At 45.9% G+C, this 72,089-nt stretch overlaps 1 protein-coding gene across 1 annotated transcript; it reads left to right on the forward strand.

Annotated features, from left to right (window-relative positions):
* The first annotated feature begins 13,030 nt into the window (after positions 1-13,030).
* LOC149362356 (uncharacterized) lies at positions 13,031-49,483 on the forward strand. Its single transcript, XM_089572996.1, has 9 exons — positions 13,031-13,155; positions 20,034-20,173; positions 26,668-26,760; positions 33,312-33,450; positions 34,916-34,956; positions 36,903-36,972; positions 42,245-42,281; positions 44,303-44,366; positions 48,299-49,483. The coding sequence occupies exons 1-9, from the start codon at positions 13,119-13,121 to the stop codon at positions 48,530-48,532; spliced, it is 855 nt and encodes a 284-aa protein (XP_089429122.1). The 5' UTR covers positions 13,031-13,118; the 3' UTR covers positions 48,533-49,483.
* Positions 49,484-72,089: the final 22,606 nt, after the last annotated feature.

The raw sequence follows: 72,089 nt of genomic DNA on the forward strand, positions 1-72,089 counted from the left end.
CGGAGTGCAGACAATCAATTGCGTCATCTATACGTGGAAGCGGGTAGACGTCCTTCTTCGTGGCCGTATTTAAGCGACGGTAGTCAACACAGAACCTCCATGTGCCATCTTTTTTCTTAACAAGGATAACTGGAGCTGCCCAAGGACTGGAAGACTCTCGAATTATGCCTCGCTTTAGCATCTCTTGAACTTGGTCATCTATTAACTTACGTTCAGTGGCTGAGACTCGATAGGGTTTCTGGCGTATAGGAGGTGCGGAGCCGGTGTTGATCGTGTGATGAATACGACTGGTAGGCGGTGGTGTAGAATCGTCTTTGGCAAAGTCGAACACGAACACGTGCTTCAGAAGGAGTTCCACTAGAGTGCGACGCTCGGTTGTGGGAAGAGCCTGATTAATCATAGTCTTAACTTGGGTCTCCATATCTCTTTTCACGTGCTGCTCACTGACAGAGTTGGTTAACGTCGCGACGGAACCTGACACACCTTCCTCGAAACGGGCGAGTTTGAGGCCCCGGGGCAACACAGCTGGCTCTTCAGAGTGGTTCACTGTCCACAGCTCGGTACGGCCTCCCACCACGGGAACGACGCAACGAGGCACGACGATACTCTTCTTAGAGCAGGCGAGTGTCGTAGGCTCTGCCACAGCTTCAAAAGATTCGCACTGATTGTGAACAGAGGAAACCCGCACGAATGCTGCGGAGAAAGCTGGTACAATAGTGTCTTCTTCCACCGCAAATGCTCCAAAATCCGGTGTCGAGTTATCCACAAGAGCTGAAAGTAGTGAAGAATTCAAAGAAATTTCTCCCGTACGACAGTCTAAAGTTGCACCACACTCTTGCAGAAAATCAATCCCAAGAATCACATCATGCGTTGACCGTGGTAGCACTGCGAATTCTGTTCTAAACGTTAGACCACCAATAACAACATCCGAAGCACACACACCAAGTGGAACCAAAGGTTCACCACCGACACCACGGAATAACGCTGCACGGTCACCACTAAACATCACTTTCCTACCTAAACGGTTCTTAAACCTCAAACTCATAACGGATACGGTAGCACCCGTGTCCACAAGAGCCATTGTTTTCACACCATCAATAAACACTTCCAGTTTGTTCTTCAACATAAACACGGGCAGAGGTATATTGGACGTCATCGACTCGCCGGCGGCCTCACCTCCATCGGCCGCGCCTCCTAGTTTCCCGGAGGCGGAGGGGATGCACGACGTCGAGGAGAAGGTGACCGCCGTTGGCGCTGAGGTGGCGGCGTCACACTGCGGTCAGATGCAGGTGATGAACTCCGCAAAGTGCTCGGACGGTACGGGTCCCAAGCGGACGTTGGGGGTCGCTGCTGCGCGGTGTGCCGTTGTCCGTAAGTAGGCGCCGGGGGTTGGCAGTCTTGAGAAGTCGGGAAACGACGGCGGCAATATCTAGCGATATGCCCTGCAATACCACACCGGTAGCACAAAGGTTGAGAGCGCCAGCAACCGCCATAAAAGTCCTGGCGAACAAAGTCGCGACGTTGGCTGGAGCCAGGATCTCGCTGCTGACGAACCACGTCTTCTGGGTAAGTGGGCCCCCTTTCCGTCGGCTGGTGGCCATAACGTTGGGCGATGTTCCGATCTTCCATGGGCAAAGTGCCGTTAGGTTGAGCCCACGGAGTCGACAGGGCGGCAACATCGTCCTCCGGCGCAGAACTGTGCCGCGGATATTCTGTGCGGCAGAAGGTGTCCCGGGATCTTGACAATTCCTCGCGCACAATCTCTCGAATCATATCAGCCATAGAATTTGGAGGACAGGCTTCAACACTGGCTATAGAGGTGACATTGGCCAATCTTCCGAATTTAGGGGTGATTCGACGCAGCTTAAGAGCTTCAAATGTTCTGCAATGTTTGATAACGTCAGCGGTGGTGCTCAGGCTCTCTTTACTAATCAGGAAATTGTAAACATCTTCCGCAATTCCTTTTAGAAGGTGGCCGACTTTATCTTCTTCAAGCATACTGGAGTTAACTAGCTTGCATAACTTTAAGATGGCTTCGATGTATGCCGTGCAAGTTTCTCCGGGTACTTGCGCGCGGTGAAGCAATGTCTGTTCCGCACGCTTCTTCTTAGCCGATTCATCCCCAAAATTTTTCTTGACCTCGGTCGTAAATGTAGCCCATGAACTCAGTGTATCCTCATGATTGTCGAACCAGTCAAGGGCCGTGGCGGCAAGGAAAAACACTACGTTAGCCAGTTTAGTAGCAGCGTTCCAGCGATTGTATTTGCTCACCCGCTCGTAGTGTTTCAGCCACTCGTCAACGTCCTCTTCAGGTTTACCAAAAAATGTGCGGGGCTCTCGATAATGTGGCCAGTTGTTCGCTGTGGATATCCCCGGTTGCTCGGCATTGTCGTCTCCAGGCATGTCCGATGGCAGTGGTGGGAAGCCTGCGAGTCTACGGCTCCTTCGGTAGATGGAATGCTCCGTGGTCGATACCCGGCACCTCTCACCAAACTGTTACGTGCTTAGCACGCACGGGGGTTTATTCACAGAGGGGATCGGTCGGAGCAGGATGGAAGCAGGCAGCCTACCAGCGTCCCTCAGCTCTTTTTCTTCCTTTCTCCCTGCCGGTCAGTCCTTCATCTTCTGCTTCTTCCGTCGAGATTCTGTGGAAGCACGTGACAATATTATTCATTCTATTTAGGTTAATTTTCTTCCAAGAAACTCATTATTTACACCATATCTACATAATTTTCGAAAATCTTCTTCATGTGAGACCGAGCTTGTCTCGTTCACTAGCGACCCGTTTGGAGCTATAGACTCGGGTACCTACACCCACTGCATATTCGTGAATTTTTCCAAGACATTTGACTTTGTTAACCGTCGTCTACTTGTTTCGAAGCTTAGGGAATTAGACCTCTACACCCCCCCCCCCTCCCCCACCCTTTTAGCACGCAGCCACAATTTTCTACGTCACTGAACCCAATTTGTAAATGCCAATAACTCTTTTTGTTCTTCTCCAGTTTACTCAGGTGTATTCTAAGTTTTGTGTTAGGGCCTTTACGTTTCGTTATCTACATTAGCGATTGGCTTCCCGAATTAATTTGTATGCTAATTTTTTCGCCGATTACTGCGTACTTTAAACAATAATTTTCACTAATTCTGACTCCGCCGAACTTCAGTTCGATATCAAGAGAATATCCGAGTGGTGCAACATCTTGAAATCGCCTTAACCCTGGTAAGTGTAAAGCAATGAGAATCTCCCGTAACACAGCGCCTGTTTCCACTACGCTTCCTTCTGCCAGATAGAAGGTTTCTCACTACAACACGTAACATCCTAAAAATATCTAAGAGTTTACACAGCCGATAATCTCTTCTGCCAAACGCATAATAACTACATTGTCGGTATTGGTAAGCGCATGCTTGGTTATCTCAAGTGTTTTTTTTTTCTCTATGACGTCTGTCCGCTCGAAACAAATTATGTATCCCTCGTCAAAACAAAATTGGAATATGTATGTTCGGTGTGGGATCCCGGTGTCGAATTCCTCCTTCAGTCTTTAGAGTGGGAGCAAAAATGCAGCTCGAGATTCATACTTCGTAATTACTCTCGTTTGTCCCATCTCTCACTAATGAAAACAACCTTCAACCCCCCTCACTTCTTTCATTACGAAGGAAATATTTTCGGCTATCAGTTTTTAACACAATCTGTCATCACAACCACAATCTGAAACAAGGGCTCCTATCTCAACCTTTGTACATTTCATCCCTAAGAGCTCATAAAGTGCACTTCCCATTCTGTTCAACTAACGCATTTTAGTGTGTAAGCAGTAATCCTGCTTACCAACCCCGAGCAAAATCTCCGTTTTCTGTTCAACTAGCGCGTGCGCTCCATCCCGCGGCATTTCTTCTTCTGCTTAGTAAACGTGGCACACACCCACGCGGAAGGATTGGCCAAGTTACGTTGGGGAATCCGCTCATCCTTGTCTTCTACGTACAAATAATTCGCGTTTTCTCACAGATTCAAACGTTGTCAACATTCCCCGTAGATTTTTTTATTCATTTATTCCCAAGACAGTAACGAATGGAACCACCTGCCCGCCTAATTCGCCACAATTGCCGACACACTCCTGTCGAAATGAGCTGTTTAAAAACATTGTTCCAGTGATTTATATTCCTCTGCATTCTGCTGTCTGATTGTCCCCAAAAATTTGTTTTCTTTGTTTGTTTTCCTTCTACTGTATTGCCGCATTTTATGCTATGTTAAATCATGCATCCCGCTCCCTGGTGTAATGCCCGCCGGGCCCTGTAGGTACTGAAGCAAAAATAAATAAACAACGACTGACTTATTTCTTCCACAAAGTACATTTCGTTGATTCAGGAGTTCCTGTGAGACGGTTGCGTTGCTTTGGCAGCTTTAACAAGCTGCCTTTGAGTATACCGAAAACTGCTTCCAAGAAGCCTCAAGTGGACAGTCAGCAAAGCACCTGGAACACAACAAGTCTTTGGTACGCTCAAAAGAGAGCTTTCCCAGGCTGCCTTTTGAGTGCACCCAAGACTTGCCGTATTCTCTTCCCATTGTTTGACCGCTGTGCATACTCGTGTAATTTTACATATAAAATGTGGATCTCCAATCAACGCAAACAATTACCAGGGACAATAATTTCATTACTTGTTGGCAATGCGATAGCTGCAGCTGCTGATGCCTTTATTGTATGATACTTATCTCCCGGTATGATGGCGTCATTTTATTGCGAAAGCAATACTACTTGCACTTTCTCGCCTTTGCCGTGCCGCGGCCAGTGACCACCATTGACCTTCATTTGACCTTGATTGCATTAGATTGGATTACATTGGATTACAATGGATTAGATTAGATTGAACTGGACTGGACTGGATTGCATTGGATTACATTACATTAGATTACATTAGATTAAATTACATTACATTGGTTTGGATTGGATAGAAGTGGATTGGAGTGGAGTGGATTAGAGTGGATTGAATGGGATGAGATTGGGTTTGATTGGATTTGTTTGGATTCGATTGGATTAGATTAGATTAGATTACATTAGATCAGATTAGATTAGAGTGGATTGAATTGGAATTTAGAAGTACAGAAAGGTGGGCAAGTTGGTTATTACTATCCATGGTAAAACAGCGCGGAAAAAACACGAGGACGGAACAAACACGACAACACGAGCGCTGAATTTCAACTGACGATTTATTACGCACATGTGTACATATATCGATTCCCCTTTCTTGCGGTGGGTGGTATGTTGGCCAGACTGGGAGATGTCTAAACGAACGCCTGAGGGAGCACCATAATTCTTTGGACAAGGCAGCCGGTTCGAATTTGGCGCTTCACTGCAGGCAGCCTGAGCACACGTGCGCCCCATTGCTTCATCAGACATCCGTCATCTTCAAACATAAGGATCAGATAGTAAGGGAAATAGTAGAGGCATATCACATTGACAAAGGGGGTACAGCATGCATTAGTAAGCCCTCATTATCACTGGCTAACCGCGAAATCACCTTTTTGGAGCATGCATTTGTAGATATGTAGATTTAATATTTTCAGTGATGATGCAGTGTCTTTTTGTTCTGTTTAGTGTTTGGCGGGAATGCTATATATGTACACATGTGCGTATTAAATCGTCAGTTGAAAGTCAGCGCTCGTGTTGTCATGTTTGTTCCGTCCTCGTGTTTTTTCCGCGCTGTTTTACTATGAATTGGAATGGATTGGATTGCATGGGATTGGATTGGATTGGTTTGGATTAGATTATATAACCGATGCATCACAACAAGTCTAACCACAAGCACCACCTCCAGCTACACTACCAGCTGTACCATGGCGTACGTACGGATATTGCTTTCGCAATTACCGGGCTTAACCAAGCTAAGCCACAGCGAATTTGTTTCCCTCCATCCAGCGGGAATGCTCCCAACCGATGACATTATTTAATCAAATCGGGTTAAAACACACAATTCGAAAAGACTGATTTAATATCTCTAATTGTCATGCCAAGATTCACGTGACAGTGAGGTAAAGTTCAGTGACGAAAAGTAGGTGTCGAAAATATAAAGACCACGCATTTTTAATAATGATTGCTTTAATCGAATCGCTTGCTTAGAGAAAAGTTTAATTAGGAGCAGTAGTGGTATAAGCAAATACAGGGCTATTCATCTAGAATCTTACACAATAAATAGTCATTCGAGCTAGAAGAGCGTTTTTTCGGCATGGCAGTGTGAGAGGTGTAGTGCCTCGCTATACAGCTAAAATGTGCTAACCAGCAGGCTGCTTAACTGATATTGGATAGTTAATTTTTTAACCATAACTGTTCGCCTGCTTAATTATTGAGAGGAGTGTAGGACACTGTAATATCAATATCACTTTTAAAAAAATTGTGTGCGGTTCAACTAATGCTTAACCCGTTTAGAGAGCGAAAGCTATGGCGTATCGGGCAACTATACGCGGCTTGGCGTCTGTAACGTTGAGTGCGTTCCGGACACTGGATAGGCAGCGCGCCCACCATGGCAGGTGGCAGTGCATGGTTTATAGCGAGTGTTTGCTCACCCAATGAACGCTGCGGCCTATTGCAGCAGTTCCGAGTGTCTACCACAATATTGCCAGCGCTAATGCATGCAGCCGACATCTCTCTCATCACCCCACGTAACTATGAGCGCAACTCAGGCGGCCACAGAGCCAGGGAGCCAGTTATGCGCACTTCCTTTCCTTAAAATCATCGGAGTGTAAAACGTTATCAACACCAACGCCAGTGAACACAATGAACGCCTACGGTCTATGGCTTCAGTGCCGCATTTCTGCCACAACGTTCTCAATGGCAACGCATGCAGCGCAGATCTGTCACTCCCGCCAAGTAGATTAAAACACGACTCAGGTGTCAGCTGTTCCCAGAGGGCAGTTATGCACCGTTCCTTTGCTTTCCAAGCTTCCGAGCTTCCGCTCTATTGCTTTCGTCGCTTAAAGCGCTACCAAGGTGTCCACTGTTACAGGTGGTCAGTGCGAGCCTTTCTTTTGCTTTCGAAGCTCAAGGTCATTTGAAGGGGAAAACTGGGCACACAGAGATCGAAATACGAGGTCCCGTAGTGAAGCTTTCGCTTCAAAATTTGGAAAGCTCCGTTACCCTCAGCACTGTGGCCAACCGGGCCAAGATACATGAGCTTTCGAGAAGCTCAATAGTAACCTCTCCAGTGGACATAACTCGTCGAAATAGCCAATATTTGCCCTGCCATAGCGCCGAGAATAATCGTGTTCTGAAAATTCTAAACACTGATTGGGGTATTACTTGCGGTAGGCTACACACCCTTGAATAATTATTGAGCCTAACATTATTAGTTAAAGGGAAACACTAACTATTCAGTATTAGTCCACCATCCTGGTAGCTAGCACGCCTTAGCTTTATTCTGATGTATTACATCGCTGCTAATGCTATGCCTAAAAAATCTTTAACCTAACTCAAAAAGCCTATTTTAAAAATTGTGTAAAGTCTCAGGTGAAACACCCTGTATTTACAGAAATTAGAGCGGCATACTCTAATGCAAGTCAACTAACGACAGTGCACATAAGGACAAATCGACAGAATCATCATAGCCTGACTACGCCGGCTGCAGGATAAAGACCTCCAAGCCCTCTAGTTATTGCTGTCCTGCGCCAGCTGCGGCCACAGTACCCCTGTAAACTTCTAATCTTCTAATCTCATCTGACCGCCTCTGTCACCCACTTCTACATTTGCCTTCTCATGATATTCGCTGCGTTACTCCTAACGACCATCGCCTAATTGCCTTCGCATTGCATGCCCTGCCCAAGCCTATTTCTTGCTTTTGATTTCGACTAGAATGTCTTTTACCCGCGTTTCTTCGCTGGTCCATTCTTCCCTCTTCCTTTCACTTAAAGGGGTGGAGACACCAAAGTTTAAAGCTATAAAAAGCCTGCTATGAGATTCCTAATATGCAAGGGCAATCACAGCCAGGTGTTGGACACAACAAACGTTTAAAAATATTTTAATTCGGTTCCAAAGATTACCTAAATGCTCACTCTCACAATCGAGACCCATCGCTCACACAATCAACGCTGACGTCACAAGGTAGGTAGAAAAATTAAAGTTTTAGTGTCGTCGTACCAAAATACAGTGACGTACGATGAGCGGGGCATAGCCACAGCTGCGTGAGCGTAGTAGACGTACCAGCGAGCCGCATTTGCTGCTAACCGCCACTCGCTCGGCTAGTTTTTGTCAACGTATTGCCGAACTATGCTTAAATGCGGGGACACATGTGCGAAAAGTGAGCGCGATCTGCGGCGCACCGTTGCGAACAGCGTCGCAACGTCCGATCACAGCTCGTCGCCTGCGTCCGGCCTGATAGATGTTAACGGTGGGCCGCTCGCGGCAAACGCAACGACGGGAAGCGGCAGCCAATGCGAGCGCGGAGAGCGGCAGCGTCATGATGACACAGGGCGCACTCCTTGGCGCCGGGCAGCCTGCCAGTCTTCGTGCCGACCGCCGGCATCTGAAAAACGCGATAGTATTGTTTGTTCGCGTTCATAGCAAGCCCTGGGATATATGAATATCAAAAATGCATCGTTTCTGACGATCGTTGGCAATTACCGAGTTCTTGGTAGAAGTGATGACTGCGATGCAAGCAGATTTCATCCCACAGCCGCTTTTGTGCTGCTGCTACCTAGTGCGGTTCGCCTGCCGTCTGCTAGCTCCGTTGCTGAAGGCGTCGTGGAAATCGAACATATCTTTTATTATGGGACGAGTTCACAGTAAAGGGGTGCCGAGCGGAGCACGTTTCTGAGCGCTGGCCAGTCGCGAAGCGCCCACAGCTGCGGCGTCGATTCGAAACCAGCTACGCCTAGCGACGACTAGGGCAGTCTGGGACCAGCGCGCAGGTCGTCGCCCGGCGTTGCTGCAGGCAGTGTCGTTGCCGAAAGATCCACTTTTCGCACAGTCATGCTGCCGAAGCTCGAATCTAGGAAGCATCCTTTCTGGTAGCATGGCTGTTTTGTATTTTCTTGTGCGGACGTGATGTACGCCGAGCCTGCCGGCCGCTCGGCCAGCCTAGATCCCGTCTGCCGAGGTCCTAAAAACGAGCTAAACAGTGTTCTTGACGTAAATAATATACCCTAGTTCAAGAAATGTGAAAAAGAGTCATTTTTGAGGGTCGCTGACCAATACTGAGCTGCTGGTAGAGGCAACAACTGTGATATGAGCAAATGTCTTGCCACAACCGCCTTGCAACTGCCGCTGGCCCGACGTTGAGGTCCTGCTCGCCTGGCGCCCGCTAGCTCCGCTGCCGAAGGCGTCCAGGAGATTGACCATACTATTATTTTATTGTGAGATGATGCTGTTGACATAAAAGTTATATGTGAAAAGTAGGACTTTTATTATAGCGCAGGCGACTTCCGAAGCGCCGGCCGCTTGCGAACTAGGCTATAGGCCTAGCGACAACCACGGCAGACAGGCAGCAGCAGAGCTTGTAGTCCGCGAGCGGTGCCGTTGCCGAAAGCTACCAACATAAGCAGGCATGCTTTGTCGCGGCTCGAGCAGTTTTTCTGATAACAAGGCGATCTTGTCTTTTCTTGTGATATTTGTACACCATCCCAAGCAGCGCCTAGGCACTGCTCCACGGCGGCGAAATGTGCCACCGGTTGTGGGCGCAGCTTGGGTATAGCGGCGCAGCGATGCTTACTGGCATTTTGCAAAGTGCTTCGCATCCTCACGCGAACCCGCGAAGGCGATATTAGCATGCGATAAAAAAAAAAGTCAATGTCCTCACTCATTGGAATCAGATCCGTCAGAATTCGAGCTGCTGGGACTAGCCATGCCGTTGTTTGTTTTCATGCTCTGGTCAACACGTGTGTGAGAAAGCAGACGATGCTGCGGTAGGTGCGTCACAACTTTTGTGGGCCCACGTGACCAAGCGAAGTAGTTGATCTTCCTACTCTGTGACGTCACTGTCCAACTCTGCGTTCCGAAAATCGTTTACCTAAAAATTCGGTAATAAATAATTCACTGCGAATATATGAACCTTTGAGTGGGTATCATGCTTCCTGGAGCCATAAGAAACGCTTAAAACTAAGAAAGCGACAACCACAAATTTGGTGTTTCTATTCCTTTAACGTTTTATCTATCATTTTCCTTTCCATTGCTTGCTGCGTTTGTCCTCAATTTATGTTCAAAATTTTGCGTTAGCCCCGTGCTGTTGTATATTATTTTCTGGACGTATATTGGCAAAGTGACATTATTGACCTGGGAGAGCCTGACAAATTCGCTCCACCCCACCGTTATTCTCCTGCTTATTTCACTCTCGTATTACGGACCTCCTATCGCTACCTGCCCCTAGTTGACGTATTACCGCTCTACTTCCGGCGCCTTGCTACCCACCGTACACTGGTGTTCCCTTCCAAAACTGGTGAAGATTACTTTGATTTCCCAAGTATTAATTTTTTAACCCACCATTCTGCTTCACTTGTCTAAGCAATTCATTTAGCTTCGGGATTCATCCGCTGAAAGACTTAGCAAGGAAATGTCACCAGAAAATCGCAGACCAGTAAGGTATTATTCAGTAACTCATATTTCCCGCTGCACCTAATGCAGGCTTCTAAATACCCCCTGCAAAGAGGCAATGAATATCCTCGTATCAATCGTGTCTCCCTGCTTGACACTCTTAATTATTGAAATTTTGCGGCTGATTTCATGGAAGATTACGGCGTCTGTGCAGACATTATTGATATCTTCCGTTGTTTTTACATCAGGTTCATGTATGCCTGATTCTTAACTGCTTACATGACTGCTGATATTTCAACTGAGTCAAATGCTTTCTAGGAATCTGTGTGGGTTCCATACAGGGATTCTTTATATTCCACGCATTGCTCTACCACCTGATTAACAGTGTGAAAATTGTCTACTGTCGAGTATACGTTACGAAAGCCTGCCTGATCATATGGCTCATTGAACTCTATTAGTCTTTACATCTGTAATTACCTTGTAGGCGTCGGACGCCAAACTCCCTAGCCTGTAATTCTGCAAGTCACTGAAGTCCTTTTTCGAATGCATCAAGATGATTTTAGCGCTTTACCCAAGCATACGGTTCGCTCGAAGTCGTAACATATTAGCAGACAGGGTGGCTGGCTGTTTCTAGCACAATCTCCCCACCATCCTCCAGCCCATCCGTCGTTACCTGAGCCTAACCAGCTCCTTTCGCCCTTCTGCATTGCTCCTAATGCTCTCATTACTCCCTCTATATTTGCCGGACGGATTTCCCATAGCTACTCACCACTGCCTCCATTTTTAACATCCTGATTACTTTGGCTACTGTATAGATTTGTGTAAAACTTGTGGGGATCCATATTGCCCCTCACCCCCTGAGACATGTCTATCCCCCCCACCCCCTCCCGGGTGGGGAGCGGGGGAAGCGAGGAAAAGGCATACTGCGTCGTCACGTGGGAATCAGGAACGTGTCGTCGTCGGTGTCATCAAATGAAGTGGAATTGCTTAGGATATCGAGATAAGTTGTTCCGTTCTGCAGACGTGCTTGTGTCGATTGTCATGTGAGTTTTTATTCTGTTTTCTTTCTCCTTTGATCTTTTTTGCCTCCCACAGGAAGCACTTCTGTGCCCTCCATATAAAAGGAATCCTGCTTTAGTAAAGAGCAGTTGTCAGTTGGCGCTCTCTGTTGTGTCTTCGTCATGTCTTTTGTTCGCGAAAAGTTTAGCGCATTTCTTCTCGATGTATACCCAACTGCGCCCAATTCTCGCACTTCGACTTAGGGAATAATGTGTTGCATTCATTTTTATTCATTTTTTATTATACATACTGCAGGCCCTTTTCAGGCCCATGCAGGAGTGTTTACAATGCATCATTGCGATCAAACAGAGTAAAAACAAAAAATCAAAAATACAGAGATGCTCTCTGATCCCATTACAAAAAGAATAGGAGAGAATTAAGCAGAAAAGTCAAATTTTTCGATATAATTAACAAATAATTTCACAGACGTACACTTCACCGCATCTTCGGGCAATTTATTCCAATATGATGTATCACTATATCGTACGGACTAACGCTAGCGAGATTCTAACGAGTTTCGCGTGCGTAACAGGGCGTGGTGTGAAGCTACTGCGATCTGGTTTGCTGCGCTAATATACCGTTCAAGCAAGAGGTGCAAATAAAATTTCCCATAACTGAAGCTGCGAATAATGCATAATATTTTTGGCAAATGATCAGAAATTTTGAAAGCGGCCAACCTAACCTAACATTATTCACGTAGAGCCTTTGCACTGTGAATACTTCAGCGCCTCTCGCGCAGTGACCGCGTCATAGGCGGGTTGCTAATACCTGAGCATATCGTCAAGTATTTCGAGTGGCTCATTGCAGATTGTTTTGAAGAAAGAAGAGCGTATCTCAAGGCGAACAGAGGGAAATACAGAAAAAGACAACACGTCCGAGCCTCTTTGTTGTCATTTTCCGCCGCCGGTCTTGTTACGTCGACCAACAAGCCAAGAAGACAGCAAAATGCACTGCGCAGTTTTTTTTTCATCCTCAAAACGCAGCTAAAAATTGAAGCGGCGCTCACTTTCTAGACTACACTAAAAAGAAAAAAAACATCAAATGAAGCAGCGTTTCTTTCCTGCTTTAATCTACGCTTTTGGCCCTAGTAGAGATATCTGCTGAAGACAGTACAAAATTTAAAACATCGAAAGTAGGATCATGTAAAGATATCATGTGGGATGAGGGTTCACGGTGGCTTAACGAGTCAAAGCGACTCAGGCTATGAAGGACGCCGTAGTGAAAGGCTGCGGAAACTTACGCCACCTGGGATTCTTTAACATGCACTGACGTCACACAGTACAGGGGCCTCTAGGATTTCGCCCCCGTCGAAATTCGACCGCCACGGCCGGGATCAAACCCGCGTCTTTTTAGTCGGCAGCCCGGTACCATAATTACTGAGCCACCGCGGCGGCTCCGTGTAGGGTAAATACGAGCAAGCGAAAACTTCCTAGAGTCGACGTGACAGCTGCCCGCCCCCGGCCTACGCGTCATAGACCGTTCAGCGCCGGAAAATAGGCGCGCTTCGTTTGCGTTCGCGCATTTCCTTCTGAAACACCCCCGCGGACGGTCGCTATGCCGGACCTCAAGGAAAAAGTGGCTCTCATCACAGGTAAGGAACGCTCTTTGTAAACATCGTGTGCGTGTTGCCTTCGCTGCGGGGGACATCAACCTACGCCGACCAGAGGACATATGCGGATGAGCACTTTAATTCACCCGAGTACCGTATCTTCCCACTGTATAGCAGTCACCGCTTTGAATGCGATCTACGGTGTTCAGCAGATGCGATTTTGTCTCCCTAAAAGAGTTAAGTACATCGTGAAATCCACGGATACACGTAAACATTGCTCGGCAAGGCCGTACTTCATGTAAGCAGTTTATAGCGGAGGCAATGCATGTAGCTATCGCATATACGATGCCAAAATATCATGCATTAATTGTCATTTTTCCGTTAGTCAGCACGTCCTCTCAAACCGGTGTGTACTGAACCTATCCTTCCTAGTAAGCCTTAGAAATATGGCTGTAATCATTCTGAGCTCCAATATCTCTGCATGCACACAAAACGTGTGTTCCAAAGGAACCCTGCCGCTAATTTTAAAAAAAAAAGTTCACTGCTATCGCATACAGAAATGCTCTCACGGTATACTAATTCTACTGCTGGTGGACGCCAGAAAACAAGTGAATTATGAGGAGGGTAGATGTGTAGGCCAGTTGGTGAGACATGAACGAGCTAAACACCGCAGCGGACACGGGACAGAGAAAGAAGATGACACTGGGCGGTACTTGCAACTAAAATTTTATTTGAAAGTTCATGGCTTTTTAAAGACAGAGGCACGTGTGATCTTACAATCAGGTAAAAAAGAATGAATGAAAAGCAACAGATAACAAGACCTAACTGACAACAATGCACATGGAAGTTATGCATATGTTGAAGTCCAGTTTTTTCCTTCAAGTAGAGCGGCTGGAAAAGGCAGGGTACCCGAGGTTTTTGTTAACCGCAGTTGCTGAAACAGTGGCCAATAAGCTCCGTAAAAAGAAAAAAGAAGTTGCTTCCCAAGAACCAGCCGGCCAGAAAAAAGTGGAAGTCATTCCCTACCTGCACAGGGTTTCACATAATCTAAAAAAGATTTCAGGCAAATATGGCATCGACATTGTATTTTCGGCACCGTGTAAGCTCTTTAGATTATGCAATCTAGTGGGAAAAGGGGACTAGATTCGAGGAACTTGCGGCAAGAAACACTTGGAAGAAAATAAGCGTGTCGCATGTGCAACAGGGGTAATCTAGATCCCCCTCAGTTGTGGGCGTTTTTATATTGGACAAACCGGTATGTGCTTAAATGATCGTTTGAGAGAACATGCGCGTTCCTTGGGGGAGGCGGAGGGTTCGAATCTGCCTGTTCATTGCCGCAGGTGTCAGGGTTGTTGCCCTCAGTTCAGCCAGACCCAGATTGTTGGAAGAAGGAAGAGGCAGCTTGAGAGAGAGATTAGAGGCCATTGCCATCTTGCGCTCGCAACCGGATGAATGCGTTAGTTCGCCTTCGGTTTCCATCCTCCAAAAAGAACTGAGTTTCCTTGAAAGGTAACAGGTTGGGTGGATTCCTTTTGGCGTTCTTTTCCTTCTTTTGTCTTGTGGTTTTCATGCTTCTACATGCGGTTGACGGTTTTTACACTTCTGATATCTGTAGATTGTGACTCTCATGATGAGCACCGCATAACGTTTTAATACTTCTGATTACTGTAGATTGTGACTCGCAGGATGAGCATTGCATAACTTCCATGTGCATTGTTGACAGTTAGGTCTTGTTATCTGTTGCTTTTCATTCATTCTTTTTTACCTGATTGTAAGATCACACGTGCCTCTGTCTTTAAAAAGCCATGAAGTTTCAAATAAAATTTTATTTGCAAGTACCGCCCTGTGTCGTCTTCTTTCTCTGTCCTGTGTCCGCTGCGGTGTTTATCTCCTTCAAGTGAAATATGCAAGCTTGTGAGATGGTTAACTTATTTCTACTCAGTTTTTTACCTGTTGCAGTTCAATGTCTGCTCTGCAATTAGAGACTTTAGCTCGCCATTAGTAACAGCTATATAAGTATTCCTAATATCAAATACGTAATAAGCCTTGGCTCTGTGATTCAAAAGATTCTGGCCGTCTGACTCACAGTTCAATAACCGCGCTTTTCCTGTGTATACGCAGCAACTGGCGGCAGTACGCGGCACGCGCCCAACGTAGACACAGGTGCTGGTGTGCGTCGCTGTGCGCGGACTGTAACAGCGAGGTTATCGAACTCCGAGTGAGAAGGCCAGAATATGGTGAGCCACAACGTTGATGGCAATCGCGTTCGCTGTAATCCTTATAACTGTAATAGTACTTATCACTAACGGCCGGCTAGAAATATTCAAAAGCAAACCAGGCCGCAGCGTTGGCTCAGGGTTTCTGATGCTCGGCTGCTGTCCGGAATAACGCTCATTAGATCCCGCCGCTGTGATCGCATTTAGATGGAGAGGATATGCTAGAGGAGCGTGCATTGAAATATATCAGTGTATTTTAAAGAACCCCAGGTTGACGGAAACCAGACCAAATGCTGCCGGATGCCTTATTTTAATACCGTACTTAGTCGCGTATAGTCCAACCTATTTCTTTTTTTTTTAATCCTCTCCTCAAACTCGAGTATCTGCAATACGCGAACCATGGACTGGGCCGAGCGCAAACCAAGGCGTAAAACGCAACGAGGCGGACGGTTCCAATGAGGTTGGTGTGGAAACTTTTGCGCTCTGGCTGCCGTCGAGCCTTCACTAAAACACGCAATCCCTACCAATATCGCTATAAGAAGTTTAACGTGCCTCTTCTTTTTCAAAAGAGCTGCGCAAAATATTCTTAGGTAAGGCAGGTACAAAGATTTCTGCAGAGCCTCACTGCGCCAGGGCCGCTCCGACCGCACGCTTCAGAGATCTGATAATAAAAAAGAAAACGAAAAAAAACCTACGTTGTGCGTCACGCTTCCCAAGCGTCGGCGAGCATTCTGAGCTGCATTTAAGCAAGCTGTTATCATATGAGCGGATTTTTAGGAAAAGTGAGCTGTACGGCGCCCGAGTCTGATGTCGCCGATAAGCATGTCATATGCTGCTGGGCAAAACAGCAACCCCGCCCTTTGGCGTGCAATAACAACGACAAGATTTCCGTGCACACAAGTAGGATTGCTGCCATTAATGTGCTACATCAGCGGCGCTTTCAAGGTTGTAGGCGTACGCCCAAATCTAGTACCACGAAATGAAGACGCTTAGGCGTTGCGTTGTCAGTCGCGCCTATCCCGCGACGAAGAGCCTCCGTGCTCGGCGCATTTTTCCGTCTCGGACGTAGAGCTTCTCAAGGCACCGCCACTGTTTTGATACGAAGTGCGTTGTGCCTTTCTCCTGCCTTGCCTTGCACGTTGGTGGAATGGAGCTTCCGTTGATCAAGCTATCGCAGATTCCAACATTTTTTTTTAATTTGCATTTCTCAGAATTTAAGGGTGACTGATTGTCGCATCGATCAGTATATGGGATTGGAAATGGTGGCTAAAAATTGATTTAAGTCTTGTGATTTTGTGACTAGATAATTTCTAAACATAACTCTGACGTTTTTGACGTGCTTTAAAGTTAGTATAACCATGGCGGGAAAGCTGTCTTTGATGCTCGAAAGGCGCATCTCTATACTTTACTCGTGGGCTTTCCTCAGACGCCCGTGATTAAAAATCTGGTCCATCCTAGAAGATGTATATGAGAATAACAGTTACAATTAGTAGCGAGGTCAATTTGTCCGCTTATCAAGAAGGACACTTCTCGTTGTCTTTCCTACCGAATCAATAGATCCTTTTGTAGCGCTCCGATTATAACGCTGATACATTTAAGAGAGCACGTTGTTGGGCGAGTCGGTCGTACATACTTAAACAAGGGAATTGCGCTAAAAAAGACACGGACAAGAAGGGGACAAGGACGGGCGCAAACTCGCGACTGAGTTTGCGCCCGTCCTGAATGTCACTTTGCCAAAGGCAAAGGTCTTTTCTTGTCATTCTTTTTCCTTTCCTTTCTTTCCTTCTTCTTTTCTTTCTTCCTTTCCTTCTTTCTTTCTTCCTTTCTTTCTTATTTCCCTTCTTTCTGTCTTTCTTGCTTTCGTTCTTTCACTCTCGCATTCTTCCCTCCCTTACAGTGCGGTTCATGTATCCACCGAGATGTGAGACAATTACTGCACCATTTCCTTTCCTAAAAAGCCAGAAACTAATTTAACTTATACCCGCTGCAGTGGCTCAGTCGTTAAGGCGCTCGTCTAACAAGCCGGTGTGCCCGGGTTCGAACCCCACCGCGGCGGCCGCATTTAGATGGTGGTGGTGGTGGAAAACATTTATGTACAGGTATAATACAGGAGGTTATGGATGAGCTGACCCAGAGGGGGCCAGCCCTTACAAATACAAGGTGGAGGTCCCTAGTTCGGGACCCCAGTGGCATCGGCCGCCGCCCGGGCTCGCGCGACCAAGGCCCGTTGGGCCTGCAGGTCAGAGCAGCCGAGCAGGGTCGCCTCCCAGTCCTCCCGGGTTGGGTTGGGGTGAGGGGGGATAGCAGGGTTGGAGGGGCAGGCCCACACCATGAGGTAGATGTCCGAAGACTTCTCCGCACAGTGTGGACAGCTGCCCGAGAAAGAAGGGTCGAAGTGTTTCTGAGCCGCCGGGCACAGCAACGTATTAGTATACAGGCGGAGCAGAAGCCGCTCCTCCGCCTTTGAGAGACCTTTACACGGGCGGGGATAAAGACCATGGCCAGATTGATAGAGTAAAACGATGTCTTTGAAGGTGTAAGCTGGAATAAATTCGAGTTCCTGATCGTCAGGGTCGGAGGGGAATATCCGGTGAGAGAGCGCGCGGGCGGCGTCGTCAGCTGCCTCATTTCCCTCAAGGCCCATGTGAGCGGGAGCCCAAACGATACGCCGGTGCGCGGGGTCACCGGTGTAGACGCTGTTTTGGGTAATGCGGTAGGCTAGATACGGTACCCAGCCCTGCTCGACGTTCCGACATGCCCCTCGCGAGTCGGAAATAATTGTTTTTGAATTGGAATCAGATGCAGCCAACGCAATGGCGACCTCCTCCGTGTGTTATGTCACGGGCTCGGAAAGTAAGGCCATTCACTGTTTTGGATTGGTGGACGACTGCGGCTGTGTACCATCCCCCATGGCGGGGGCCTGAGGCATCCACGTAGAATACGTCGGGTTTCGATCCATAGTGGCGGGCCAGGGCTTCCGCCCGCGCCAGGCGCCGGCGATTATGGTCCTCACGGTTCATGTTCGCGGGAAGAGGGCGCACGTGGAGGGCGCATCTCCACTGGGATGAAATACGTACGCGCTCTTCCATGAGAGTGGTGTGTTGGATGTGTAGTCGGGCAAGGAGGCAGCGACCCGACGATGTCTTCGAGAGACGTGTGTATTGGTTAGTCAAGTGGGCTTCTCGGAGCTCCCGAAATGTGTTCACTATGCCTAGCCCCAGGAGGCGCTTTTTGGAGGTGGTCACGGGGAGGCCTAGAGCCCGCTTAATAATTTTGCGGAGGATGACTTCGAGTGAATCCTCGTCTTGCTTCCGCAGGTGGAGGTATGGAGTCGAATATAGAATTCGACTGGTTACAAATGCAAGCGCCAGCCGCAAGGCGTCCTTACATCGTAACCCCCCGCGCTTCTTAGAAATCCGGCGGACCAAGCGGCCCACCTGGTCCCCCACCTGACGGAGTTTGGCCAATATTGTTTCTGACCATCTGTCTTGATGTATAAAGAGCCCCAGTACCCACGCTTCGATATTTTCAGGGATTGGACCTGCCTCGTGAGACAATGAAATTTTGGCTGTGCCCTTTGGTGCGGGGCGTATGTGCACAAATTCAGACTTTTGGGTGGAGCATTGGAGGCCGCAGAGGCGAGCATAACGGTCCACTATGGTGGCCGCCTCCTGCAGGTTAGCCTCAATGTCTGCAAGGGAACCCTGCGTGGCCCACAGGGTGATGTCATCAGCGTAAAGCGCATGCAAGCGAAGCGCAGAAGGCGCCCGTGTGGTGTGCGATCTCAGTGCACGTTTCTTTCACTCTCACTTTCCTCCCTTCCTTTTCGGCGAGGTTCAGGTGTCCGCCGAGGTATGTGAGATAGTTACTGCGCCATTTCCTTTCCTCAAAAACCAATTTACCAACGTAAGCTATGTTTAACCGTCCCTGGTGCCAGCAAGCACCACTGAGATCTGCGATATTTACCCTGAGTATCTATTGTAGAGAGAGGGTGGGGTAGATGGTCCTTTGCGATCACAAAATGAACAAGGGAGGGGAAGACCTCAGGTTGCTTGAGCCAACGTTTCGACAAGGGGACTTGTCTTCGTCTGGGCAAAGCGTTCATCATTGGCAGGGATTAAATAGGGCCTTCGCTCCGAGGAGGAAGGCCCCGGGTGTGGGGAAGGAAAGTGGTGTGAGAGGGGATGCGTGTCAGGAAGGGCAGGGAGGTGAATCTTGATTCGTTAAGCTGCAATAGTGGAAAAACTTATATCCGGGGGGTGTGTAATGAACAAAGGCTTTGAAGGGGCTGCGACGGGGGGGAGGCGCTGGGTGAACCTGTAAAACTCAGATAAGAGGATTAGTCAGCGTGGTACAGGGAAATGAGAACAAGGCAAACAAAATAGGCTGACCCTGGAAGGAGTATCTATTGTGAGGCAGTCAGCTGCATTGGGCTATTGACCGTTAAAATTAAAAAAATAATTTGCAAGTCACGGAAAATTAAATTCTGGGTCATTTGTGTTCCCTATCAGCTTTTGTATGTAAACGTTATTCTTATCTCCTGTTGAACAGAGCGGCTCAATTTGCACTTTTCGGCGTGTGTATTCTAAGTAGAGCTTTGTAGGCGCCCTTTCACAGCCAATGACACTGAACACTAATTTACTGTATGATCCGAAACTCATGAATCGCGTTATTCGTTCTTACCCTCTCATTGTTTTCACGCAGGAGCATCCTCCGGTATCGGAGAAGGCACAGCTCTGCATTTCGCCTCCCTTGGCTGCTGGCTGGCACTCACTGCACGGAACAAGGAAGCTCTTGATGGCGTGGCCAAAAAATGCAGAGCGAGGGGTGCTCCGAGTGAGAAGGTATGAGTACGGAAATAATATCTGATAATGCATGTCCCAGCTACCACGCCAGGGAATGAGTGAATACATTGCTTCATCGAAGGTATATGGACACAAAATGCTACACAGATGTTAGAAACCGCATCCTTCGGAGCCTCAGCGCCGGCAACGTTACCATCGCATACACTAAAAAGCCTAGATGTCTAAACTCCGCGTCTCTTTTTTCTCCCAGTCATGAGGCTTGTCATGTTTGCCAATGCACGTGTTGTACTTGTCGCCGATGGCGGCACAGCTTTGTGAATAATAGCTGCGCGTAAGCATTGAGTGGCACCAACTATAGCGGTGATGGGCTGGCTTACGATCGAAAAATAGGCCTTGTGAATTCTTGACTTTTAATGTTAACTTTTGTCCACGTATTCTATCCTCATAGGAAGCAACGTTGTAATCCAATCTCTCCAACTATTTCTCATTCGTCACGCGACTGAGAAGGGCGAGAGATGCTTGAAATTTGAAATATCTCTTTCTCAAATGTTTTAGGCGAAGCCCACAAGGTGGAGTAAATTTGTAATAAGGGAGTAATTACTCATTGGCATCCACCCAAGCGCAGCCATACGGCTACAAAGGAAAGTTATACAGCTTTCTCAGAAACTTCGTAGTTAAAGAAACATTCGTCCTGGTCCGGGGTTCGAACCCGGAACCACCGCTACACCGGAGCAGTCGCTCTACCAACTGAGCTAACCGGGACGGCAAGCATATGGTAGGGCGAGAGCGAATTGATGAATAACTTGAAGTGGGAACAGTGTTTCTCAAATGTTTTAGGGGAAGCCCCCAAGGTGGAGTAAATTTGTAATAAGGGAGTAATTACTCATTGGCATCCACCCAAGCGCAGCCATACGGCTACAAAGGAAAGCTATACAGCTTTCTCAGAAACTTCATAGTTAAAGAAAAATTCGTCCTGGTCCGGGGTTCGAACCCGGAACCACCGCTACACCGGAGCAGTCGCTCTACCAACTGAGCCAACCGGGACGGCAAGCTTATGGTAGGGCGAGAGCGAATTGATCAATAACTCGAAGTGGGAACAGTGTTTCTCAAATGTTTTAGGGGAAGCCCCCAAGGTGGAGTAAATTTGTAATAAGGGAGTAATTACTCATTGGCATCCACCCAAGCGCAGCCATACGGCTACAAAGGAAAGCTATACAGCTTTCTCAGAAACTTCGTAGTTAAAGAAAAATTCGTCCTGGTCCGGGGTTCGAACCCTTTGTAGCCGTATGGCTGCGCTTGGGTGGATTCCAATGAGTAATTACTCCCTTATTAGAAATATCTCTGTACCTGTCATCAAGCCGTGGCGTCCGATTCGCTCTTAACGGTTCTTTACTGACTTAATTTCCTACCAGCGATCCCCTTTGAGGAACAGACGGTAGCGAAAGTTCGATTTGCAAATTATTCTGCACACAATATCATTTTACGCAACGCTGTCACTCTTCAGCAGCTAACTGCTGCATCGCCGCCACTTTTTTCATGTTTTCGATATGTGCTCGCTACTTTGTACCACTCAGAATAACAGTTCAGGCCATTCTAAAAGCAGTGGACTCATCGAGCGCCTGTCATGAACTCAAATGGCGGTCTAATAAACGCAGGCTTCGAAAGACGATACTGGTTGACTATTATTCTACAGGCTGCATCAGGTAACTTGACTGCGGGATTAAAAATTATTGGCACTTAATAATAAATAACGGCTTCGCGCAACTCACAGCATTGTTTTAAATTCCTCCTAGTTGCTTCACTATCGAAGAGAAATAATGACGATGAATATTAATGACGGAAGGGCATCTGTAGCCAAAGAGCGACATGTAGAACAAGGTTTCTTCTTCTACTCAAGGTGGAGTCCAAGACCAATTTCCTAAGCAGTTCACCCTAAAGAAGCCGCGCAGCAGGCAGGGAACCGAATAATAATTAGGCGATCTCGGTAATTCAATTTTAGGGCGAAACATTTGCGAAACAGAATTTGTTCAGAAATAACCGATTCAATAAGTCTTGCCACTTACGTCACGCGTGGTGCTTTTTTCCTATATCTAAGAAAGCCATCAAGGTATGAAAACAAACAAATATTTATTTTATTTATTTTTTATTTATTCGATACTGTCAATCCCATCAGGGATTGTAACAGGGAGGGCTTTCAAAAGTACAGAGGCACACAAAAAAATAGCAATGGTAATTAATCAAAGTACATAAAAAATTTAACACGAGATTATACATTAGAAGATACGTATAACAAATAAACCAGAATGAGGAGCATGTGACATGATTTTGGCGGACAATAATACCACAAGGGAAAACACAAACGGAAGGAATAACTTCGTAATGACATATATGAGCTCAATAAATACTAAGATATAAGTAGTTGATTTTCCACACGTGTGCTAAAGGAATTTAATGATGGATTACAAACAATGGATGTGTGCAAGGTGTTCCATTCGCGTATAGCACGAGGGAAGTATGAATATTTGAAAGTGTCAGTACGGAATGAAAACTCGTTTAGAGCGTGTATGTGTTTATTACGGGTTTGTCGCGTTTGTGATTTTGATATGTATCTTGAAGTGTCGACTTTTAATTGATTGTGTACGAATTGATACCTGGTTTTAAGGAGCGCTAGTTTTGCTCTGTTTTTAAGGGTTAGTAGTCCTGCGTGTTTGAGTAGTTCTGTTGGTGAGTCTGTCAACTTGTGTTTATTAAATATACATCTGACCGCCTTCCTCTGCACTGCTTCTATTTGTTTCGTAAGCTTGTTAGTGAAAGGAAACCAAACAAAATTAGCATACTCTAAAATTGGTCTGACATATGTGTTATACGCAAAGAGCTTTGTTTCTGATGGTGCTAGTTTGTGGCGTCTGTTAATTAAAAATAACTGTTTTAAGGCGGTAGATGTGACGTTGTTAACATGAGAATCCCATCTGAGGTCAGAGGTCAGTGTTATGCCTAAATATTTATATTCGGACACCGAATCAAGAGGAATGTTGTTTAATGTGTACTGGAAATTTGATCGGTGTATCTTTCTGGTTACGGATAAAGAAACTGATTTTTTAACATTAATAGTCATCTGCCATTCTTCACACCACTTTGTCACTGCTGTTAAAGCGTTATTTAAAGCTATATCGTTATCGACGCAGTTAATTTCCTGGTAAAGTACATAGTCATCGGCAAAGAGTTTAATATTGTGAGAAATACTAGTAGGTAAGTCGTTTATAAAAATTAAAAATTATACTGGGCCAAGAACACTTCCTTGTGGCACGCCGGATGTAACATTAGCTTTTTCGGACTTAGCATTGTTAATTTCGACGAATTGAGTACGGTCAGTCAAATAATCAACGATCCAATCTTCTATAGGGCCAGCTCCAAGGGCTGCATTAAGTTTCATATTAAGTTTGGAATGTGATACGCGGTCGAAAGCTTTCGAAAAGTCTAAGAAAATGAGATCAATTTGTTTCTGTTGATCAATAGCGAAGGATATGTCATGTGTAAGTTCGATTAGTTGTGTGACTGTAGAAACTCCTTTCCGAAAGCCGTGCTGAAAAAGTGTTGAAATTTGATTTTCCTCTAAGTAGGTTGTTATGTGCTTTAAGATAATGTGCTCTAGTAACTTGCATACAGTGCTTGTTAGTAAAATTGGTCCGAAATTTGAGGGATCTGATATGCTTCCTGTTTTGTGTATAGGTGTCACTTCAGCTATTTTCCATTCTTTAGGAATAGTGTGCGATGACAATGACTTGTTAAAAAGTATTACTAAACACTTTGCTACCCATTCGGCATATCTACGCAAGAAAATATTAGAGATTCCATCAGGTCCTGATCCTTTCTTTGTGTCCAAGTTTAATAAGGGGTTTAAGACTCCTGCTTCTGTTACAGTAAGGGGTTCTAAATTATTTCCTGAGCAAAAACAAATACGAGGCTTAATTCCGTTGTCTGTAGTGAAAATAGAAGTAAAGTAGTTATTCAGCGTGGTTGCAATATTTCTGTTTTCCTCTCGAGATGCTTCGTTATCTTTTCGTGATTTAGGGTTCAGGTGACGCCAGAACTTTTGGGGAGCATCTTTTAAGAAACGAGTCAGCGTATTAGTAAAGTAAAATCTTTTAGCTGTTCTTATTTTGCTAGCCTCGAACCTTACCCGATAGCCTCGAACCTTACCCGTGGCGATACGCGGCAGCCGCCTTCATAAACAAAGCTGAAAGGGAGGTGTGTCCTTCGGTTTGCTGGAAGCAGGCAAAAGCGGCATAACCCTTTCCACCACGTTGCGAAAAACAGCCCCCGCGTGTCGCCACATGTAGGGCTCGAGGCTATCTGCCACGGGCTCCCGTGTTCACGCTCATAAATTTCATGACTGTACATACGAAGAGCGGCAAAGACGTGAAATTGGGGTACATAGGTCGCCGTTTCAAATCCCTGCCGCGAGCTCGGCTGTAACTGGGCTAGTAAGTATATGCTGCTCAAAACGCTCAATCGTATGAAACCATCTGGAACATTCTGCGGCAAACAGTTGTCCCACAAATTTTACGCGAGTTTCGGGACTGAGTGGCCAAACTTGCACTCCTGCCACACAGGTATATAGGCGTATTAGACTGGAATTGTTCAGTTTCGAATTCAAGCGCTCGGGCATCACGCTGCCGACTGTGTTATTTGATTTCATTATGTAACCACCTTGGTTGCTATGGCAACCACCGGGTTACGATTTGCGTTTTAGCGCATAATGACGAGGCCCGGAAGGAGAGAAATAGAACTTAACGCTACAAAAATAAAACTACACCTGAAAGAAAACTTCGACACCGTGACCACAAGACAGACGCGCAGCGTGCTGGCGACCAACGGGGAAGGTTCCGAAATCGGTGCACGAAATCATAAATTGTGGGCTAAAGATGCTCAATGGGTTCTGGAATTCAAGCGCAACAAAGACAGCACAGAGAATAGGAGAACAGCGGGACATGCGCTCCCCGAAACGTTTTACTTACTTCATAAACAGCTGTATAAACAGACACGGGGATAAGTTGGAAACAACAGTTGAATGATCATGCGCCAGATATAAAAGGCCGCAATAAAGGGGGGGGGGGGGTGTTACAGAGTTGCTTCAGCGGGAACTAAAGCTTATATAAAAACTTATTCTTTCTTATGCAGCATTAAGAAAGTGATACAAACACATGCACTCCCACTCTTTCTAATTTGGTGCGCCTCTATCAATTGGCGGGTGATTGTGTCTTAACTCTTGCTCACAATGTTGGTTTCATAAAGTCTTGGTTGACGTGTGTTTTCTTCTTTCCGGCATTCCTTGCAGTGATGTGGCAGGTGGAAGCGTTTTTCAGTGAGAGTTTGTGCTCTTTTAATTGTTCATTAATACAACAGCCTTTTTGCCCGATTGAATTTTTACACACGTCAGTGGGATGCTCTACACAATCTGACCGCAAATTCCGCAAAAGGGTTGGCATGCTTTGTTTGACGCACTTTTTCTTACCAGCTGCTCAGCTCTGCTAATCACTCGGCACAATGATGCGAGTTGCCTAGGGGCAGAAAAAACGACAGGAACTTTATACCTGAAGGCAACATGCTTAAGGTTATAGGCAATTTTATGGGTGTACGGAATTATACACTGGTCTGGTTCGATTTTCTCAGGATTCACCTTTATCTCTTTTTCCTTTTCGTCCTAATTTCATCTTCTTTAGTAACGCTTCCATAACAGGGCTTAAGGCAGAGGAGGGGAATACCGCTTGTTTTAGCTTAAGGGACTGGCAGTAAAACCTTTCCTGCATTTTGTGATTGCACGACTTTTGAGAAGATTCCAGGCACATTACGGCAATGGCGCGTTTTATTGTTTTCCAGTGCGTGGAATCGAAAGGCAGCAATTCCACACGGGGAATTGTAAGGCTATGAAATGGTGCGCTAAGGAAAGAGTTGAAACTCTGATTTGCTGCAGAGAACACTCCAGCGTGCTGTGCTAACCGACGAGCGCCATCTGTAAATGTTCAGTTAAAGGCGCGAAACACATTCACAAGGAAGACGGAGGAGTCTGAGCGCCTCTAAGCGAAGGTGAACAATTACCAACAAGATGTTTTTTAAGCCCTCTAGAAAATACCTTTTGTTCCTCTCTCGCCATTTTCTTTTGTGTGATTCAAAGCAGTCAGAACCATTTATCTTAGGCATCTAATGCTTTCCTTGCTACCATTTCCGAGCATTTTCCTTGAGATAGTCAACGTTAGAGACTCTAGAACAACGCGCATGTTGTCGCGAGAACGCGGCGCCGGAATGTAATACACAGCGCCGGAATGTTGCCGTGTATGTTGTCCGACGAGAGAACACGTAATCCAAAATGCGTCTAACAGTCTGGAGGTGGACATCTATCGATGTAAGCGGTGTACCTGAAAGCCTTAAGACTAAAGATTCTTTCTCAGATTAGGTGGTTCGCAACATCGAATTTAAAACAAAAAAACATTGCATGTAACGACTCCTCACGTCCTGCCCTTTCTCGTCTTCAGGTTCTCGTGGTTGCTGGCGATATCCGCCGTCCTGAAGACGTGGCAGCAATTGTGAAGAAAACAGCGGATTACTTTGGGAAGATCGACATACTGGTGAGGTTGTGTCATGCTGATGCATGGCAACGCTTCTTTTTCTCCCTTCTAACGTTTAGAAAGGAAGTCAATTACAACGAGTACTAGGTTTCAAGAGGAACGGTGAAGAGCAAACAGATGGTTGGCGGCAGTGAGGAATTTATTCATTCATTACTCATTCTTTTCGCGCCAAAAGTTGTCTTCACAGTCGGAAATAGCAGTAGCATTAAGTTCCTCGGCAAGACCAATGTCACCCGACTTCGCGCACTTTTGCGTGGAAGTTCCCAGACATCCTTAGAGCGTGTGGGGGTAGCGGTCCCGGACTCAAAGGAGATGCCCTCGACTCAGCATGGCAAGCTCAGCGGAGACCAGCTACCAAGTGACAATAGGTTTTTGGTCGTTTGGTGCCCAGTTTTCGCCGTTCGTAAGCCAGAGAATAAGTCGGAGCAAAAGGTTCACAAACAAAAAAATTGAGGGGGCACTTTGCCTCTCTAAAGTGTTACAAGGTAAAAGCGTTTCCTGGCGCACTGGCGCATTTTTTACTGCTTATCTTTGTTTCTTATTTTTTTTATTTCTTTTATTTTTTATGAAACCCATACATTCACTAGGTGTGCCTTTATTCACGCTTAAACCCTGAGCCTTCGTGGCGGAGTGGTAGCGTCTCCTGTTCAAACTCTCCCCTCCCGGTTCGATTACCAGCCTCGACACAGTTTTTTTTTTAGTAGCGACGCCGAAACGCGGAAAAATCTGCCGACATGGCTGCTAACGACAGTATGAGGCATTAAAGGCTTTCGCTTTAATAAAGTTTATACAGCAATGAGACGACAGGTAAGCTTTCACAATCACTAGTAGAAACACATACAAAGTAATTAACAAAATAATGGAACTCGTGCAAAGTTACACTCAAGACAGACTACAATACAAAGGAAATATTTCACCTAAAGTGCAGTAACACAAGAGAGAGGCAAGCAAACAAAACACAATTTGTTCACCGGGCACTGCGACAGTCCCGCGACCAGAGGTCCACGGTGATGCCGTCCCGCAGTCTGCCGCGCGCTGTCTCGTTAGTCCGTGGCTTGGGCGAGTGGTGTTGTCCCGGGAGTCGAGCGACCTGCTTCAATGAAGCTTAAACGGCGGCTTGGGCTAAACTGACAGCGGTCAACGCCCTTGTTATATAGGCTTGGTCCGCGCCTGTTTGTTCTACGCGCCAAAGTAGGCGCGTGCTACACACAGTATCGGCCTTGCAGTCTCCTTTTTTTTTTCTCGCGCCGGCCGCGCGTCCTCATTGGTCAAAAGCCGGGAGTCGTTCTAGGAGCATATCAAAATTTCTGGCGTGGCGCCGCCGCCGACTTGCGAGCGAAGAGGAGGGGGACATGTCTTAGCGCACGCAAGACATGTCCCGGTTATGAGTAGAAGCATCTCCAACATTCTGGAAAAATCGACGTCATGGCTGACTCATTCCCTCCGGCGTGCGGTGATGGAGGGGCTGCCACATACACAAGGCTATAATAGTAGCTCTCCGGGGTTTCTTTCTGCCCCGTTGTACGACCCGCACTGGAGAGATGCGTCCGCGTGGCGCTGTTTTTCTTTCTTCGTTTAAAAAATGCGCCGAGTTTTGTGACAGCCAAAAAAAAAATGTAATAAAAAATAAAGCACTCAAACAGTAGAGGACAGCTGCCCTACGCATCAGTCAATAGATATTGACACACGGAAGCGATCTATGCACTAAAAAAATGCTAGCTCGCAATCTGCTCGAATCACATTACTGAGTAAAAAAAAATGTTTTTAAAAATACCTGATTCTTTTTCCCACTTGTAACAAGGTTGACAGGCTAAGAAGTCAGGTCGGAAGAAATACCGGTTATAAATTATGATAACCGTTCGAGTATGGATGCAATACAGTATTTCAAGTCTAAAAAGCTGAATGCTGTTAGAAAGAGGTCCCAACCATGACTGTTCTAAATATTTCCCAACGATTGCGCTGTTTCATTACTGCGCTTGATCAGCGCAGCAATTCGATGTTTTAAATCATGCATGCGTTGGTTGCGCCCCACGAACCTCTTTTCACCTATTCTGACCTCCTCTTATTCTTTCGTCAATGCGGTCAACTTCAGCGCATGTAGTTCAAACAATCAGATAAGTGTGCTCCGTCGCACTCGTTGCTCCTCATGGATGTGTGTTTCGCCTGCTTTCACTCCTCCTTCTTTCGCTTCTTCTTTGAAGCGCTTCAAGTCACTCCACGTCGTCCTCATTTCACCTTTTCCCCTAATCCGCTTACCGGTAACGCCACCTCCAAAGTTTCGAAAAAGAAGGGACGGGCGCGTAACAGCTGCGCTGTAAAAGTTATAATCCGCAGACCCCAATCTGGCAGCGTTGTTTTAGACCCGTTCAAACATGAATAAATAAGCAAATTGAGGGTTCCATACCCCACAAGCGTATTCGGAATTAGGCATCATGTGATTGGAATTCTATTTCTTTTCTTCTTGATGCAGTTTCGTTGAAATTGCATATGAAGAATTTCAGCATTCTTCAAGCTTTCTATGGGATATACTGCGCTTGCCTCATCCACTTTATGACAGAAGAGAAGAAAATGCTAAAATGCTAATATTCAAACACCTGTTGCGTTGGAATGCAATTTATACAGGGTCGGGTACTAATTGTGGTACACTTTGACTGAACAAGACAAATTAATACTTTAAAATACTCTGGGAAACATTCCATTTGAAGAAAAAGCACGGAACTCACGCCGTCACATTTAGGTTTCGCTGCATCAGAGGAACTGTCAGTGACATGAGAAAGCATGCAAAGCTCAACATACAGCTGAATGTTTCAGATGTTATAAAATGCAATGTTTGCTATAATAATAATATAAATCAAACTTGAAGGAGCTCTGGCAATAACCTTTGATGACACTAGAAGGAACATTGATATTTTCGGAGCGGCAGCAATACTCAAAACACCCCACATGCCGGCCTGAAAGTAGCAATGTAGCATGCCAAGGACAATGGGATCGAGACCAACGTGAGAAAACATATCTAGTAGCACTAAATTAGTACAGACACAAAGTTCTTTATACAGCGTATCCTAGCCTAATGTTCAAATCATTCACATTCACACAAGTATTCAGACAGAAAACGAGAATTGTTGAAAAATTAGACGCGACACTTAAGCTCCGTCTTTAGGATATGACGGAATAGCATTAATGAGTTAATGACCATATATAGGGAATTGGTAATTGTCAGCTTACATTCATAGGCAACCTGGATGTCCTCACACCAATCCGCAATGCTGCAACGGTTAAGGGATGTGCCGCTGCCCTGCGATGGCAGGCGTACCCACATGTGGGGCTTGTGCGACCGAAGTTGCTTTTCACGAGCAAACCTCAAGCATTCATATAACAGTCACCTACCGCGGTGGTCAGTTTGCTCACAGTCTGGCGAGCAGATTTTGATTATGCCACAAGGTCGCGCGACCTAGGTGGCCCGCCTAGGATGTTTCTCTAGCGGGTGGTCACATGGGTCGACAACGCTGAGGCCGCTTTTCTCGGTAACGACATCCTTTAAAGCTCTCGCGTAAACAAGACCTTGCTGACCTTCTAGGCTTGTTTCAGTGCCCTGCTGATCACAACACAAATGAACTAGGTCCATATTAGCGTGAAAAAAAAAACGGCGTTTGTAGTGGAAAAAAATACCTTTTTTTTCTTTCATAAAGTATTCAGTCCACAAAAAAAGGAGCTAGCTTTTGACTATTTTCGTTGTGTCAGGAAAGCCACCATGACCTTGAAAACCAGCTGATGCTGACGGTCCAACGCGAGAGCCAGGGGCTACTCTTTGCTTCAATACGTGCGCTACAGCCTAAGCTGTGGACCAAATCTGAACTGCAACTGTTGGGCGAAAACCAGAAATTTTGCCGTGCTAGACAGCTCCAAGCCTGTCTAATCTGTTTTCTGTGACAACAGCAGAAGACTCGCTGAGTCAGTGGCAACAGCTGCAGTGGTAGACGTTATCCCCTTTTAAGACTTTCCTTGAGAATACTCGGTGATGCGTAAAAAATAACATTCTGCATGTGACTGCAGGCTAAACCACTTTAACCTTATTTTCGATAATTTCGTAAAATAAGCAATAATTTCTTCACGCAAGTTTCTCCTACCGATTTCAAACATGAACACGCACATCGATGTCGTAGAATTTGTTTTCAACCTCTCCTAGAAAATATTTGCATGTTATTCTTTAGTCAATGCTTTCTTGATATATAATCTTGGAATGAGGTATTTTTATATGAATTTATGTGTTATTGTGCGATTCCGGCTCATTTCGGGCGTCGGTTACATGTGCTTCGCAGTGGAAGCCTTAAAACCTGGCCCTCAATGTGCTGAAAACACTATCAAGAAAATGCTGGGGGTCTGATAGGGCTTCCCTGTTACATATATATCGTTCTCTGGTTCGCTCTAAGTTAGAATATGGGTACATAGTATATGGCTCAGCAAGACCGTCCTACATAAAACGACTGGATTCTGTCCACAATCTTGGTTTAAGGTTGTCTTCCGGTGCTTACAGAACTTCACCAATAGCAAGTCTGTATGTGGAAACTAATGAACCTTCCTTAGAAGATCGAAGAACTGCACTAACTTGTACATACATCCTCAAAATCGTTTCTCAGCCCAAACATCTCTGTTACCAATTGTCACGAAATGCCCATCCCGAATAGTCTTCAACAACAAGCCCCATGCGATTAAGCCGTTGCTCTTGCGCTTCGAAGAAAAATGTCAAGCTGTGAACATACTAAATGAAATCAAAAATATTGCCCCAAGACACGAAGCGCTACCACCGTGGTACTCTCTCCCCACAGTGCGTGACGTCACACTAACACGCCTCAGGAAAACCTGTACACCACACGACCATATAATACAAGAATATCTAGCACTACAACAGAAATACAGAAATTATACTGCATTTTATACTGATGGGTCGAAAACTCATGCTCATGTAGGAAGCGCAGTAATACAAGTAAAAAATAAAAATGCAGTACGACTGCCCTCATGTGCTACAGTGTTCACCGCTGAGTGTTATGCCATTTGTGTTGCGGTACAGAAAATAACAAATGAAAACATCAAAAGCAGCATCATTTATACAGATTCACTGAGCGTCCTTACAGCATTAAACTTCAAAAATGCCACGGAGCCACTGATAGGGAGCATCATACACAATATAGTAAAGGTCACAGCACAAAAACATGTCATAAAATTCTGCTGGGTTCCCAGTCACGTTGGTATTAGGGACAATGAGAGAGCCTACGTGTGTGCTGCACAAGCCAGAACCATGGAAATAATGCATGTGAATTTGCCTGCTAGGGATTACATGAAGTTAGTACGTAGCAAACTAAGAGCAAAATGGCAAGCTTCCTGGGAAAATGAAGGAAACAACAAGCTGCATACTGTAAAGCCCATTTTAAAAGAATGGAAATCAAGCCGCCATAAAGAGCGTTTTATCGAAGTAATTTTATGTCGTTTACGCATAGGTCACACACACATCACACATAGCTTCTTATTAACAAAAAAAGCCAAACCTGTGTGTGAAATGTGTGGTGAGGAGCTCACGGTAAATCACATTTTAATTTCTTGTTCGCATCTCGAAGAACTTAGAAAAAAAAATTTTACCTTATTTTACAATGAACACATTCCATTTCATCCCGCACTGCATGCTTTTAGGCGAGCAAACACTTGTCGAGTTTTCACTTGTTTGTAAGTTTCTAAAGAAAGCCAATATTTTAAACCTATTATAATGTAACCTCTATACACTTAACATAACATCATCTAACCTTGTGTTTAGCGCATGATAGCCATAGTTGCTTATGCGCCATAAAACCCCATAAAACTAACTACGAATAAAACTAACCTTAAGACCTGCGATCACTTGTAAAAAGGTACACAATAATATATGACTTATCAAAATGTTGAGGGTTATTGTGCGGAAGGTTTGCAAACCGTGCTAAAAACATTTTTGGCGACACAATACACGCAGCCAGGTTATTGATTGTCATTCATTTCAAGCCGTTCATACAGTAACTTGCCGGGAAAATTGTTGCTATGTCAACGCCAAGCAACAAAAAGGCTTAAATTAGCGCATTCGAAAGACTGGCACCCAAGATGCACTCACCAGCACCCAGGCGCTGCAAGCAATGTTTTAAGCAATAAGGGAAACGAAACTTGACAGAATGAATTGTACGCTGTGCGGCGCCGCATATACATTAACCGGACTAGGCTATTTCACTAAATAGTCATGGTAAGATATATTATTGCCTTTAGGTGGCAGTGCTCCAGCGTAAACTACAGCTCATGGATTTCGCCACTAATGTGGATTTTTCGCAGCAGCTGCAAACTGGTATTGTTATCCAGGGCAGCGCGCAGTCTGGAGGCTAGTTTGTGATAAGAGTTTTTGTGGAATACGTTGAATGCATTTTTAAAGTTATAGAGTTGCTAATTAATTCCCAGGCGCGCAACTGAAGCGGTGCCTTGTTATAGCCAAGTTCAATTCTTGTGTTGAACACTCGCTTTTTTCTCTTGTTTCTCTGCAGGTTAGCAATGCTGGCGTGGCGCCAATCGGACCAATTGGCAGCATTCCGCTGGAAGAATATGATGACGCTCTCAACACGAACTTACGTGCACCCTTCAACATTACCCAGGAGGTCCTACCGTACCTCAAGAAAACGAAAGGTCAGGGCCTTATGCACCATCTAAAGTTTTATAACGTGTTTTTTTTCAGCGGCTGAAACAAAATTAACTTTGGCATGAAACACTGAGTTGAAATTAGAAGAGAACTTGCAAATGATATAGAAGCCGAGGTCAGTGAGAGACTGCAAACAGAACATCTATCGCGCTCCACACAACAGCTTTACGTTACCTCTCCGCGTTAACGCTGCGCGGACTTCTGAAAGATATTGACGAGTTATTGCGGTAGCTCACATAATTCTGCTTACAGGATTAAAATAAAAGGCATAAATAGAGCAATGTTTTATCAAGAAGAACATAAATAGAGCAACGTTTATTAGAGCAGAAGAAATTTGGTTTGGTTTATGCGAGTTTATTTTCCCAAGGCGTCTCAGGCTATAAAGGAGGCCGTAGTTAAGGGCTCCGGAAGTTTTAACCACCTGGGGTTGTTTAACGTGCACAGACATCGCACAGTGCACGGGCTTCGAGAATTTTTCCTTCATCGAAATTCGACCGCCGTGGCCTGGATACTATCCGCGTCTTTCGGGTCAGCAGCGGAGCGTCGTAACCACTGAGCCAGCGCGGCTGCACTACGAAGAGGGAGTTTATTAGTAAAGCTTGACGTATTAGGGAGCAGTGGATGTGAAGAGCACAGCTTATGAGCAGGAAAGATGACGGGTGGCCTGGTATAGTGACGGAGTGTGTAGTAGACGGAGGGAAACGCAGTGCATGTTGTCCTTAGTTTATGAGTGGCTAGATAGGGGAATGGCCTGGGGCAGGCCTTTGGGGGATTACTCAAAAACTTCTTGCGATATGCAGCACGCACAATGCTGACTGTGTGTACTCAACGCAGTAATCCTACGTTACTCCATAAATATACTCCATAAGTACCTCTGGCAGTTGGGTGTTGCGATAGCGTTGATAGCGTAGGAGAAGAAATATTTTAGTGTATAGCATCAGTAATTGCAGTTGGCGCTGCACGACGAATGGATGTTTGGTCAATGCAACGCTCCTAGTGCTTCGATTCCCAATGGGTTTTCCTCGCAACAATGGGTACCTTGGTGCTTCGATTACAGTGATATTTTCTTACCTTGCGATCACCAGCCCGCACCTCTATCGCTTGAATTTAGTATATTGTTTAGATGAAAATACCTATAAAACCGACCTAACAGTTTTGGAACTAGCATGCGCCATTCCGGCCACTAATTTCTCATTTAAAAAAATCATCTTAATAAATCAGCCAACGACTCACGCATATGAAAGGCCAAGAGAGAACTACCAAGATTACTGTTCTCTTCTTTGAAATCTTCATACGTAGGAGGACGTGTTTCGATTACAAAAGGGTATAATATGTCCTCTTCTCCCTTTACGCCAATCTCTTCAAGAATATGGTCGATAATCTTATTCATGGTCGAACTTTCTTCCGCTCTTCATTCTAAACGCCCTGTTTTTCGCTCTTATTTCCATAAAGGAAGCATCGTCTACGTCTCCAGCATATCGACAATGAGACCGGTGAGTAAAAAATGCCCTTATGTAGGTTTCGTGCTTTTCCTCAAATAGTAAGAAGCTCAAGCTGCACTTACATGCTTTTCCTATCTCGGATCCGAGCACCTATCAAGATCATAGCCTTGCACACTATTCTACCTTCATAGCATTAAATGTTCTTTCCTTCTACAAACCCATCAGACCTTTAATTTCGATGTTAATGTTTTCTGAATGCTGAGCGTAACACGTGCACGCCTAAAAGAGCAAGACATAATATATATCTATTCATATTTAACCCTGAATTAACCGTAAGAAAAAGACGCAGGACAGCACTCAAAGAAGCATACGTACCACAGCTGGTGGCAGTTGTGGTGCTGCTTGCAAATAGTGTCGTCTGTGTTTCGGCTGGTTCCTTCAGTGTGAGGCGGCTATAAACTAGCTGGCTCAGCGATTGTCGTTACTGAAGTGCTCTTAATATTGCTCTGTGTTATGCATGACATCCAGCCGTTGCCCTCGAGGTATACTAATTCGAAGTTTTGGAGCGAAATAGGAGCTCTTGAACTGCGCTTGCCGCACTGAACAAAACGACCAAGGCGCAGCATCTTTGCAAAGTGCTGTTCTCTAAATGGGCTCCTCCTTCCAGATAGTTCCGTACACTGGCTTGTACGGCTGCCTCAGTAAAGCAGCCTGTAGACAACTGCAGAAGTTTTGAGGTGTGTTCTAAATGCCTAGCTCCACGCAGCTTCTGCTAAAGCTGCTTTCACAGCATACTTGGTGCGTGAAATATGATCGTGCTTGACATCTAAAACATCCTAGAATTCTATGCGCAGCTCTTCGTCCAAGAAATTAATTTCGGGTATACTATGCCCTTCGTTCAAGAAATTAATTTTCGATTATTAATTTTCAGTATTATTTCCAGTTATAGACACCCATATGCAGGGAAAGCCAGAAAAAGAAGACCCACGCTCGATACAGAAAATCTGCAGCTGCTCAAACTAATGCTCCTTAAGCATCTCTGTTCGCTGGTGATCAATGATGTAATGAAGCCAGTTTCGATCAACCTGTAGCAGTATTGAAGCCTTCAGTACCCAGGACATGGTGATAACTGCTACTGCAAGTCCACGATTCAAATTCCAATTTGTAGCGCAGCATTACGGTGACTACAGCGTGCAAAGATTCAGTTTATTATCATCATCACTGGAGAGATATATTCAATCATCATCATCGTTGACCTGACTGGAGGGATATATTCAGTCATCATCATCATCATCGACCTAGCTCAGTCCAATCTAGGAACAACACCTCTTCCACACTCCTCCAACCATGCTGTCCTATGCTAGTTCCAGCCAAGCTGTCCGCGCAAACTTTCTCATTTCATCTGACCACTTGCCACCGCCTGCTACCCTTGCTTTCTTTTCAAATGCACGGTGTCACCTGTTCATCAATCATTTACTCAAGCCAGATGCTCAACCCAGGGAGCGTGTTTGTGCATTTATTTCCTTCAGAGAATTTAGGAATGACATGACCTAACAAGATAAACAGGGCAGGCTACGTGTTTCGAAGACAAGACAAGTGATCGTTAAGGGCAACAAATAAATTCATTATGACAGTCGACAGTGTTCAAACGGATACTGCCCATACGGAGACTGTGCTACTGATACTGGTACAAATGTCGACAGCTTGTATGCTAATCAGCAAACTAGCTTCTTACGAGCTGAATTTTCAAATACATATCAATTACGCAACAAAATGTTTCTTCAATTGCGTCACACAGCACCACTAAATATCCTGGAGAATATGGTAGAGAGTCCATGACGTTTATTTTTGCGTGAATCAAGCGGTGTGCAATGGTTGTTCTCCACGACTTCGTAAGAGAATTAACAGCGGTATCTATTCAAACTATGCCATTCCTCTTTTGGTGATGTTTACAATGCAATGACAACCATGTATATCTCCTTTCTATGTTGCAAAAGGAGCAAGCGGTTCCTCTGTCAGGCATCAGCAAAGCCGGTGTTGATCAACTAACCCGAGCAACTGCCCTAGGTAAGTTCACAAGTGATGCTGTTGAGCGTATTTTTTTCTAGAACTGTGCCGAAGTTCAGTGTTTTTGCGCTTTCACAATACTTCCCAGCCCTTTGATAAAGAACCCTGCATTGCGTGACACTCTGACCAACACCCATGTATTTTATAAAAGAGCTGCCTCTCGCGTAGTCCTTAATTAGAAAACCGCAGGCAAATACTGGCCAACCTTGAGGAGAATTTCCACGTGAGTTAGTTTCTTAAAGTTGGCAACCAGTACTCTATTAGGTCTGCTACATCCGTGGTCCCATCGCAATTGTGCGATTTCTTCAGATCTCAAGGCCAAATGTTCATAGTGCTGCCTTAAAATGAGTGAAGTATGGCAAGTGAATCGGTGTTTTGTCCATTATTGCGATAAGAAATGGCGAACCCTCTACTTTCAAGCTTGAAAAGGCACTGCATTAGTAATGTACCATTCTCCGATGACTGTCAGAAATGGTACCTTGACTCGGGGCTAACACTGAAAAGCTAATATTTATTGACAATAATAAGCTATTAAAAGGGATCTTGAGCTCTTATTTCAACGGCGCGAAAAACGGACACAAAAGAAAACCAGACGAGCCAAGCACGGCGCTGACTAACTGATTGTTTTATTCGGAAGAGACAATATGCTTGAATAGACAATGAGTTTGAACCTTTGACTGCAGATATAGTAATCAGCGCATTAGAAACTTGCTATAGTGTGACGAAAGAGCACGGCAACTTGAGAATATTGACTTTTAGGGTGTGTAACATTTTCCTATAAATAAACGCGGAACTGAGTTTGCATATCAGCCTTGTAGCGGATACCATAAGGCACCCCTAAAATGAGGTCTTCGGAGTTCAGGACGAGGGTTCTCCTTACCTTACACTGATTTACAGCCGAAGGGGAGCTATTAGTGTTAAATCCTTAGCATCGTCTCCGCTGCCAAGCTAGCGAAGAAGAAGAAAGCTGGGAGTGTGCGCATTGGGATGCGTGCTGGGACGTTCTGGACTCTATTCACTTCTAACATCGGTGAATTATCAGCGTCTGAGATCCTCCCGGAGCAGGAATCTTTGTCTATCTCGGCATCTTGCACTCTCTGACGAAGTTTCACTGCCATATCCATTCCCAAAATTTATATTTACACAGGTCTCGTTGTCGTTCTCTCCCGTTGGGGATTTTGCCGTAAACCTCAATTTATTAATAATTTTTGTCTTTGTTGTCGCCGACCTTTTTCAGAAGAAAGTTGCTGGAGGAGCCTTTGCTGCATCTTGGTCTTAGTCTGAGCAGCTTGCTCTTTATATTATTTGAGCCACTACACTTCGGTTCAGCCAAATATCTGTTTGTTCCGCTGTTCAAAGTTTATTGCTGAAATCTCATCTAGTGCCTTGCTAAATTTATGATATGCATTATTACATTCTGACTTGATTATGACTTTTTTCTTTTTCATTCAAACTCTTATCCCTTTTCAGTCCATACCCTACAGGAGGCAGAATCCGCCGGTGTTTCTCTGCCGCGTGCGTTCCTTTTTCCTTTATTATGCACAGGTGAACAGCAACCTAAGCCTCCCGACTCCGGGCCGATCTCTCAGTGTGGGCATGTGCCATATCTTGTAACGTTAACGACATCTTTGATTAGGGTGTACGCATTAGAGCGCTTGCGAACTACTGTCCAACAATTGTTACTTTGGATTCCTGCTCGTGACCCATCCTAATCATTTGGTCCCGAAACCTGGGAATGAATCCTTGACCTTCTGAGGGCTCCGAGCATGGCTTACCTATGGAGAGTTTGAAATCCAAGCGGGTGGCTCTATGGGTGCAGAAGTCTCCACTTAACAAACCAGGTAGCTGTTCTGACCTCCAGTACTCCGACACTTAGGCATCTAACGTACCGCGAGCGCCAGAAGGCAAATAACGACGAGCTGTAGATTAATGACGAGCTCGAACTGCACACCTGGGATGACACAACTTCTGAAGCCGAGTACCCGAAGGTCATCGATTACAAAGACCGCACGACGCATACTCAGACCGAACTTCGAAGTCATCGGAACCGCCTTCCATCCTTCCGTAACGGCTGCTCGAGTTGTCGGCAATCTCTAGAAGGACGTGGAGCAAATTCACCGAAGCTCACCATCGCTCCTTTCTTTGGGTACTTGAGCGGCTGGAGCGACCCCTGAGAACAATTTTAGCAAAATATTTATCGAAACATTCGTCTCACTTTGATCGAGAAGGTTCAGTATCTCTGGCTTTTGCTGAAAGGCGGCGCTGCCTCAGGAATCGCTCGCTATCCTTCCACTGCCACCCTCCCAAAACCTCATACCACTTTTCAGAGCTGCGAACGATTAGAGCACACTGGCAGGTGTTGCACGGTGGCGTCCGCGATACTTTGACACTCCTACGAGGGTGCTACTGGATTTTCCGAGCGAGAACTTTATTGAGGCGAGTGTCGCATTTGTGCTTTTTACGGCAACGTTTCACGAACAAACCAGGCAGGGATCCCGCTGCACCTGTCTCGAGTCATCGCCTTGTTTCAATGAACTCCTTCGAGGGCATGCGGCATTGATTTGGCGGGCCACTCTTTCAGTCTTCGCCCAACGGAGAAATGAAGTGCTACGATGTGCTGTTTACATGTGCCGCATCTGGGGCCATTCATTTGGAGTTGATATCCAACATACAGGGTCTGTTCTGAAAGTAGTAGGACTGATTTTTTTCCTGGGCGAACGGGCGTACGAGATGTGGTCTGCGCGTGCAGGATCGTTGAAGGGGGATATTGGGAATGCTGTGGAAAATCGGCAGTCGGCTCTCGGCCGTTGAAGAGAGGAGGTCGCTTATACTGTGAACACCTGTCGAAACGTCTCGTCATGCAGAATCGTCGAGCGTTTACTGGATCAGCGATACGCGATCAAATATTGAGTAAATCTTGGTAAAACGGGCAAAAAGACTCACAATATGATTAAAGAGGACTACGCTGATGCTTCCAAGGGTAGATAAGGTATTTTTTGAGTGGCACAAGCTTTTCCGAGAAGGTAAGGAAAGAGTGGAGGAAGACGACCGCTCCAGACGCCCTTCAGCCAGCAAGACCAACGAAAATGTGTAGCGAGGGAAACATTTACTTAACAGTGATCGTAGAATGAGCATCAGAATGATCACTGATGACTTGAGCATTCCTCAAACCCAAGGTTTTGAGATCGTGACAGAAAACTTATCCATGAGGAAAGCGTGCGCGAAGTTGGTGCCGGGAGTGTTGTCAGAGGAGGAAAAGGCCAACCAGTAGGATCTTCTTCGTCATGTGAATGAGGACCCCGATTTTTTGCCCAGCACAACGCGGCAACGCTGCCTCAGCCCCCCTACAGCTTCGACTTGGCCCCGCCAGACTTTTTTCTATTCCCGAGAATAAAATCGACGCTCGAGGGGCAACATCACGGATCGGTAGAGGTGGTTCAACAGGCCGTGACAAGGGAGCTAAACAGAATTCCGGTCCAGGCGTTCCTGGAGGCGTACGAAAACTGTAAAACTAATTCTCTTGAATAAATTTTGTTTAAAAAAAATCAGTCCTACTACTTTCAGAAGAGACCATGTATATGCTGAGGCATTTCTGTTGAGCTTTCTCTGTTTCTTCGCCCGAGTGGGTCTACCTCATGTCATTAACTGGGATAATGGCAGGGTGTTTTAGAAGGCTCCGTGTGATCTCCACTGTTTACACCAACTACGGACCAACGAGGATGTAGCTGTACACCTTACTAACACCGGTGTGACGTGGAAGTACCCTGTACCTAACGCCCTGTAGCGGACGGTTGATGGGCGGCCTGCGAGAACCATAATTGGAGGTAAATTCCAGGCTGATTACTTTCATAGAGCAAGATGTCGGTCAGCCTTCTACCTTAACACCCTCCCGCTTACTGCTGGGACGAAGGTTAAGGACTCTAACACAGGACGCGCATGTCGGCGTAATAGCAACCACGATGAGAGTGTAGGAAGTACGACGATACATATACAGACAGCGCCTCATAGACGATTTTTGGAGGAGATGATAGAAGGAGCATATCCTGTAACTTCGTTCTGCGCATCACGTAAAGTACAATCTACAAGCTCAACGCCGGCGACGTAGGGCTTGTGGACGCAGCTCGAATTGCAGAGACTTGCAAGAGTTCTGGTGTGCACCTGAGCTCCTGCAAGATAAAGCTCGCCGATGTATTCGTCACGACAAGAGCAATTCAGCAGCTTGTGCCCTTGAAGCTGAACACCAGATATTTCGCGGCCGGGAGTGTTAAACTTTCCTCATGGTCTCCGCGGAGAGGAACAGGAAGACAGCTCGAAGTGTGCGCCGGGCGAAGCGCGTTGGGACGTTGTGGACTTCATTTTGGGTTAGAGTGTGCCCATTTAAGCCCATTCTAAATAATTAGTGCTCCCCTAGAGGGCAAGGAATCAAACCCTGTTTTAGTTACTTTCGCAAGATGGCGCGCTTTCGAAGGTATCTTTTTGAAGCGCTTCATGACAAAGGTTCCAATTTTTGCGCAGTATATTGGTAGGAGAAGAGACATGCATGTCAGTCGAGGTGCAGACACCTGTTTTCTTCGCAAAAAGAAAAAAAAGAAAGCCATAAACAATGTGCACCATATGACTGCGCCAGAAAAGTGTGCAAAAAACCTAAACACTAACCTATCGAACGTACTACACAGGAAAGTCTAAGAGGCTGACTCTTGAAAAACCGCAACGTGAACAATTTGGCAGGAGTCTCCCTGGCCGGGTGGGGAATTATACAAAATGTTATACTCCGACTACAGTGTAGTGGGAGAACTAACATGTCGGTGCTAAATCAGCACCTTCTTCAGGATTCACTACCTTGAAGAAAGTGCCGAGTTATCACCGAACCATCGGTTCTCCCTCAGCACTTTAGTCTTAGTGTCATAGTTTTTCTTCTTACTCCTGTAAACATAGTGAATAAGAGGTGAAAAATTGATTACTTGATGGTTAGCATAAGGTTATTATCTTGTATAACTCTTATCTGCAGGAATATCTGCAGAGGCGCATGGTAAATACAGGGACATTGTGTATGATTGAGCAATTGTACAGTAAGAGCAGTCAGCGGGGCTAATTAAACTATAGTTGTGTATGGTTTTAAGCAGTGTTATTCTAAAAATTGTCTATAATTGCATCTCATATGCAAATACCTGAACAAAGAGTGATTGCCAGCATTAAAATTAAATTACATTGTTGTAACACAGCCTGTTGATCACGCATCACTAATTTTCGATGACGTAATTTATCTTTCCAGAATTCGCCCAAGATGGCATCCGTGTAAACTCCGTCAAGTGAGTGTGCTGGAAGAATTTTATTCCACATGTACTGCACTTCTTACATTCAGTGCACAATTTTATCACCTTTAAACTGAGACCCTTTCACAAAATACCTGCGGCGCCTTTCTTGCCAGAAAATGTTTAATTTTAAAGAAACTCATTTTCGGATTTCATAATTATCTTGATACTGGAAGCGACATTATCTGAAAGTGTATGGACGCAGGGTGGTAAATGTAGGGATTAAATTGTGCCTGTAGGCAGTTCAAGGGAGCAAACTGGTGGTAATGAGAACAAGTAAAAAAAAATTAAAGGCGCCGTTTTTGAGCGCACATTGAGAAGTCAATCCGGTAAGAATACTCATAGGGCAAAATAGGTGATTTCCATCCCCCAATTCATTAATAGCTGAGGAGTCTCTGTCACACTGCTAGACTTTGTTTGTTAAAGTACTCAAGCAATCATTTTAATGAGGAAAAATGTCAAGACAAAAACCGGAACCCCCGCTCGGGGACTGCAGGTCTGTGTATTTAGTGTCAGCGATGACGCCATTCACGTATCTCTGTTATAAAGTGGCCACAGTGATTGTTGAGCGCTGAAAGGAAAAGTGTAAAAAGCCTCCTTGCAGGGATCAATAGCGCCCGCGCCAATGCAGAGTAAGTTATGACAGTAAGTTCTGCGTGGCTGCAGAAGTCCTCTGGTTATCTCTAGCAAGCTAGGAACCGGCACGGTCTTCCGTTTATGAGAGTGGCTATACGCTTCTGAAATCAGTGTTCCTGTACATTGCGACCCTCACAAACATTGCTCTGTAGCGTTGAGTGCGCGCCACCCGCCAAGAAGCAAGCAGGACATCCGTTGTTATCATGAGTATATCTTTTTTCCGGCGTTACTTTGTTGGTCCGGCGGTGGAAAACCCTTCAACGGCTGGTGCGGTTCCAAGCCGTTGCAAGCGCGCAACCCGCGCTGTGTCCTTTCCGCGAGTATAGATATAGAGGCTGTTTCAATCACGATGAATTAGAAAGTTTAAAATAGACTTTTTAATGTACAGAGATGGATTTTGCGGTAGCATGATAGCAGTGTTTGCGGACAACAGAAAATAGGAGAATAATGTTGCACACTAAGGTGTCGGCAAATTTCTAATAGTTACGTCTTTGAAGTGGCATGATTGCAATCAGAGTTGAAATTTCCCCTTTTGTAGTGGCCATATCACTTTTTACTATCTCGAAAAATCGATTACCTGCCACGCTGTCGCTATACCAATATTCCCCTTCATTCGCGCGCTTCAAACATATTGCGACTTTGGGACGTGCTGCGCCCGCCTCTACATGACACTCCGTGGCGTACATGTCGTGTGTCCTTCACTTTCCCATCTTCTCTGGAACACTGAGCAGCGGCAAGCATGCAGCATGGGTGGGAAGGAAGGAAAAGTTCACGTTGCACGAACTCCACTTAGTGTTGTTTCAAATGGCAGGCGCTGCAGTGCCCGGCAGCTTGTATACTGTTCTGCTCGGCTTCACAATGAGAGGACAGAGCACTGCTCGACTGCTTAGTTAAAAATGTAGCACGTGTTGTAAGAAACGTGTGGGAGGTGTTCCTTTGCAAGTGTAACCATTGTCTATTGCCTAGTTCCCGGTCATCAACCTACTCATTATAAAAGTTTTGACTAGCATGTCCATCCAGAAAAGACTTATAGACACTTTAAGTTGCATAGAAATAGTCGCACATTGGATACTAATTTCTGTAAGCTACATACTCACTCTATAAACGTTTCACGTTTGAAGTTTAATAAAGCAACGCCTCCCATAAAGTGATCGCCCTCTGTCAGATTTTGACGCACTTAGGCGTGCTTTCAGTTTCGAAACCTAGCGTTTCAGAGGCCGTAAAGAATATTTTATCTTGTATTCGCCCCACACAGGATAGAATATGCAAATAACTCAGCATAACTGTAATTTACACAAAGTAAAACTTTACATGATGGCAGTGAGCGTGAGTATTTATTGAACCACTGCTCCCTAACGATACTTCACTCTGTTTGCCTGCAGTCCTGGTGCAATTGAAACCAAGATGGTCTTCAGAGCAGAAATGAGCCCGGAGGTGCAAAACATGGTATAACCTTTAAACGTTGCGATCTCCATTTACGCGCATGTCTTGTGCTTTGTTTTCTCCGCCGCGTTTCGCTGATGCAAAGTTTATTACTATTTTCCAAGGCAGTGAGTGGGTTTATTGGTAGCCCTTGCTATCCTAGAAGAGTTCCGTACCTTAATATCACCTCCAAATAACGACTGAAAATACAGCAAATGTACTTCCTGACCGCACACTGAGCACCCACTAATAACTTAAAGGTGAATCGATACGCACACCTGATTTTTTTGTTCGTTATAGCTGGCATGTGACATTCAAAACCTGAAAACACTATAAGAGTCTGTCTTGCAGAGTACTCATTCCTGGCGACCATCTTTAGCTAAGGTAATGAAGATTGGGTGGTCTTAAAGTAGGATTCAGTATCACACATTGCAGAAGCTCCACAATAAAATTGAAAATTCAGGAATTGGTGCAGCGGGCCTCAATCAAGTGTGTTATGTAAAGTCAAGGTTGTCGAGGCCTCAGTCACGTGTGTCTGAAAAACAAAATCACATTTAAAAAAAGGGCACTGCTCTAGAAAAGCGCCCAAAGCTTCTTTGTGAGTAAGCACTGGATGTAAAGCTTGAAAGCGGGAAATCCAGTATCGCAAGCCACACATCCCCGAAAAGAAAACGCACAGAGCGCTGGATTCCGTTCTTCCTAAATGGATCCGTACCGACTATCACACCTGCACCTTCTTCTCAAAAGTGCCGACGCTCACTGCGCTGTGTTAAATCGATGTTGTCGATTGTTTTGTAAAAGCATTTCAGAATTGCCTTATAATCAAGGCACTTTGCAGGAATTTTAAATTATGCTCTTAATGCGATATACGAGGGGGTACCCAAAAGAAACCGGACTAAATTTTTTGGCCGGCAAAGCTTCTGTGGCACCGCGTTTTGCCACTAGGAGCGCATAAAACGAACATTCCAGAGTCATTAAGCCGAGTGCCATCGTTGAAGGAGGTCAGACTAGTTTAGGCAGAGTTTTAGAGTGACGACTGTTTTGTGCGAACGTCGTTTTTGCAATGGCTGATTTTCGTGAACAGCGTGCGCCGGTGAAATTTTGATTTTTGCCCGGAAAAAGTTGAATGGAAACTCTCTAAATATTAAGAAAGACGTACAAGGACGATGCTATGGGGCAACTCAAGTGTTCCTGAATCGAATCCTGAATCAAAGCAACAATCATGCCAATGGAAAACTTCAAATTCACCTCGCCTCAAGAAAGCTCGTCAGGTGAAACCAAACCTCAAAACAATGCTGATTGGTTTTTTCGACGTGAGAGGAGTCGTCCATTGAGAATTTGTTCCGCAGGGTCAGACAGTTAGCCAGTCTTTCTACTTGGATGTTTTGAAAAGACTGGGCAACAGTGTGCGGTGGAAGCGGCCAGATTTGTGGCGGTCGGGTGACTGGTTTTTCCATCATGGCAATGCCCCTGCTCACACAGTTCTGTCTCTACGACAATTTTGTACCAAAAATGGCATGACCCCTACTCCTCAACCCTCATATTCTCCCGACCTTGCCTCGTGCTACTTTCTTTGTTTCCTAGAATGAAAAAATAGGTGAATGGAAAGCGTTTCGCTGATGTTACTGAGGTGAAGAAAAAAACGACGGAGGCACTGTCAAGCATCACAAAAGATGAATTTAAACAATGTTTTGAAAAATGGAATGAAAGATTCGACAAGCGTATCATTGCAAGTGGGGAATACTTTGAAGGAGATTGAAGGTCTCTGCTTAAAATGTGAACAAATAAGTTCAAACAAAAATAAGTCCGGTTTCTTTTGGGTACCCCCTCGTAGCTGACTTCAATCAGCACGTAGAAGCGTAGTGAGGTTGTAGTTTTATATGAATGGACCAATTAGTTCTACAGTGTTTCCAGCCATGCAGAATTCACCTGATTTCATATGGGCTTACTCCGAAGTTCCTTGGCATTATTCGATTTTAACTGAAATTATGTTATTTTCACATTTTAAGTGCCCGTCAGATGTCCCCTAGACATCCATTTGGAAAACACTCTTCTCTGTATCGTCATAGGCACTGAGACACATGGATTCTTAAAAAGTGTAGATTGACCTACCCATCCCCCCTTTTCCGCTTGAAAGTGTTTTGGGTGTTGGTAAAATAGATAACCTAAAATACGTTTTACTAACTTGGTACTCCAAGCACACAAATTTGGGTATATTAAATCAATCTCCAGTGTGTGTTATCATTTTATTTTAGGCTTACTGATAACCGCTGAGGACGGCGAGGAGCCGGTGAAGTATGAATGAATTTCAGTTTCCTCGACGCATTGTTCCGAGCATACAAATTGAGGTGTACACCCTTAAATCTGTTGCTGTGCACATTACTTCTTTAGCACAGTGGAATTATTGGACCAGTGGGATTTATGCACAGTCTGTTTAGGATGTTTGAATGTTTATTAAAGTGAGAATGTTACCACTGAACGAAATAAACCCTGATTCGCTTCAGGAGACCCGAGTATTGATGTGGCCGTGACGTCACACTTCAGCGCTTCGATTCGGCAAAGAAAACGTGGCTACATAACTTCGCAAAGTTTTCCTCCACCTTTTCCGTTGCTATTTCCCTTCCTTATTCATCCAGCCCTGTACAAAGCTGTTCCGCAGGAAGGAATCCAGTTAAATCTCAGCGCATCAATTCTTCGAAAACAACTTATGGGACTGATCCAACGAAGCAACTAGACGTAAAGTAGCCGTCACCCGGAGTGCGTAAAATCGAATAGGTTTGGTTTTTGGGGGTCAAGGTACCAAATCAACCCAGCCTATGAGGGGCACCGTAGTGGAGGGCTCCGGAAATTTCGACCAGCTGAGGTTCTTTAACGTGCGCAGCCATCGCATAGTACACGGTCCTATAAAATTTCGCCATGACAAGACACTCCTATTTTCTCAAGAAATCATCATATTTCATGCTCATGTAAGGTAATACTGACCTGCACTTACTGCATATTGTGGAATCTATTATATCGCTAGAGGCTAGCGCAGCGTGCTTCATAACCTGGACGTAGATCCCGCCGATGTGCTGGTGGAAATGCACTTTACGAGTAGGCGACCAAGCTTTCCTTGTTAACAAGGTGTCTTTGATTTTCAGTCACCACATAAGTGCGTGTAATTGTTGCTGCAATAGCGGTGGGCAAGATTTAAGTGTAATAAAACGTGAAATATAATTAAGGCTGCTTTTGACATTAATGATGCTAGAGCACTACTCCGATGGGTAAACCTCGAGCAAGATCTTGCGATGTTTTTTGCTTGCGGTGTTTGCCGATTTGTGCAAAGTAAAACAAAAAAGTGAAAATATATCAAATAAATACCCGCGACTGGGATTGCTACTTCCGGCGGCGCTAAAAGATCAGCCTCGCTGGCCCCTGCGCAAGATCACTAGGCTAGTCTCGCACTGTGCACTGCACATCGCCTTCTTGATCAACTAACACTGCTGTCAGACTAATATTCCCGTTTTGAGCTATGTGGGGGTAGTGACAGATCGATGTGTGCTACATGCGTTGGCGGGGACAACGCTGTGGCAGAAACACGGCACTAGAGCAGTACGAGCTGTCATTTTCACAGAAATGCTCCGCTGGCGCATACGCAGCCGGCATACATTGCGAAATTTTCCGTGTACGATGCAAAACCTAACGCACATAGCTGTCTCCCTTGGTCAGTGGGCACGTCAGTCGGGCTTACAGATACGTGGTGGTGGTGTCCGCCTGTAAACAAAAAAAGCGCTTTCGCAAAAATACTTCTTCCTCAGCCGTGCTCAACTGCCAGCCAATATTTCTCTGAACGTAACTGAAGAAAGATTCTGCGCTAGCGTCTTTAATACGTGGCCAAAGGGAGGTATAGGAGCTTTCACAGCCGTGGTAACACTGCGCTATTGCACTCATCGCACTTTCTGTTCCTGCTTTCACAGTTGCGGAGCACGCTGGCCGCATCACACGCCCTCGGCCGCATTGGAACGGTCCAGGAAGTTGCCCGCGCCATCGCCTTTCTAGCCTCGGACGACGCATCTTTCATCACGGGCCACTCGCTGCCTGTCGATGGCGGAAGTCTGCTACTCGGACCCTCTTTGGTGCCAAGGGTGGCAGCAAGCGGTATACCGACCGATGGACCTTTTTCAGTCCAAGTTTGTCAGTCAAAACTTTGACTTTTGTCAGACACAATAAAACTGCAATGTTTTTTCGGCGAACGAAGTTGTATGTACTAAGAAAGTTCTTTGTTTTCATTTATGTGTAAATTTAACGTTACGAGTATATTGTCACTTGATGAAGGCAATGCCGTCGACAGCGCACGAGCAGGCGGAAGTGACGGTTCAAGAAATTCTTTTTTCGGCTGTTTTCCTCTCACAGAGAACAGAGAACTTAGTAACTCGGCCGTGGCGATAGCAGCAAGTGTGTTCCGTGCAACGTTACTAGATTACTTCTTCAGTTTGAAACTCCGACGCCGCGGATGTCGCCCTTGCCTGTACCAAGAGCGGGGGAGCTCTCGTCGCTGTTTGACCGGCTTCACGGCAGAGTAGCCCCGCTGACCACGTCAGCGAAGACTACAGCGAAGTGTTTTTGTGCCAGGCGTTCCTTTGTTGGGTTAAACTGCGCTGCAAGTTGATCGCTGCTCCTCTGGGTCCTCGCCAGATTTATATAAGTGCGTTTCGAGTGACGCAGCTCGTGCGGCGTTGGCTCCGGCTGCAACACAACACAGAAGAGCAACAGCGTCGGCGCACCCGAGCTATGCGTCCGTGAGTCGGTGCGGCCGAGCTGTCGACCTGTCTGTTCCCAAACAAAGGCAAGATAAGCATTCCGCGCAATGTGCGACCGCAATTCACACTGATCATCGCCAACGCTTCAAACATTTTCTGGAAAGTGCTGGAACACCTAGAGAAGTGCAGTCTTGCTCGCTTGTGTTGTGCTGAGCACGTGGCGGCATTCACATGTCACATACTGAACTTTGTTATTGCTACAAGAGTGCACTCTTTTTCTAGCACGTCTCTTGTCTCTTGTAAAAGCACGTATCTTGTAACTGTTTGGCCCATTAAAGTGGCTCCCATTAATATGTATAGCTTTTTTTCCTATATGAATTGAATAAACTGCTTTCAAATTTACCTGTGCTATTACCGTCAATTTTCGCGTCTGATGACCTCAATAACGTCGAAGTTTCACGGTTGTAGTCCTGCATCTTCCTTTTAAAAAACCCGTATGCATCATTGACCGTCTTGGTTCAAACCGATGGTACTTTCCCTTAGGTTTCGATATTTTCGGCAACGTGCGACTCTTTTACCGTGTCGTGGCTCGCCGTAAGCAGAGCCATTTAGTTTGTAGGGAAGTAAATGAAACAAAAAACTATACCCGACCAAAAACTAGATGTCTCATCGAAATAGCTAATGATTCAGACATCCCGATCGTACCTCTGCCGCCCAGGACCGCTCGCGCAGCCACTGTAGTTGCACATTCAGAATAATATTTGTGCACTGTCTTGGAAATATCTTCGTTAAACAGGAAATACCGGCGTAAAGAGGCGTTAAACACGGCGCGCTCGTCTCATAGCGATTGTGACGAGAGACCGGCCGTTGGAACGGGCCAACAGCGTCGAAAGCGCCACCTCACGAGAGGGAACCGATTGGGGCCACGTTTGGCCGCCGAACTGCAGCGAAGTTTGCAAACTCACCAGGTAATCTAGTAACGTTGCTTCGGTGGTCGTCGAACAGAATCGCCACCGCTCTCGGCAGCGCTCGATTTAAAGCCAAGAAAGAAGTTTCGAGACAAAGCGCGAAAAGCATTTACTATAATCTCGAACAAGGTTGAAGCAGTTGCGTCTGGCTGCGATCATTCGAGGTAAAACTGGTCGGTCTCACGTCACATGCCAAGAGAATACGGCGCGCGTCGGTGGCTTTCAATATGAACAAACAAAAACCCAAGCTTCGCGGAAATATATAGTTCAAAACGTGGCGCAAAGGTTTTTATTTTTAATTGACAAGTAAATGCTCGTTTCAATGTAAAAGGCGTAATAGCGGTCTGGGCTATGAAAACAGGAGTTATTTTTATGGTTCAGTGAAATATTTTTGAGCTAGCTGTTCGTAATGTTTGCAAAGCTAGGGAGCTAAACGGCAATTAGAATTGCCAATATCGTAAAAATTTCCTATTCCAACATTGAAGGGTTCAGTGATTCCGATTGTTTAAAAAGGGAACGTGGAGGAACTCAACACCGGTGTTTATTCTTAGGTCCGACTCGTTAATCTCGTAGTCTGTCTTTGCTTTCAGTAACAGAGCGGCCGCATCGGAACCTAGTGAGGCTTTGATCTTCCGATCACTCATCTTTATAGTGATACTACGAAGGTGGTGGTGCGTTGTCTGCAAATCGCGTGATTCGCGGTCCATCGGGACAATCAGAAGCAATATACGCCCATAATTTTCGGTGACCACACATGAAAAAAACGCCCGTTTTCCAAATGTATGCAACGCATTTATGGAAACATTCCCTTTCTCGCTTTACTTTTTGTAACCAGTGGTTGTTCTCCTCTCGTGCCGAAAAGTTTTAGCCAAATATGCGGACAAATTTAGAAAATGGAAGATTTCTTTGTTTGGGCCGATAGAAAATTCTGATGGGGTCTCACATGTGATTGCCTCAGTGCATCGTGAGTTTCAGTATAGTGGTATCACCACAAGAAGTAAAGGTCACAAGTTCAGTGCTTTCACAGGTTGCCATGCCACATTTCTCCCACTAATAACAAACGCATACCACGATTTCAGTGACTATTCCTTTCGGTACTTCGTAGTGAATTACAGTAGAGTGAATGGCGTTCTGTGGACTCCCTGGCAGCGTTGCAGGACGCGACAGCGTCTTAAAGGCGAAGCTTAAGCGTTCTCCAAATTTTAGTGGCATTTGTATTGTAACGTGCTTTGTGTCGACGACGAAGCGGAGGATATCGAACTGTAGAGGAAAACGAAGGTGGTCGGTCTGGCTGGTTTTGAGCTCTCCGCTCGGTGTGGGACGTCTTTTTGAGACGTTTTATGACAGACCGAGCCGAGAGCTCAAAACCAGCCAGACCGACCACCTTCGTTTTCCTCTACAGTCCGATCTCCTCCGCCTCGTCGTCGACACAAAGCACGTTACAGTATGTTAGTGAAACAGGCACCTAATGAACTTCGCTCAATAGGTGCCCACGATAGTTGATTAGGAATAGCCCCGAACCACACGTCGCCTTGATTTTCGCAGAACACCACCCCTGTAGTGTATAACTTCGCCGGGTAGTGTACTTAGAGGGTCCTGCAGTGCGCTACTGCAGGCCATTGGAGTGATGCAAGAAGTGTAGGCTTCGATCATTTAACTTTGAATTGTCTCTCGCGTATTCACTGCCTTGATTTAAAGTTCAGTTACTTATTGTGTACTCAACGCGAGTGTCTTCCAAATCCACCCTGCAATGAATTCCTCCAAGTTCATCAAATACGCTGTGATTCGGAGTGGTTGCGTCTTGTACGTCGGTACGGGCTAAGCCAGCCCAAAAAAACGAGGGCATGAAAGACGCACACAGGTCCGTACGGGCCCTTTATCTTCAATGTCTCGGCGCGCCTTTGTGATGCCTCGTTTGGCTGCGCCAGTTTTATCATTGCGATTAGCAGAGGCCCAAACCTAAATTTTGATCGAAGGCTCTAAGCAGGCGCAATTGACACGGTACGAAGCATCGGAATATGTTACAGGGGAGAGAACAGATAAGGAACTCTACCACGATGCGGCCCGCGTGTGATTCGTGCCGGGGCAGTGGCGCCTGACGAAATGATTTTTCGGTTTTCGTTCATTGTTATACACAGCTATAAACGACGTATCTAAACAGGGAAATAAAAGACATACACGATACATCAAAGACAAAAAAAAACAGTCTAGACTTGTTCGTGTCTTTGACGTTGTTACGTTCTGTCGTTTTTTGTGTGCATATAGAAGTTCGGCCGACGAGACGAGGACAGCTCTGAATCCGGATCAGGGGCGATAGCAGTAGAGAGAGAGAGCGACTTTGATGAATAAAGGTGAAGTCTGCCTGCTTATGAACCTAGCATGCTGCTCAAGCCATAGCACGAGTGGACCAGCAGTGTGTTTGAGGAAACGAGCGAATGAATCAAGGAGTGAAGAAGGACCGAGCGCGTGATCGAAAGAACGAGTGCGTGCATGGAGAGATCAGCGCCTAGACCAGAGATCCAGTATTGCATGAACAAATTAGAGTGTCAGTTAGCGAAATAGAGGGGTTTTCTGATGCATGGGCAATTTTAGGTAATGTCATGCCATTTTTGGCTCGTCGGCATGTAATATTCACTAATAGTTTATTATTTCTTTGGATCATGACTTGAAAGGTGGTTCGCGGAAATATTTTTGTGTAGAAAAAATATCGCCAAGCCCACAAAATCTTTCATCACGAGATGTGCACTATTTCGTGTGCGAGCGCATGTGTGTTTGCCTAATTTATCGTTGAATAGCTGGTTAATAGTTGTAGAAGATGGTTGAAAATTTTGACCGAAACTTTATATAAGTGCCGTAAACTGCGCCAAGTTAATTTTGCGTATTTACAAAGTATAGTCTATATTCGGAAGTTTCATGAAATTCGCTCCGACTGAATTAATTTATTAAATTTGGAGGTATGTAAAAGTGGAAATACGCTATGACCACTGATATTCCTCACAGAAGTTTTATAACCTTATGTACCAACAATTACAGAAGTCATGACATAGTTTGTACTGATAGAAAAGTATTTCTTCTAGAACTCCTAGAAATCATGAAAACAATGGCAGAAAATATAATGATGTTATATAATATAAATAAATTGCAATGTAAAGCTATTTTTTATTTTTTATATACTCTGTAGATATTGCACACTAAATGAATATTCATAGCCATTTTAAAACTTTCCGTAGTATTGTTGGTGTAGTAGACAGAACCTCAGTAACAAGACAACTTTTACGGACAGTGGTATTTTCGCTAACTTAGGCTGGTAAAAATACTCAACAATGTCGCGCAGGAACTCCGGAAAATTTTGCGTCGCCATTCCTAATTACCAGATGGTGCATGGTGTTATGCTTGCCAATTTCCGTTTTACTAATCTTGACAAAAATCTAAAATTTGCGCCCACAAATTGGTATTGTTAACTCGCGACGATTTTATTTCAGGAAAGGTAAAAACTGTACATATGAATAGACTCCAATGGTTGTCATGCACTCAGCTGTTCTGCGATATGATGTTTATTGAGGTAGGTTTTACGTGTAAGGAGTAATGCTGCTCATACTTCAAGAAACCTCCGATTAAATCAAATTTTTGGTGACGAATAAAAAACATTTTCAGTACAATTGGTTACTATGTTCTGCCATTATACAGTCTTTCAGCATGCATGAGAATTAACAATTTTTGAGTGCAGCGTTATTCTTCCTGCAGTAGCAGCGCAGCGCGCCCAATGTTGGTGACTCTACTTATACTCTACTAGCTGAATAGGAGTATCTTGCAAGGAATCTAGCACCAACACGAGCATCGTACTAAGAGGTGGAAGCCTATAATTATGTATGAAAAGTATTAACTACCTTACTTGTCCTAAAATGTGCGTCGTTTTTTTTTTATTTTTCAGCGGCCGAGAGGAAAACGTCGGCATATGAACTGCGCGAACTGAAAGACAAGTTGTATTTAGCAAATTACTTCAATTTATTTCGTTTTGAATGGAGATTTCACGTAATACATTGTCAATTTGTTTATTCTTTAACTCACAACCTGCAAATCTGCGAGAGTTTTATATGGATTCCAAATAACACGTTTCTTCATCTACAAAATGTGTCGAGCGTTGCAAGTGTATCGTTGTTCTCTTAGGTAGCCGTATTTTGCAACAGTTTTATTATGCTCATGAGTATTCTCATCCTGGTGAATACGGAAAAAGAGGAACAAAATAAGATTTCACGTTTATTATTAGTTACTCAAAATTGATAGTGTTCACAGCGCGTACGGTTTAAGCAAGATAATTTTATGCTTCAAGCCGTGAAGAATATGTCACTGAATTTTCTATTTTTTTCATGCATGACTGCGCATAATATGGAATAAGATTCTCAGACACACAGTTTATTTCTTTATTCAGATAAAGTTAGCTAATCCAAATTAGTTTAGCCAGGTTAGGTAGATTTTAAAGAAAGCGATTCAGTGGTGCAACAGAAAAGTATAAGGGGGCGATCTGTATACCGTAATCAGAAATGTCTTAAAAATTTCCGGGCATGTAGTTTCAAGGTGTTCTAAATTAATCGCAACCAAAGTTGGCGAAAACATCGCTGTGGGTAAAAACAGGTCTCTCTAGAGGGGCTATACGTACTATACCAACAGATTTCTGCAATATGTTTTTAAACGCGTGAGTGTTGATATTGATACATGCATCCGAAGAGACAGTAGTGCATGCACTAGAAGAGGAAGAAGTTAGTTTGCTCTCGCGCGCGCGCTCGAACCACTGAAGGACCGCAGCAGGTTTTTAGTCTCTGCGCTGGTGTTCTTTTTGGCGTTGCACGCTATAGTTTGGTGGAGGTGCTGGGTACGCTTCCCGACCTGCACACTCCGTACAACGTCACTACGGACCTCACACCGGTTCACCAGCGACCCAGCCGCCGTCTCCGCGGAGAGTCGCCTGAATTTGGGCCCTTCCCCCGCCAACAAGGACGACGCAGCCTCGACCGCCGAGTCCAACTGACATGGCCACTGACACCAGGACCCCGCCGCCGATCCAGCCTCTACCGTCGAGTCCAACTGCCATGGCCGCTGACACCAGGCCCTTGGCGCCGATCCTTTGCCACCCACCGCGAACACCGCCATCTTTTCACGGTGACGTGTTCGAAGATGCTGAGGACTGGCTGGACACCTTCGAGCAGGTCGCAAGCTCAATAACGTCTACTTTGCCCTGGAAGAGTCTGCTCGGAAGTGGTTTGAAAACCACGAGGCTACCCTTCCCACCTGGGAGACGTTTTGCAGGAATCTCCTGGGTACGTTCCCCAACGCTGACCGCCGGGAGAAGGCTGAAGCTGCGCTGCACTCCCGAAATCAGCGCACGAACGAAAGCGTGCGCATGTACACCGAAGACATGGCCCGTCTCTTCAAGCGCGCCGACCCCAACATGACAGAGGAGAAGAAGCTGCGCCATCTCATGCGTAGGGTTAAGCAGGAGCTGTTCGCGGGCCTCGTGCGCAGCCCACCCCGCACGGTGGCGGAATTTCTATTTCTAACCGAGGCGACCACGATGGAGACGACACTGCAACAACGGCCCGCCAGTACAACCGGGACATCAACTGCATGGTGCCCGATGGCTTTTCGTCGTGTCTCGGCGGCAGTGCAGACACCTTGCGCGAACTAATTCGCTCAGTTGTCCGGGAGGAACTCCAACGGATCCATCTGCCCCAGGTGGCACCTGCGCCGCTGGCAGCACTGAGTTAAGTCGTCAGGGACGAGGTGCGACAGGCTGCGCAGGCACCTCCTGTCCCCGAAGCGCCGTCCCGGTTCGATGACAGACCCACGTACGCATCCGTTGTACGTCGCACGACAGGCTACGGCCCCATTACCCCAACGCCTGGCGTGAGCAACATCGACACATGTCACGCAAGCGTGCCTGGCTACGGTATTGCCCCGACGACCCCCGTGAGTAACATCGCCACATATTCCGCAACCGCATCTGCTGGGCCACGCCCTCGCAAGTCGGATTTGTGGCGTACACCGGCCCGCAGGCCTCTGTGCTACCACTGTGGGGAGACCACGGGGAGACGCTGAGACCACATCTCTTGCCAAAGACACTGCTGCTGAAGTGGCGCAGTTCTTCGTCCACAACATTGTCTTGCGTCATGGAGCACCCGCCGTTGTTGTTACTGACCGCGGAACTGCTTTCACGGCCCGCTTAACCCAGTCCGTGATGACTCTAGCGCACACGAGCCATCGACGTGCTACGGCGTATCACCCGCAGACAAACGGATTGGTAGAGCGACTCAACCGCACACTAGCCGACATGCTATCAATGTACGTTGACGTCGAGCATCGAACTTGGGACACCATTCTGCCGTACGTAACGTTTGCGTACAACACCGCCCTGCAGGAAACAACCCGACTGACCCCCATTCAGCTTGTCTTCGGTCGCCAGGTGACCACTCCGTTGGATGCTATGTTGCCCGTCGACCCTTACTGCGACTCTGACGCTGACCTCGACGTAGATACCTTCGTTCAGCGTGCTGAGGAAGCGCGTCAACTGGCCCGCTTGCGAATCCACCGTCAACAGGAGACTGACGCCGCTAGGTACAACTTTGGGCGCCGTTTCGCCAGTTATGAGCCCGGGGACCTTGTGTGGATTTGGATACCTGTTCGTCGCCGCGGGCTCTCTGAAAAGCTGCTGCGCCGATACTTCGGCCCCTACGAAGTAGTGCGCCGCATCAGTGATGTGACGTATGCAGTTGCTCCCGCCCCGACAGCTTGTTCATCGCGCCGGTCGCACCGAACTGAAGTCGTACACGTTGTTCGCATGAAGCTTTACCACGACCGGCTACCTGACTGAACTGCGGTCCACTGCAGCTGTGTTCTACCCTTTCGCTGACTTTTCTCTCCTAGCCGCATCGTGTCGATGCTGCAGAAGAGGGGGGCAGTGATACATGCATCCGAAGAGACAGTAGTGCATGCACTAGAAGAGGAAGAAGTTAGTTGGCTCTCGCGCGCGCGCTCGAACCACTGAAGGACCGCAGCAGGTTTCTAGTCTCTGCGCTGGTGTTCTTTTTGGCGTTGCACGCTACAATATGCTGTTCAGTATCGCGAATGCTTATTTGCTTTAGCAAATTTGCTGCTGCGGTGACTGAGTCATTATAGTGCTCGACTGCTGACCCGAGTGAGTGAATAAACTTTATGCCGTAATTGGAATTAATGGCGCATAGTGGGGCGGCGTGGCCCCCAGATGGGGGCGACTGCTTGGGCCACGACTTCAGAGCGACTTGTTGCTATTTGTGGTTGTAAAAAGTCCATTCCATCCCTCTTTTGTGGGTGCTGGCCGCAGGGCATGTGGGGGCAGTTGTTGCGCGCCCCCATAAGATGTGAGCCTGTGTTTCGGGGGGTACCATTGTTACAATTTGGGCAAGAAGGGTCGAATTCACCGTTGGTGCTAAGCGCCAAACGGGAGTGACTGAGAAGCGAATGAGTTTGTAATCGACAGAACTGGGTGGCTTATTCTCTGTAGCAACTCACACCACCGTATCAGACTGCTGACCGGACAGACGCGGGTTCGATCTCGACCCCGGCGGTCGCATTTTGATGGAGACGAAATTTACAGGCCCGTTTAGTGTGCGATGCCAGTGCAAGTAAGTAAAGAACCCCAGGTGGCCAGAATTATTCGAAGTCCTCCACTGTGGCGTCCTTCGTAGCCTGAGTCAATCTGGGTCTTTAAACCCTACAAACCTGAACCAAAACAAATCTACAAATTTTTTCATCGCCAGCCAAGCTTTCTGTATTCTGTAAGTTCTTCGAGTTTGCGCATCTAGACTTTTGCATCTGCAAGCGATACAGGATGAATCTTTAAATATTTACTAGATAAGTTTGCTTGAAATGCGCTGCGAATTTTTTTTTGGTTATAGCTTATTTAATCTTTTATATAAAGGCCTCTACACCACAAAAAAACTTTTGTGCGCCAAATTTCGAGAAGGATTTGAAACAAAAAATCTTGAAATTGACCAAAATAATTAGGTCCACCTACGCCAGTGACAGACATGCTGCCAATTGGCCGAAAGCAACAATACATATAAAGGCGCCGGGCATATCAGCGGGATCAAAGATATCTAGCGCGTCGAAAAAGTTTGAGATCAATTAATCGCACATTCCTTTTTTCGAGTCATAGAACAGTTGCTTATTAGAGCACATGCTTAATAAAACATGTCGACCAGCCATCCAATGCCGGATCTCGTCTTAAATCGCCCTGGTTGAGTGCGAAAGTTAGTGAGTAATAATAATGCCATGGGTAGAGCGAGAGAAACTAAGTGGGTCAAATGCATACGAAGCAGTCTAAAGACCATGCTGCTGCCAGGTTGTGGCTGGGCTGAAAATCTTAGCACGACATGACACTTGTGGCCGGATCATTCTCTCTCACTTTTTATGTGACTAGGCCTCAAAAGTCCCAAGCAGTGGTTCTTGCCTGTGTTGTATTTCATGGTTCTTCAACCGACTAAAAGCGACAGTTCTACGTATGACAAGAAAGTTGACACCTACCCCAGCGTACCAATTCTGCGACCTTCGAGGAACGGCGAGAAAGCTCTAGCCCGCATTACATTTCATGATATTTTTTTATACCTTTTAAGGCCTCAAGGTATTTACATAAGGAAATGATAGAAAAACACAAGAGATACCACACAAACGTGATCGAGATCATGCAGTTTCGGAAAGCAAAAATAAAAAATATTGCAGGATTAACGATAAATAGCTCTTTTTACCTGTTTTAGAGCGGCCGTTATGCCATAAGGTCCATCTCCCAGTGGAGCTGGGTGAGGTTCCGGTGCGGAAGCAGTGTCGGCTCTACAGATTCTATGTTCTTTCGCTGACCCGTTGTTCGCAGACTTCTGGGCGGAGTGAAGAAATTGCGTGTTGTGGATAAGTCTTCGATGTCATACCTGGTGTCTGGAAACCTCAACGTGCCCCTTATGATGATGGGACAGCGAGCGGCTGCGATGATAATAGAAGACAACGTGGCCGCGCGCTGATTACAGAGAAGTGAAAACGAAAAACCAGCAAAAAATAAAAAACTTGCTTCATGTGAGCTCGCCGTGTTTTGTCTCGCTGAGACGCAGTACACGCTTTCGAGAGCATGCCCGTTTGGCTCTTGCGTCAGCTTGCTTATTGCATCCTTGTTCATGGGCGATTGTGGGAATAAACAGGCTTGCACTGGAATTCGCTGGAACAAGATAAATTACAGCACATTTGCATCGACATCTTTTGGATTGTGTTTAAATTGTGTGCCGTGTTTTTTTCAAGATTTCAAGCAAGAGGACTAAGGTTCTCGTTTTCAATGTATCGCGCAGCAGTGACGCTGAAATTCTGAGTCCACGTTGGAAATCCCGTATTTTTGTTTTACATCGAGGACCCTTCATACCATTCCTTATATCGTAAGGCGTTCTTTTGCGTGGAAAAATGTAAAGAAACAAAAATTTAACGTCAATTTTTCTTCTGCGTCCCTGGTACATTTCATTCAAGGGAAGCGGAGTAGAAAAAAATTTTTTGCTGTCTAGCGCACGCTGTCATCTTCCTTTTTTGGTTCATTTTTTTTCTATTCTTTGCTACGAAATTGTACGGCTGAATAGCTTTTATACTGCCCCCCGACTCACTGCCGATCCCCCAGCGAGAGTACGCTTGTCATCCGTTGTTAGGACAATAAGTGCCACTGTCACAAAATTCGGCGCATTTTAGAAACAAACAAAGAAAAAACCGCCGCGCGCAGGGCGTCTCGCCGGCGCGAGCACAACGGGAGAGAGGGAAAGCCCCCGCCGAGCACGTGCCTCTCTCTCCCCTCCACCACCGCTCACCGCCACGGCGTGCGCCGAAGGAATGAGACATCCACGCCATCAACACACCATCATTTGGGTCCCTGACACTGGGGTTGAGGGAAATCTCATGGCAGACACCGTTGTCCGAGGGTTCACGAACCGGAGGGCGGGTTTGCCGGTCGAACCCTTCAGCACGCCAGAATCTTACGGGGAGGCAATGAAGGCGTTGTTGGGAGCGCGCAAGAAGTACTCGGCTCCGGCGGATATCCTCGACAGAGAGCAGGCCACCACGCTCAGACGACTACAGACAGAGACCTACCCAAGCAGAGCCATGTATCACAAAATGTGGCCGAACAGATACGCGAAAGAGTGCGTGTGGTGTGGGGGCTACGCCACAACGTACCACGCCACCTGGGGCTTCGAAAAAAGCCCTTTACTACCAAAGGTAAATAGCCCTAGTCTAGAGCAGTGCTAGAGCAGTGGGAGGCCCTCCTGGCTGACTCCGACCCGAGCACACAGCTTATGCTGGTGACGAGGGCCAAGGCAGCGGCGGAGGCCAACGGGATCCTGGACTAGGGAAGACCGACCACTGAAGCTCCACATCTATCTATCCCCATCCCCCTACTCCCTAGCTCTTCCTTTTGAAAAAAAAAAATAAATAAATGTTTCACTACTACTCTCTAGAACGTGCGAGTCGTTTCTTCTGTTAACCGGGGGAAGAAGGGGAAGCCGTGCGTGCGCTAAGACATGTCCCCCTCCTTTACACTCGGACGTCGGCTACGCCGCCACGACGGCGCCACGCTAGAACACGCTGGAACCTTCGCGAAACGACTCCTGACTTTAACCAATGAGGACGCGCGGCCGGCGAGAGAAAGAAAGGGAAACTACACTGGAGATGCTGCGTGTATGTGCGCGCCTACTTTGGCGCGTAGAACAAACAGACGTGAGAGCGAGCCTATAAAAGAAGGCGTTGACCACGCTCAGTCAGTCCGGACCGCCGTTTAAGCTTCATCGAAGCGCGCCCGTTCGACTCCCGGGAAAACACCACTCGGCCAGCATCGGACCAACGAGGCAACGTTCGCCAGTCGGCGGGACGGCATCGTCGTGGAACTCTGGTCGTCAAACTGCCGCAGTGCCCGGTGAATAAATTGTGTTTTGTTTGTTTACCTCTCTCTCTTGTGTTAGTGCACTTTAGGTGCAATATTGCCTTTGCATTGTACTCTCTCTCGAGTTTAACTTTGCATGAGTTGCATTGTTTTATTAATCACTCTGTATGTGTTTGTACTAGTGATTGTGAAATCCGCTGTATCGTCTCTTAGCTGTATAAACTTTGTTTTGTTTGTGAACCTTTGGCTCCGACCCATTCTCTGGCTTGCGACCAGCGAAAGCTGGGCACCGAACGCCCAAAAACCTCTTGTCACTTGGTAGCTGGTCTCCGCTGAGCTTGCCACGCTGAGTCGAGGGCATCTCCTTCGAGTCCGAGACCGCTACCCCCACACGCTCTAAGGGTGTCTGGGAGCTTCCCACGTAAAAGTGCGCGAAGTCTGGGTGACAGCTACCCGTGCACGTTAAATAACCTCATGTGGTCGAAATTTCCGGAACCCTTCACTACGGCGCCCTCATAGCCAGAGTCGCTTTGGGATGTTAAACTCCCATGAACAATAAACCATTACTACCAATGTCTGCTCTATAGTTAAGGAAATTCTGCACATCACGCATGCAGTTCAGCCGCTGCTTCATTTTGTGCGGATACCTGCCCCCAACACGGAAGGAGAAACGGGAAGACGCAGTGTGTGCTTACATAACACGTTCTGGACAACGGTAGAGAGAAAGCAGTAGGAGGGATTTTTTACAGCACAAAGCAAATGAAGAATGGCTGAATGTGGAACCACAGTACGCCAGTCGACGTTTCGGCAAGATGACTCCTCTTCATTTAGGGCCCAGACAAATACAAGCCATCGTATTGTAACGTTCCCTAGCGAACTGAGGTTCTCTGTGTTGATTTGTATTACCTGGTTCACAAGGTGGATTTGGCTTACAATCTTTGACGATTCAAAGGAGCCTGTTATCAGACACCATGGTCAAGGAAAGAGGGGCTTGGAGGTTAACTTACATGCTCGGTGCATAACGAACCAGCTGCTTTCCCGAAATAGCGAAGGAGCACAGCTGAAGCGTTGCTGCGGATATTCCTGGCTTGCGGTTTAGGATCCAAAAATTCCAAGTAGCACCTTATCGTCTTTTATGGCGACAGCATGAAAAGCCTCTTCGAAGATTCTTCCTGGCGGCGAAAGCTTGATCGATCATCTGAAGGTAAACGGAATAGCGGCAGCCTTGAGAGAAAACATTGGGATCGACGCACTGCTTAGGACACGTAAATGTGGGGCATGATGTATGGGAGAAAAAATGGATATAAGGTAGGCTGGCTTGGGATAAAATGTGCTACTCGTTAGTTTGAAACAAGTGAGCGGTATCGAGGCAGCGAATGAACGGTGCATTAAATATGCGTATGTGATAAGTAATGCTTTGAAACTATTGGATAAAAAAAAAGGTGCACAATCTGCCATTACCTGTAAGTTGAAAAATGTGTTTGTAAAGGGTGGTGGTGGTGTAGAAACATGTTTACTTTGGCTCAATTTCAAAAGGAGGGTTAACGGTGAATGATATTTTGTCGCCTGTCGTTCTCTATCTTTCACTTTGCGAGAGGGCATAGCTAGCGCTGCCAGCTCTCTGTCCAGGACACTGCACGTCAGGGGGGAGGGTATGGAGAGAGGGTGAGAAAGCGCAATTGGTACGTGGTTGCCATGGCCGCCAACCGGTGGGTAGCTACCCTAGAAAGAAAAGAAGGGTTGCCGTGGAAGGAGGTATGGCGAGAGTGCAGGAAGGCGCACTACAGCAGTTATTCGGGACGTGGTTGCTGCGGAAACATGAGGAGGTTATGGCGAGAGCAGAAGAAGGTAGCGGAGTCCGTCTGGGGAAACTGCCATTCAAAGGCTGCGCCGCTTGGGGCAAGCAGGAAAGTGTTAGAGAATAAAAAAAAAATGGAACGAAGAAAAGAAGTACACGTCACTACGGTCCAGAGATAACGAAAAAAACAATAAAGCGCAGAAACATGCAGCGATGATAGCAAGAACCGAAGAAACTAACCGACCAAAGGTTTCGTTCCGCTACGCCGCCATCAGATGCGCACGCCTCAGGCGATACTTAAGTTAGTCGCGTATCAGCCCGTAAAATAGCTACTTTCCTACGAGTAAGCGCAATGGACGGGGAAATTGGTGTGAATAGCGCCGCCCGAGAAGGTAACCGTCAGCGGAGTTCTTCTTCAAGAGCGGGGACTGGAAAGGAGACATAGACGAAAAAACAATGATGTGTTGAAAACTAAAAATACTGCCTTAGGACTGTACAGATGCGCTATCACTCGGATATTCTCTGCCTGAACACATCATAAAATATAAACACCTTAACAGGTGTCGCTGAATCTAGTATTCGACAATAGTAACTGTCTTGTGAATTTTTTTGCTGGGTTTTTGAGAAGCTCCCAGTTGACCGATGCGGATTTAGTGCCAGAGGGAACAACCATTGGAAAGGCACTTTGGAAGCGAGAAACTGCTTACGGCCGACATGCGCACGGTGCTCTCATTTCCGATGTGTTAGTACATTACGCGAGTGTGACTGCTTGAAAGAGAGAGCTTATATGTTCTATATGCACTGTGAACACAAATCTTGCTGTTTAGAATTTTTTCCTATGCTGTGAAAGATACGAGAGGTCTTCTAACGAGTAGCAGTTTTTACAACCGTCAAGAGGCGCTCTAATATTTGCAGACGAATCAGTGCTTAAAGGCCCCGCCATCGTAACCATCAGGCTTTCTCCAACCCAGTAAATCACCTAATGCAAATGTCGGCGAGGTCCGCATTGATCGCTTCAGGCATTTTACTTTGTCCTCATATGGAAACTTTTGGGACATAAGCACCACCTGCTATTGAAACATTTTTGCCGAAGCTAGGGCACTAACTTTATCATTCAGCAGATTTTACTTCGGAACGGCGCTCCATCCTACATTAGGACTACTGGATGGAATGCGAGTTTTCAATTAATGGTGGTGGTGAAAATGTTTTATCGATGCGTTTATTAGCGAGTGATAGATGTGGTCGCGGTCCCTAGACCGGAAGTACCTCGGCTGATGCTTCCGCCCTTGCTTGGTTGCTTGGTTGCAGTAGCCCGGCTTGGTCCTCTGGCTGCGAGCTTAAGAGAGCCGCCTCCTACCCTTCGATGATTGGGTGACAAATGTGCACTAATTTCAGATTGTCATTACAGGCCCCGACCATAGGATACAGATTAGAGATCTCCCCGCAGAAGCTGCACTCCAGATCAAAAGAGAACGGGTGTATGGAATGTTCATGGGCATAGTTTTTCAGCTGAGTACCACGGCGCAACGCGTACGACTGGGCATCGCCCGCTGACTAACGGCCTAAGGGAACGACTCGCTTACACGGTAGCCTACGTACTCTCGATGTACATCGATGTTGAGCACAAGGCCTCAGTCGTGTTCCTCCCGGACGAAAAGTTCGCACAGTATACGGCACAAGGGATAACGGCAAGTTTCACGCTGTTTTCCTTCCTCTGGAGTAGAGAAGTTCAGACTATGCTAGAGTGAATGTTACGTTATCCAAACGACGACAAAACTGCCTTTCGGCGCGCAGCAACTCATTAACCAAGAACAGAAGAGGCCGGTCCGCTAGCGCTTCTGCAGATCCAGCTCCAACACGGTAAAGGTACTTGCCGCTACAACCTTTGCTTAGGCCACTATTCAACACAGGCGAAAAAGTTTGGGTGCGCACCCTTTTGCGCCGGCAGCCTTTTTAGCTAAACTACTTTGTCATTATTTTCCGCATTACAGATTCTTTCGGTCAATTACTGACGTCATTTAGATAAATATGAAGCCTTTGTGAAAAGTAATGTGCCCCATTTCTACGCTTCTGAGCCCTGTAGGTGCATTCTGTAGCATTCGAGTGAATGCTACATGCTAGAAAGCACAGCTGTAGTTACTTTCAGCTTCACGAGATTTAAAACGATTGATTTGCACAATGAGCCACACAGCTCGGGCCAGAACAAAACGTCGTCGGCTACTGACTTTTCACAATTGATGTTGGTGTATTCAACAGATTTACATAACATCTACACGCGCAATAATTAATGGCCTATCAGCATACTTCTCTACATAAGAAATATGCAGGGAAGACGATCCTTTGAATCCTTCAAGAAGCGAACGCTTCTCTTCCAAGCACAACACTCTTCGTACGGTATTTTCCTTCAGTTGCACACATTCTCTCGGCACAGTGGGTTGGACACGATAATGCTCAAGCATACTGACTAGAAATGAACGTTTTAGTTCGTAAATACACGTTTAGCGGGTAGCTGCGTCACCTGCGTGAAAGAAAAGACCAACCCAGTTAGCTATCATGACATAAAAGCTGCGATGGCAGTCCAGCACATTCCCTGGTGACTGGAACGCAGAAAGATTGCGGAGTTAGTGAGCAAAGTAAATTGTATCGCAATGAGAAATGCGCTGCAAAAGAATTATGCTAGGGTCACTGAATCCTCTAAGGGGCTTGCCACGGCGGCTGAGTAGTGTTGATGCTCGGCTGCCGCCCGAAAAAGGCGGGTTCGATTCTGGCCGCGGCGGGCGCGTTTCAGTGGAAGCGAAGTGCTTGAGGCCAGTGTACTGTGTGAGGTCCATGCATGTTAAAGAACCCCAGGTGGAAGAAGTTATGCGTAGAGCTTCACTATGTCCTCCATGCCCTGATTCGCTATGGGACGTTAGGCCCCCTCAAACGATAAAACCATCCTCTACGGGTGGAGCGTTTTCGAATGCACAAATAACACATGTTCTCGACTGGCTGCGAGTATGGCAACCATTTTCTTCAATTAGGATTGGCTGAAAACTTAGAAAAAATATCCGCAGGCTATAGAGTCCAGAAATTATGTGACAAAGCCAAGTAGACACGTATCGATGATCTCATCCCTTGCAGCTTTTATTTTCCGAAGAATGCCCAAACCCAGTTGCTACATAACTGCAGAATTGGTCTTATATGATTACAGTGACTACAGTGCTTCTGTACTCCTTCCATGGATGTTGTTTAGAAAGCATCGCTGGCACAGTTTAGTTTAGCCTGCAAGGGAAGCTATGGTGTTAGCACTGAGATCTCTTCCTGATCCCTGGTTCGATACCCCGTTGCGGTGGCCTTCCGCCGGAGCTGCTCTGGCTTCCGGCTCGGGTGCGCTGTCCATGGAAGTGCCTTCTGGAAACGAACGACACATATTCCTAGTCGTTAGATGTTGTACAGAACTGATATGACAGCGCATCGCACTTCCTCCATAAGACAATAGTGAATGTTAGGTTTTATCTGGACTTGCAACGCACGGAATGTTTTGAATTGCCTAACTACGAGGCACATTTCCAAGAGTAATAGTAATCTTCAAGAAAAATACATAACGTAGGCCGGTCGCCACCGTTTTCTCCTCATTAGTTAAGTCCTGGAAGATAAACGTAATGGGGAACCTTCTGATTTCATCTCCTTTGAACGGATGTTTGTGCCGCTATAACATCAGGGATCGTAAATAGGAAAACACAGGAACTCGCGTAGAAAGAATTCACAATCTCGAGCGCCACCTGCCACTGGACTCTGCTCAGAATCCGATGGGTGGGTTAGGATAGCGCCACATAGTCACGTGACCTAGATGGCGTACCTGGTTGTTTCTCATGCTGTTTTTCACTCACGACGCCACCGACGACGACGCCGGGCTGTCTGCAGAACGGGGCCTTAACGCTATCCTGTTTAAACAGGTCGAGCTGATAAGCTACTAAGTATTATTTCCCACTGGTTTGCAACGTGACGAAGCTGTAAGTGTCTCTGGAGCCAGAGATTCGCTCGCGAGATATAGCACCTTTATTCTTGAATCAATAATAAGCATAGAAGGGCCTGATGGCTGAGTTTGAAGTTCACCATGCTTCTTGTGATCATTAAAATAGTAATAAGAGTACGTGCGGAAACGTGGGCCATCGCATGCGGTGGCATGTGGGACGGCAGTCCGCAGTTATGATTGCATCAGCTAAGTGCCTCGCTCGAATGTTTGCCTAGCCAGTCGCCTCTTCGTCCTGAAAAACAAAACTCTCCGGGTGGCTGTCGGGGGGCGGCAAAAGGATGTTGAAGGTACCTTACAATAGTTCTTGGCTACACTGGAAGTGGTGATTAGCGACTTACATAAAGCGCACCAGTGCCGAAACGTGGTGCAGAAAAAATCACATCACGTCACACATGTATGGAGCTTTTTGTTGGACATTAGTGCTATGCTGCACCTATGTAGCCTATTAATGTTTTCCGGTAAGGTTTTATCTCTGATAGAGTGACTTCGAACTTCAAAGTATAGTAAATAAGTTGTGAAATGCCAACCAGTTTTACGAACGCGAGGTACCCAAAAGCACCATAGCCCATGATCAGTGAATAATATACATGACAGAGCGCACTTTATTTTCTCCCAGTGCCAAAGTTTCTGAATATCACAAAGCTTGATAACTGGAGTCATATTCGCAGCGATAGGGATTCCGAGTATGCAATTAAAACAAATTTTCGCATGTATTTGACCACAACACGTTCGGTTTTCGTGGACGCAAGCGCCGAAGAAGGCGGTACTTTGAGCGTAGGACTAAGCCACACGCAGTGTTCCTACTCGCTGATGTGGGAGCCATTGCTCCTGATATCTAACCGCAGGTGTCAGCATACGGAATGATGTTGACATTAGGTTCCCGAAGGCAAGTAGTATCAAACGATTTCTCTTGTGCCAGCAATGCGGACTCATAAAGGAGACAGAATCAACCCACGCAGCTTCAGCTTTAAAGAAACCTGCTGGTTAAGATCTGCGGTGGTGCAGTCAGTGGACGAAAACCATGAGAGATGTCCCAACATTCTTTCGCCTTACCTTTCCAGTGGAGAACACAGCTGTTACTCGTTACACTGATGCGTTACACTAATGCAATTTTTCTTTGTGTATATGCAGGTATCTCCCCTTAAGTTGCTGTAGTTTACTTCCATTGTTGCACACCTTCTGAATGTCTGCTTCAATACTCCAACATCACCACTAGGGTAAACCTTGTCAAGTATATATAAAGTATCCCTTCCTCCACCTGATCGTTTTACAGGGCTAGGCAGCACCATGATGACATGAAGAATAAATAATAAGTTTTTTTTCGGAGGGAAAACGATGGGCGAATGAGATATAATTCCTCGAATGTGCTACTTTTTAAGGCTTATACCGCACTATGCTTAATTGTTCGCTCCCTACTAATTTTACGCGCCGTTACTTACCGCAGACAAGAGCGACGCAGACGAAAACAGCAAATATGACCACAGCTTTCTTCATGATCTGGAAGGAGATGAGAGCCCAGGCAGCACAAGACTGAAAATTCGGTAAAGGTACAGGACACTCTGCAAATGAACTCGCGACACCCCCAGAAACTTCAAGTTTCTACGATTTCTACGCCGCTCTTCGTCAGTGCAGTCCCATTAGCCAGGTGGGAAGGTGTAGCGACTCGAGTAGTGACACCGAACTTGGCGCTGCGGTCACAGCCCTGCTGCTGTGGCGCTTATCGTCTGCTACTTGAGTCAGCCTGTGAGTGCTGAGGTATACAGCGTTTACGGAAATAAACCTCAGCATTGTGATCATTTACTGGATGAGACACTGGAACGATTACTTGTTTCTTGCACGAGCAGAACCAGACAATGATGCATTTATGACTTCTACTAACACGTAAACGGTGCGGTGCGATACACTTAGAACAGGAATAATTCCCGCCGCCGTTCTTGTTTATTTCACCCCAATTAGGTAGGATTGAAATAACGACTGCACATAGTCGTGTGCACGTAGAAGTACCGCATCATCCTTGACCAAAGTTTGAGCGTTTCTGAGCAGGCTAGAGCCAGCAAAGGTACCACTTCCTTTCTACCAATTCTAAATCCAGAATAACATGCTATCCAATGCGCTATGACTTCGCTGTTTCAGGTGCCAAGGGACACAGAACTGTTTCTGACTTGGAATGCTTGACCTTTAGACTGGTAAGATATATGCTGGGTTAATTGTGTGTCAAAAGTAATACAAATATTTTTGCGCCAAGACAAGACACAGGAAAGAATACAACGAGTGCTGTCTTCTTTCTTGTGTGTTGCCTTGGCGCAAAAATTCGTTACAATGTATAAAATATTAAAGCAGGGCTCAGTGATGTGCGAGCGACACTTAACGAGAAGTCGGCAGTGTCTCATCAGAAATAACTCAGGACGCTAGCGTTAGCAGACACAAATTCTTAGACATGTCATGAACGCCCTTTGCCCACCAGGCACTAAACTATCACCACGAAGAGAACAAATGCAGCGCGTGCAATCCCACGTATGAGGGAGGGTACGAACGCGTGCTGGAATTCAGCGTCGAATTCACTACATAAACGGCACTGCCCGTTCTAAAAGGATCAAATGTTGTAACATTTACAGGGAGTCTCTCTGTTGTCATGTTGCTAGAATATTGTGCGTTCACAAGCGGATGAAATTTACTGCTCTACCTTCTCTTTTGTAGACATTTTGCTTTTCTCCTTTACTTTACCGCACTTTAAATCAGCGCTGGTTCGTAGCAAAGCTTTTGTTGCTTATGTGGCAATTGTTGCAAGCTAACTACCACACGCGCAAGCGCCCTTCTTTCCATCGTCCTGTACGGCCTAATACCAGTTGACAGGAGGAGCAGCGGCGGATGCTCACATCCTCGCGAAGGGGTCTCAGCGAACCGTTTTCCCGCTTCCTAATGTCACATGACAGGCAGGAGTTCAAGTCCCTCGCAGGGCGGCCGGAACTGGCCGCTCCTGTTGTCTCATTATATGCCACCATCGCACTCGCTGCTTCGGTTGCTAGATGACGGCTGATGCGACGCCGCCACATTCTGGGCTAACTCTCGGCCTCAATGACGGTCGCCAAAGGAATTGCGTGTAATAGGGCTAGTATGGTTAATCAGTGCATAATAAGGTGCGCATGAGTCGGCCATGGCTTCTTTGCAGCTTACCAAATTACCCATTTTTTGTAACAAATTGTTAGGCGCGTTTCTATTTTGTATTTCAGTTGGCATCGAAAAAAAATTTGACCTTCAATGTGAATAGTAGAAATAAACTAGCTCAGAAAGTAGCAAACACAGCTGGCAAGACAAATACCCTCGTGTAAGGTGGACGCGGGAAAAGTGCGCGGGTTGCGTATCGTCGCTGCTTTCGCCGTATTTTCTCAGGTCATGACCCATCCAGCCAATCTACAAGTTATGAAGGCACATAATTCACAGGCTTCACTGGTTGATGCGAATTAAATGTGTTCAGCGGGAAAATGTTTTCTAGCTTAAATTATGATCAGGAACTTGATGAAAACGAAGCATAAAGAACTGTGCAGAATATTTACATCTCAATTAATTTTTACCGGCTACACAATAAGGATCTGAACTCCATCCTGTCACATGTATAAAACGGTCCAGCATGTTCTTAAGTTTTCTAACTTTTTACCAGTCAGTAGTAAATATTTATAATATAATAGGCTTGACAGGATTATTCTTGAGTGTACTACTTTTGAAAGAGAGAAATGTTGATGTATCGGGAAACACTGCAACATATTCAGTGTTTTGTACACCAAGCAGCGCATGTACGATATTGAGCGCCAGAACTCAATAAGGCATTTCGTACAGTGCTTAATCAAAAAAAATGGCGTAATAGGGCCAGAAAATAATTTTGCGCACATGGCCAGAGTTTCTGCACTTTTGGAGCGAAATTTTTAAAGCCCGCGGCTGCACTTACTCATTTTGATAACGTCAAATGGACGTTCGCTTACAGATTACCTTATTTACATATTCAACCTGTCAAATTGCAAGATGGATCGGCGCAGGACAGGAGAGCTGGCAAAAATAAAAATTCCTTGTTCGTTCCACCTTAAAATCCCCATATGTTGCTCATTATTCCTGTTTACAAGCACATTTTGGTGTATCTGGAAGACTATACGCAACACCCTTAACCGGCAGGGTCTAAACGTTTATTTAGGACGCCCAAATAAAAAAAACTCGTAGTTGACCTTGTTTTCTATAGTAAAATTAAGTTTAGGTCGCGTTGAAGACTGAGGACACAGAGTGTGACCGGGTGGCATAAAACATTGTTTCTCCAATTTATTTTTAACTAACTGTTTTTACACGAGCTTCCCACATTTTAAGTAGGGGGAAACTACGAGAAAGCCCTCTGTAGTTGTAAAGATGAGGCAATAGAAAAACAAATAATATCACATTTATTTGGTCGTTTAGTTTATTAGGAAGAAGTGCTTCTGCTTTGAATTTAGTCTTTATTAATCTTAACGCTGTGGTTGCCGTGTTGCCCAAACTCTTCATTATTCAATGAACCTGTTTTTCGCGAGTAAGTGTGCTCAAGCACAACTGTGTAAGAGAAAGAGTGTGTATGGAGTCCGCCTGCGGTGGTTTCAGCATCATATAAGTTTGGCTCAGTCTTACTAGAACTGTCCTGAATAAATGGCCCTTGTTGCGGTGAGACAAATCGTCTTGAATGGCCAGAAAAGTATAAAAAAACGACGGAATCGCGAGAATCAAGTTGTCTCCCACTCACCCTGCAGAAAAAACGCTGAGTTGAACGCTTGGTAAACTGCTGTGGTCGGGACTCCTTTTTATTCCATACGGGCATCCCTTCTCTATAGTACCGCAAAAGTAAAAATGTACACATATGAACGTCAGCCAGAGTTTTCACCCTCTGAAGACTTCAGAGCTGCGCATCCGCTCGTAAAAACATTGTGAAAAAACTACGGCGCTTCCCTGTCTTTCTTTTAGGCGGACGTTGATTCTCATTGCTTTTGTTTCAGCCAGGGAAAACAAAAGTTTTTATAGCTAGCCGCTAAAGTTATAAACGCAGCGAGGCCACACAATTACACAGATTCGGTGGCGAATCGGTCAGTTCTGTTTAAGGTCACATCGCGAAAATGGTCTTAAAATCTGGAATGTTGTCGACGATCTAGGATCAGCTATAACACGTTGCAGGTCAAAGGCCGGTTGCTAAAATGCACTTATGTTTCAAAACTCTGTTTTTGAACGCTTATTTTCTAATGTCGAAGGACAGGGTGTTATCGAATGGCGACTACATTTTGAGGCGTAGG

The sequence above is a fragment of the Amblyomma mixtum genome, chromosome 2 (genome assembly GCF_055824585.1).
Source record: "Amblyomma mixtum isolate Tamu chromosome 2, ASM5582458v1, whole genome shotgun sequence".
NCBI classification, from domain to species: Eukaryota; Metazoa; Arthropoda; class Arachnida; order Ixodida; family Ixodidae; genus Amblyomma; species Amblyomma mixtum.

Excerpts from the sequence above, each read along its gene's own strand:
- LOC149362356 (XM_089572996.1), top strand. The coding sequence starts at position 13,119 with ATGCCGGACCTCAAGGAAAAAGTGGCTCTCATCACAG. Across the intron at positions 20,174-26,667 it reads GGGGTGCTCCGAGTGAGAAG|GTTCTCGTGGTTGCTGGCGA; the intron begins GTATGAGTACGG and ends TCTCGTCTTCAG. Across the intron at positions 44,367-48,298 it reads GCCCGGAGGTGCAAAACATG|TTGCGGAGCACGCTGGCCGC; the intron begins GTATAACCTTTA and ends CTGCTTTCACAG.